This window comes from Trichosurus vulpecula, chromosome 1 (genome assembly GCF_011100635.1).
Source record: "Trichosurus vulpecula isolate mTriVul1 chromosome 1, mTriVul1.pri, whole genome shotgun sequence".
NCBI classification, from domain to species: domain Eukaryota; kingdom Metazoa; phylum Chordata; class Mammalia; order Diprotodontia; family Phalangeridae; genus Trichosurus; species Trichosurus vulpecula.
Window position 1 is genome coordinate 217,871,306 of NC_050573.1, and position 72,089 is coordinate 217,943,394.

Consider the following 72,089-nt stretch of genomic DNA (forward strand, 5'->3'; position numbering starts at 1 on the left):
TCATGACAATCACTTGCATTATACTACTATCTCTTCCTTCACCCTGTTTTATATGATGGGGTCATCTTACTCCTTACCAAGGCTAGCTCATCTACTTGATCAAGCAATACCACCCTATCTCCTCCAACATATTATCATCTCTGTCACTCGTACTTTATCATGTATTTTCACTTTTTTCTTGTCTACTGGCTCATTCTCTACTTCCATATTTTCCGCATCCTGAAAAAGAACACTCACTTGATCCTTTCACCCCCACTATCATCTTTTACCTTTTCTGTCTTTTGTTACTGAACTCATTGAAAAGACTATCTACAATAGATGTCTCCATGTTCTCTCCTCTTACTTGCTTCTTAATCCTTTATAATCAGGGTTTCAACCTTATCATTCCCCTGAAATTACTCTCTCCAAAGTTACCAATGATCTCTTACTTGTTAAATCCAGTGGCCCTTTCTCAATCTTCACTTTCCTCAACCTCTCAACAGCCTTTGGCATTGCTGATCACCTTCTTCCCCTTGATATTCTCTTCCTTTTAGGTTTTTGGGAAACTATATTCTTCTGATTCTCCTTCTACCTAACTATTCCTTTCTTCTTTGCTAGATACTCCTCCAGACCACACCCTCTAACCATAGGTCTCCCTCAGGATTCTGTCCTAGAACCTCTTCTCTTTTCCCTCCAAACTACTTTACTTAATGCTGTCATCATTATCCATAGATTTAATTACCATCTCTTTGCTGATAATTCTCAGATCCACTTAACTTGCCCAATCTCTTGAGTGACCTCCAAGTTCACATCTCCATCTTCCTTTTGGACAACTCAATTTAAATGGCTAGTAGAAATCTTAAACTCAAAATGTTCAAAATAAAACTCATTATCTTTTACCCTAGCCTCCATGCACAACTTTGCTGTTACTGAAGAGGATATTACTAACCTTCTGTCAAGATCCCTATGCCAAGACCATCCTTCTCTTTTTACTATCAGGAGACACCCTGTTTTCCAGAGCTAAGACCTAGCAAGCAAGCTGTGCCCTGTGCTTGGCATAGTAGCAATCTTTCATCCTCACCCTCTGGATGAACTCTACTACAGCAAAATCTCATAACTATTTCACACCAGCCCCAGGTGGTACCTCAACTTGGACAAGCACCTGCAGGAACCACATTTTAATCATGAAGCTCTGCTATGAATAGAGCTTGCCTCATTGTCACTGTTACGTCCTCATTGCCATAGCTTCAGCTCACTGTGTTTCTTTGTCTAGCCACTACTATATGTAGCAAGATTTAGCCTCACTTCAGTGGGCCTCCTCCTAAAGTAGATACCAGCATAAATGTGGATTCCCTCCTCTAATGGAATAAAGAAGGCTTTTTTGCCTATAACCTTTGTGAGCCCTTTGGTTATTTATTTTCAGAATTTGACACTCCTAGTCCCCCAGACTCACAATCTAGGACTAATCCTGGATTTCTCACTATCTTTCACCCCTTTTGCCCAATCTTTTACTGAGGTTTGTCAATTTTGCCTTTGCAATGCCTCTCCAGTATATGTCCTTTCCTCTGACACCAACACTGCTCTGTTACAGGTCCTCATCACCTCATACCTGGATTATTGCAATAACCTGCTGGTTTGTTGGATGCCTCATTAACTCCCTACTCCAATCCATTCCCCTTTCAGCCATTAAACCAATTTTCTAACAGCACAGGTCTGACCATTTACCATCTACCCTCACTCAGTAAACTCCAAAGTTTCCCATTGCCTCTAGAATCTAATACAAAATACTCTATTAATCTTCTCCATCATTAGAAGCTTTTCAAAGCTGAGCCCCCTCCTACCTATTCCAGTCTTTTTACACCTTACTTCCCAACATGATTCATTGACACTTGCCTCTTGGCTGTGTCCATGATCAAGACACTCATCTCTGGGCATTTTCTCTGACTGCCCTGCCATGCCCAGAATACTCTCTTCTCTCATCTTTTCCTTCTGCTTCCCTGACTTTCTTCAAGTACCAGCTAAAAGCATATTTTTCAACAACCCCTCTTAATTCTAGTGCTTTTCCTCTCTTAATTATTTCCTATTTCTCCTTGACATAGCTTGTTTGTATATATTTGTCTGTTTGTTTTCTCCCACATTAGACTGCGATATTCTCAAGGCTAGAGATGATCTTTGCCTCTTTTTGTATCCTCAGCACTTAGTATGGTCCCTGTCACACAGTACATGCTTAATAAATATTTGTTTTTTAATTGGCACTTAGTGATCACGGAAAAATGCTTTTTTATTCATTCAGTCTTTTACTCATTCACTCAATTGGCATAGTGTGGAATTCAAACATAGGACTTCTGGATCAAAACATGAGACTCTTCCGGAGTTGTTGTAACCTTCCAAAATCACCACCTGCTAACCATCTTTCTGGTGGTGAGCATTTCTGAAATTTAGCTCTGCTAGTTGTTCTAGGACAAACACAAAATATGGTATCAACATACATCCAAAGTGTCTGCCATTGTTGTTGCTTGTTTGTTTTCAATTTTGGTAAGATAATTTGGAACTTTTGCCATACTGATGAAACTTTTGTGAATCCAACGTCATCTACACAGACCATGCCATTAAAATCTCTGGCCCCACATCTCAAGTCCCAGTACCGGCTTTGTTGTTACATTTGCCTCAGCAGTAAACAGGTTTGGCAAAGAAATTTAATGAAAGTTGATTTAAAAAATTCATGGTACTAAAGGTACTAAGAATAGATGGAATGAAAATGACATATGCCACTACTAACACCTGGTATTAGTCTATTTTCTTAGCCCTCTTAAAAGTGAAAGAACTATTTAGATGGGGACATGTACTGGCTGTACCTAGAATGTACTCTGTACCTGGAATGCCCTCCCTCCTTTACCTCTACCTCATGGAATCCCTGGTTTCCTTCAAGATGCAGTTCAAGTAATAGCCAATACATGAAGCCTTTCTTGATCTCTCGGTGGTTAGTGTCCTATGTATCAAAACTATTTTATATTAATTTGTAATATGCATTAGAATGTAACCTCCTTGAGCATAGGGATCTTTTTTTTGTTGTTCTTCTATCACCACTGCTTAGCATGAGGCTTGCTAAATAATAAGCATTTAAAAGTGCTTGTTGACTGATTGAGTGATTGACACAAACATAAAATAATTCCTGCCCTTGAATGAGGGAACACTAATCTTGACATAAGTAATCAGAACCTAGCATAATATGCTCTATGTGAAATGTATTTTAATAAATATGTTGAATTAAACTAATTACATGTATAATACTTGTGTCAGAGGTAATCTCATCATACAATAGGTCCAGGTACATGTTGGAGAACTATCTCATTCTTTGGCCTTATAAAACCTATCCAGGAAACCTGGGATATATGCCTAGCATTCCCTAATATCAAAGACATAAGGAGTAGATCAGGTATATTTAGTCTTTCCATGTCTCCTCTCTCCCCATGAAAGATTAATTGTGTTATATGCTCTTTCAGTTTTAAAGCATATATTATCATAATACACATATATTTTTACTTGTTTGCTTAATTTTTCATTTATTTGATGAATAAAATAACACACTTTATGATTATTAGATAAATATTGATCTTTAAATAAAATAAATTCCTTATGTTCCAACCCTCATAAAATATGCTGTGTATGATAATGTATAATCAATGATAGGTTGCCCAATTGCAAGGATGCATTTCAAAATATTCAGAACAATTTTAGTTTTATTAAAAGAATAATGAAAAAAAACTAAAATCCCTGAATGAAAAGCCATTATTTCCTCAAAATCTATAAACCCCCAGAGCCACTTGATTCCTTAAGTGAAGAATTCCTCTAATGGAGGAAGCCTCCTGGTTTCCCTGCCTTACTCCAAGTCCCACCAACAACTTCACCTTCTACAAGAAACATTCCAATCCCTCTTAATTCTAGTGCCTTCTCTCTGTTGATTATTTCCTGTTTATCTGGTATATAAGTTGCCTGTGCGTAGTTTTCTCCAAATTATCTTCCCCATTAGACACTAAACTTCCTAACAGCAGGTACCACTTATTTAGCCTCAACGTATAGCACAGTGCTTGGCACATAATTGACACTTGATAATCATTTATTTAGTGACTGGCTTGAGGCTTTTCTCAGTAATTTCTATCTTGCTCTTTTTTAACTGCTGGATATGGAAGATAGGAAATAGAGAGGCTAGCTCTTTTTCTCTGTTTCTCTCTGTCTCTGTCTCTTCCCTCTCTCTGTCTCATCTGTTTCTCTCTGTCTCTGTCTCTCTGTTTCTGTCTGTCTCTGTCTCTCTGTCTGTCTCTGTTAGACACACACACACACACACACACACACACACACACACACAAACACACACACACCATCAACACATAATGCCACTCCCCATGGCTTGATCCACCATTATTTTTCAGGCCAGATTAGGATGAGTCTTTACAGTACCTAAGTCTTTCAATGACATCTCAAATTAAAGATGAGGGCAATAGCCACTATTCCCTTCCTTGCCACTATTATCTCTCGCTATGTTTTTTTTTCCATTGTCTTCCTTTTACAGGTTGCACCCTTTACCATACATTTTCACTTGTGGTAGAAAAGAAAAACACACTTTATTTGTTCCAATCACTTAAACTAGTAAAGAACTCAGAAAGGGTAAGGGAAGGGAGAATCACAGCATTTGGTATATTTATTTCTTGAGACCTAATTTCTTCTTTTACATTTTTGGAAAAAAAGATTAGAAGTCATTTGTATTGGAGGTATGACAGAAGAGCTATATTTATTTTGTTAATAATGCTTACATGACAGCAAAATAATTATTGAGGCTTCAGGCACATATGCATGTTTTCCCCCACTTAACAGTATTTTATTTTTCCAATTACATGTAAAGATAGTTTTCAACATTAATTTTTGTAAGATTTTGAATTTCAAAATTTTCTTCCTCCTTCTTTCCCTCCCCCTTCCCAAGGAAACAAGCAATATGATATAGGTTATATATGTATAAACATGTTACACATATTAAATACAAACAGTTGTGTTCCCTGAGGCAATTTTTAAGTGTGTCTAGGTATCGGTCAATGAAAACTTATTTGACTGGTATATTCCCAACCCCTAACCAACTTTTTTAGGTTCTTGCTGGAATGGTATCTTAAGGGTTAAGTTGTCTAATTTTCTGTTCTTCATTCCTTACTCATTAGGTATTTTAGAAATTATCCTGAATTACTGATTGTTTAAATACAAGAGTAGTCACCTATTGGTGTTATATTGTCTCTTTGTACTAAACAACATATATTTGATTCCTTAGGGGACTTGGGTTGAAGCATGGATGCCCTTCTTTCTCCCCTTCCAACTGTTTTGTTTTTTTACACTTAACAGTATTTTTCCCAATTATATCGTAATGATAGTTATCAACATTCATTTTTGCAAGATTTGGAGTTGCAAAATTTTCTCCCTCCCTCCCTTCTTTCCCCATAGGCTATATATGCGTAATCTTGTTAAACATATATCAACATTACTCATATTGTGATAGGAGAATGAGAAGAAAAGGGAAAAAAATCAGAAAAAGCAAAAAAAGTGAAAATAATATGCTTTGATCTACTTTCATAATCCATAGTTCTTTCTCTAGATTTGGATAGCATTTTCCAACATGAGTCTTTTGGAACTGTCTTGGATCATTGATGTAATTGTATACAATGAGGGAACACTAATCTTGACATACGTAATCAGGACCTGGCATAATATGCTCTATGTGAAATGTACATTGATGTAATTGTATACAATGTTCTCCTGGTTCTGCTCACTTCACTCAGCATCAGCTCATGTAAGTGTTTTCAAGTTTTTCTGCTCATCATTTCTTATAGAACAAGAGTATTCCATTACATTCAAATACCGCAACATGTGCAGTGATTCCTCAATTGATGGGCATCCCCTCAATTTCCAATTCTTTGCCACCACAAAAAGAGCTGCTATGAATATTTTTGTACACTTGGGTCCTTTTCTCTATTTTATGATCTTTTGGGGATACAAACCTAGTAGTGGATCAAAGGGTATACACGGTTTTATAGCTCTTTAGGCAATAGTTCCAAATTACTTTCCAGAATGGTTGGATCACTTCACAACTCCACCAATTTTCCCACATGTTCTCCAACATTTATCTTTTTTTTCCTGTCTGTCATATTAGCCAATTTGAGATGTGGTACCTCAGAGTTGTTTTAATTTGCATTTCTCTAATCACTATTGATAGAACATTTTTTTTAAATTTATGATTATAGATAGCTTTAATTTCTTCATTTGAAAACTGCCTATTCACATCATTTAACCATTTATTAATTGGAGAATAGTTTGTATTCTTATAAATTTGACTCAGTTCTCTATGTATTTGAGAAATGAGGCCTTTATCAGAAACACTGCCTATAAAAATTATTTCTCAGCTTCCTGTTTTCCTTCTAATCTTGCTTTCATTAACTTCATGCAAAAAACTTTTTATTTTAATATAATCCAAATTATCCATTTTGAATTTCATAATGTTCTGTATCTCTTCTTTGGTCATAAATTCTTCTCTTCTCCATAGATCTGACAGGCAAACTATTCTTTGCTCTCTTAATTTCCTTATGGTATTTGCCCTTTATGTCTAAATCATGTACCCATTTTGACCTTATCATAGTATACAGTGTGGGATATTGGTCTGTGCCTATTTTCTGCATTACTATTTTCCAATTTTCCAAGCAATTTTTGTTCACATTGGCATATTTAAAGACTGTAAAAAGTTACAAATTTCTATAGTAAGTATACATCACTGATTAAGTTAAAAATGGTTCTTTTATCATAAAATAGTTAAAATTAATCTTTAAGTTTTCTAAATAATCAAGGAATCAAATTAATGTACTACCAAATAATACTAGTCAATAGAAAAGATTTGTAATACATGTTGAGTAATTTTTGAGGACAGGGCTTCAATTTTTTTCGTGCATGGTAACAATTGAATGAAGATTTGAAACTTAATTTCTTTTCATATGGTACCTCTTCATTTCATCTAGTTCAATATGATATGCAATAATACATGTTGGTGTATTGAATAAAATTTTTATTTGAAGAAAAGCATGTCACTATTTAATATCATTATCACACCATAAGAGTCAAGCTGGCATATTGGAAGGAGCCCTGGGGTTAGAGTCAGAAGACTTAGTTGCGGTGTAATTCTGACACTTTCTAGCTTTGAGACCATGAAATATTCACCTAACCTTTCTGGTCTTTAATATGCTAAGATGTAAGATGGGGATAATGATCAAACTCACAAGACTGGGGTGAGGAATAGTTCTTTTTATTTTATTCTATTTTTAAATTAATTTATTAATTTAAACATTCACTTCCACAAGATTTTCAGTTCCAAATTTTCTCCCCATCTCTCCCCTCCCCCACCCCAAGACAGAGTGCATTCTGATTACCCCTTCCCTCAATCTGCCCTTCCTTCTATCACCTTTCCCCCACTTCTCTTATCCCCTTCCCTTCTATTTTCCTGTAGGGCAAGATAAGTTTCTACAACCCATTGTCTACATGTCTTTTTTCCCACTTGCATGTAAAAGCAATGTTTAACACTTGTTTTTAAAACTTTTGAGCTCTACATTCTCTCCATTCCTCCCTCCCCACCCACCCTCATTGAGAAAGCAAGAAATTTGATGTAGGTTACATATGGTTAGTCATGCAAAACACTTCCATAATAGTCATGTTGTGAAAGACTAACTATATTTCTCTCCATCCTATTCTGCCCCACATTTAGTCTATTCTCTCCTTTGACCCTGTCACACTTCGAAAGTGTTTGCTTCTGATTACTCCTCCCCCATTTGCCCTCTTTTCTTTATCCTCCCCTATCATATCCCCTTTCCCCCTACTTTCCTGCAGGGTAATATAGATTTCCATACCAACTGAGTATGTATGTTATTCCCTCCCTCAGCCTAATCTGATGGGAGTAAGGTTCACTCATTCCCTCTCACCTCCCTCCTTTTCCCCTCAATGTAAAAGCTTTTTCTTGCCTCTTTTATGTGAGATAATTTATCCCATTCTACCTCTCCCTTTCTCCTTCTCCAAGTACATTCGTCTCTCATCCCTTAATTTTATTTTTTTGGATATCATCCCTTCATATTCAACTCAACCTGTGCTCTCTGTCTATATGTGTGTGTATATATACATATATACACACACATACCTATGGGTGTGTGTATGTATACATGTATGTGTATATAGGTATATATGTATGTATTTGCATGTGTATATAGGTATATAGATTTGTTTAAGAAAACTTTGTAATTTCCTGTGGAATTTTTGTTTATTTTAAACTTTTTACCTTATTTTTCTATACATCTCTCTACTAATTATCATTTAATTTTTCATTGTACAATAGAATCAGCATTGTGATTGACATCTATGAGTTATTCCTATGGTTCAAAGTTCAAGAAAAAAGTCTGTATATTAAGGAAAATGCTTATGTATTTTTCTACAGTTATGAATTAACATCTCCCACATCTCAATAGAGTGTTAGAACTATTTCTTGATACTGGTGGTCCTAGTTGACATGGTGGAATATCTCTGTATATGTACATGCAAACTAGAGTCAGAAAATGGACTGATTATTAGTAGATGAAAGGACATCTGAATTATGACAGTAGAGACTATGAATTAATTCTTGCTTGCATGGAGGCTTCACCCTTCTTCTCTAGGTAGTAAACATCCCCATTTTTTTCCTGTTATTGGCTAACTTACTGCAACCCACTGTTACACTAGCAGGTTTAAGTTCCCAGAAAAACAGAGGTATCGCCAAATGGTTACATTTCAACTCTCTCAGGATGTTGAAGGTAACTCTGTTGAGAGGAAATATAATTCCCATACTCACCATTAGTTTTTGACCCTCCATCCAATGCATTTTTTAATATATACAACCAGACTTACAATGAGGACATATCAGAAACATTATCATTTACTTAGTAATTAGGCAAAAATTATATATGTACATATATGTATATATAATATTAAAATATTAAAATACATATGAAAATAATAAAAAAATCATAATACATAATCTGGATCACACATTTCCACCAACGTACAGAGTAGCTATGGTAAAGAGTGGGTATAAATTTTTAGGAACCTGCAAGGGGGAACATGGCATAGGGATATTCATGTGCTTAGGATATCTCACAAATCTAGACCACAGGCTTTTTTGTTATTGGTTCATTCACAAATAACTCCACCATTCAAAATTGCTTCTCTTCTCCCTGCTTGACTATTGATCCTCATTGTTCTTTGGTTAAGAAACTGTTCCTCTCCTCTCCTCTTGAATATAGCCTTTACAATCTCTGTCAAATAATTACAACACTTTAAAAAGTATTTAGAAAGGGTGAGCTCAATATGAATATGTCAGTTTTCTTTAATCTGTAGAACTGCAATGCTTGTCAGTCTGGCTATCTCTAGACTATGGAGAACATTCCAGACTAAGTTAACATCTATAATTCCTTAGGTACTGTGCTGCCAGTCAGAATGGAGTTCATAGAAACAAAACTCAGGTGGACTATTCAAAAGCTAATCATGACACCAAGTGGGGTCATGAGGAGTCAAACAAGATTGAAGTGACTGAACAACAACAGGATACCAAAACCATTGCAAAGCCTCCTCCAATTTTCCTCCTCAGGTGAGAAGCAGTAGCAGAAGGCAACAATCTGTTATCGAATGCTTCACATTTCTTCAATTCAAGGTAGCAGTAAAGGGCAATACCTGTCCTTGCAGCTCCTCTCCAATGAACTTGCCACTTTCTCTGACCAATTAGCAATTGCTCAATCAAAGCCTTCTCAGACAATTGCTCAGAACTGCCACAATTCCAATGGAGCAAATTTTCAATGTCCCTAAGGTGTCTCCAACATATCTCTTGAAATTCTGCTTTCTCTCCTGCAGCTGCTATAGCTGCTGTGCTTTCCTCAGTAGTTTAAAGGAGAGGTTTTATTTTATTTTATTTTATTTTAAAAGGCTTAACTCCTCAAATGTTCCTTATCAAATTCATAATCCTTTAAGAAGAATTTGATATTAATCATACATATGTATATTAAAATTAACTCAGGTATACATTGCATTTTGCAAATCTGGTTTCCAACATAGACTTCTCTTTTTTGCCCTTGAAACGGTTTCTTTACACTCATATTTCTCTAGTTTTTGATAAATAAAAGATATTTCTCTACTTAATTAAAATGCTAAATTGTTCTGACGTAAGTGAGGCATCATTCAACATTGTTGACAGTGGGTTTTGAGTCATCATGTCGATATTACAGATCATTTTCTCTCCTGAACGACCCAAAACCCAACCCAAAAGCTGTGTTTCTTCATTCACATACTGTACATCAAAACAAAATTTTTTTTCCTAATTGTGTTAGGAATAAAAATATTCATCCACAACACTAACAATATACCACATCATTTGACTATCAATATAAATGCCTTGATTTACACAAAACATTTTTCCCCTTAGATGATATTCTTATTGCAGACAATTAATACATAGAGAAAAGTCAATATGGCCTTTTAACCATGTATATTAGCACAGACAGTTATATTAGCAAATAGACAGATATATTTCACATGTAAAATCCTCTATGTGCAAATACAGTAATACTACATTAATACAATACAATAACACAATGTGTGTATGTATATGTATATTTTGCAAACCTTAGGGAATAGCATAAAATACAGTGTCATATGGTAATTGTGCAAAAAACATATATCACATATTTGCCAGTATAGAATTTATGTTTGATTATAGAAATAATTATCTCTCCAAATTTTCTTGGTGCTGTGCCTAATATATAGTAAAACTAATAGCTTAATATTTCTTATACTCTTCACCTTAATTTATAATTTTCTAGCTATTTTAGTATCAAGTAATTGTAACAACACTCTTTATTAACTTATGCTGCTTGTTATACTCCCCTATTATATACTCTCTCTCTCTCCCTCCCTCTCTCTCTCTCTCTCTTTCTCTCTCTCTCTCTCTCTCTCTCTTTTTCTTTCCACTTTCATCATGGTAAAAAGATGTTGCTTTGAGGTTCAGTCCTTACTTGTTACTTTAGGAACTTTTATTCCCCTTTGATTTTCTTTTTGCTTTTAATTGAGATGCAACTGGGGGATATGTCTTAATTTCTGGAGAGTACCAGCATGCATGTGCAATTAAATTATCAAAATTTGAATGGGATCCTTAGTTCTTGAAACAATTTTTGTTTTGTTTTGCTTTCACAGCAATATCTTTCTTGATAATTATATTTATTGATTCTAAAATACAATGGCTCTTAATAATCTTTTGTTAATCTTCAGTGTACTGGTTTCTGAAATATCATTTAATTTTCCTTTCAACACAGCAGCTACTTTTAATGTGTCATTTGTATTCCTGGTTGCATTAGGATTTTGTGCACCTGATTTTCATTTTTTTTTCTTCAATTCTGATATCCTCAACTGATTTTTAATTTTTCCCATTATTTTCCCACAAAACTGTGTTTTACTCCTTGGAAACAAACTGGGACCTCATATTGTCTCTTAATTTTCAACATAAGTTATATATGAGCATAAGCTTTTAAACCAAGTGACAATCCTCCTCTTTAGATCTCTTAAGGTACACATGACCAGGTCCTAAATAATAACCATAGTTAGTTCTTATACTTACTTAAAGCACCCTGACATGTCATATTTGGACTCCAGTCAATCTAGTTTTTAATATAAACCATCCCTGACCTCATGGAGGCAGTGTTACCCAAACAATGCTCTTTATGCTTACTTTGTTTATATTTTTTAATTTCATTTTCTATGTATATCCACATTTCCCCTCCTCACTCTAAGTTCCTTGAGCTCAGGAATGATTTAATTTTTGTCTTTCAACCCTCAGAGTCTAGCATTATGTTTGGTACATAGTAAATGTTCCATAAATGTTCACTGAATGAATGAATGAATGAGGAATGATGTTCCAATTTTGTAAAGTGAGACATTTGTGCCCAATGTCCTATAAGATATATTCCATATCAAAATTCTATGACACTTTTGAAACTTTCCTGTAAAAAAAGATCATATTTGCAAAAAGAAAACTCAAACAGGAGAAAAAGAAAGACATACAACTACACAAAAAAGGAGAAATTTTTAAAAAACTACTCCATCTCTAATGACTATTAAAAAGAAAAGAAGAAGAAAACTAGAAGGATAAAAGCATCTATAGGGTTAAAAAATAACAAGGCACAATTAAGCTATTTCTTTTTAAAAAATACACAAAGGGATAAAGATGAAATTGGAACTTAAAGAAGTAGGTAAAGTGATAATGAAGGAACAGTCTTGAAACTGCATGAAACATGCATAAACCTCACAATATTCTCCCAAACCTTATATATGAATCACTGTACTTTGTGGGACTAATTTGCAGAATGGAAGGTACATAAAAGAGGACAGGGAAGATAGAAGATGGAAAGGAATAAATCTTAATCAATTTAATGGTAAATATGAAGGAAAAATAACTCCTACGGTCTCCCAGGAAGAAGGGCTTCAGGATAAGCGATGTGGAAAAAGAAGGGAAAAATAAGGGGGGTGGAAATCTTGATTCAGTGGCGGGAAGGGGGAAATATATATTTTCTAATGGGAGATAGGATCATTGTACCCATTATAATGGGTACAATCCTCAAGGATCATTTATAGCAACTACCACCTCTGAGAGGGTGTCATAGTTCCATGGAAAGCATCCTGCCTTAGGAGAAGTGAAGCCAGAGCTACACACAGGCAACCAGCATGTAGAAGGGTGTGAGGACATGGGCATAGAGAGATTTCATGGTAAATGGGAAAGAAGATGATAATGGGGAGGAGGACTGAGTGCAGAACTTGGCCTATAATATAATTAAGGAATACAGTGAAATTTCTATCATCAGGCAATATTTCTATAATCACTCTCTCTCTCCTATAGGAACAGCTTCTTCTAAATTTACGATAAAGCATGTGATGAATGGGAAGAAAAAAATCTCTGCTAATTTTTAAACACATATTCATTGCATATATTTTTAAATTGTTTCAATGTATAGTTTGGTTTTGATGACTTTTGATCTTCCTTTTAAATATTATCATTTGTGGTCGTAATATAGGATTGTTCTCTAGGAGAGAGTAGAGGAAAGGATGCTGAAGGAAATTTAGGTGTCTTAGAAACAAGAGATAGCAATGAAAATTTATGTTAAAAATATCAGCATAGGTATGTTCTATTAGTTTGCTGATGTTTGAGGAATTATACGTGTGTATAAAAATAATAAATAGTTTAAATTGCTGAAGAAACAAATCATAGTCTTCAAAAAATCAAATTTTCAAAATATTCACAATAAGATGGTATGAAAATACAAGAAAAAGCATGATCAGTTTAGAATATCTGACAGCCTCCTGAAGTCAAGGACTTTGAACCTTATCTAGGGTTTGAAAATAATTTATTAACTTGCATTTTAATAAATGTTTTAAATGATGCACATAATAAACAAGAGGTGTCAGACACATGGTCAGAGGATCCTCCCCCTCCACATACACATTGCCAGTATATGTTGCTCTGACCAGATAAAAAAGGGAAAACATTTAAATCATATGAATATAAAGATAAAATAAATAAGATTACAATAAAATATAAATAACATTACATCTTAAAATAAAATCAACATGCAGCCCACAGAGATACTTTTCTATAGTTTAGAGGCTCCTATTTCCCTTTGAATGTGACCACTGGTGTAAAGCTTTTTAATGTGATAAAGCCTGGTTGATCCCTTTTCCTTGTAAGTACTTGGTACAGAATTTTGTCTTTTCTTGTGTAATCTGAGGCTTAGGCTTACTTGTACAATACTCTTAAAATTGGTGGAAAACATTGGACTCTCTGTGCCTAGGTGAGTAATGGATTTGGTGGGAGTGTGGTAGAGTAGTGATCTTAGTTCTTCTGGCTTCCAGTTTTGAGATAGATCAGGTTCTTTTCAGGGAGAGTCCTAGAGGGAGAGAATTTGAAGAAGCCAAAATATAGAGAAATAAGTTACATTTGAATGGAATCAAAGAAGGAGGCAAACATTCATTAAGTATCCACTATTTATTGGCACTATGTGCCAGGCACTGTGCTAAGCAATGAGTACATGCAGGAAAGGCAACATACAAAAGAAAGCTGGGAGGAGGCAGCCTGGGAGTTGGGGGTGGGGTTGGGAAGAAGGTACCTGGTACAGAGACATTATTTGAAGTCTAAAGTAACTCAGGAACAGAGAGTGGAGGAGAATGAATGCAGGCCCGCATGAGCCCCTCTACAAAATGGAAGCTCCAGAAAGATTTCATCAATGGGAGAATGGGAGGGACAGGCTTTGCAAAGAGTTGTGCTATGGTGAGGGGTCTGCAAAAATAAATAGAAGACTTTTCCAATGTGACAACATTCTTTATTTATAAAAACATTACATTTCTTCCCCAAATCTAGAATAAAATGGGATTATCCTCTCACTTAATCAACAAAGTTCTCTCTATAATCCATTAAGTAAATTGTAACAAACTACATTTCTTCATTTGTCTTACTCCAGTTGGAGTGAAAACTCTCATTAGTGAAGACAAGTGGTATTACAGGTGTGTATAGAACCTTTACTCCAAATAAACAATATAACTTTTTATAAGAAGAGGATGAGTCTGATCACTGCTAGAGCCCATCTCTAGGTATATACACAAAATTTTCCCCATGGGGACAAATTTCTTATGGGAGCTACCAATCTTCAGAAATAAGAAATTAACTAGAAGAAAGAGTACTTAGGAGAGAATGGAAGGGCAAGCTAATAAGTGACAAAAGCCCCATGAAAGCTACTTTAGAAGAAGCCATTTTAGGATTTTGATTTACTAGAATCATATTCCTAATCATTATTAGATTTCATTTAACAGTTTTTATATTAAGTTGTCTATTTTAAAAATATCAGAGTAACATCTATAAGATTAGAAGAGAACCTTAAACTAGATTAAAGGTCACTGGTTAGCCAAAGACAAAAAAAAGCACTCTGGAAACTTGGAGTGTGTAGTGGTGTAGTGACTAGAGAAAAGGAGTTTAGGAACCTGTTCATTAAATAAAAACAAACAAGCTTTAACCACAAAAAGATGGGATAGCTATGAGATTCACTACAAAACACACAGTAAAGGGAAATACACATACTAGAAAGTCTATTTTCAAACTCTAATTCATCAGGTAGGGGAAGGAGAAAAAAAATCCTTCCCACCAAGGGAAGTAGCTTTTATTCAAGGAGGACTTACATACTGCCTCCAGCAGAGGAGGTGACACACATTTCATGTTGAGTCTCTCCAGGATCCTCACACCTTTCCAAGTAGCTGGGAAGTGGTGGAATCATGATCCAATGTCTGCCAGTTGCTCTCAGCCCTTTCCCCAGGTGATGCCAGAGTAGTGGGAAAGCTTATCTGTAGCAACGCAACCCAAAGGCCCAATCACTGTAACTTAAAGGCAAAAGGCAGAGAAGGCCCATTGTATCAATTGGGTAGATGAAGGTGGTGATGGCTGAAGGAGGCAGGAGCCAAGTACATCAGAAGTTCAGACAGAGAGATTACTTCTCTTGGTGGTGGATCACCCCCTTCTGGATCAGGTCTGGGATCTCTACTGCCAATCAAAGGCCCAACCCTGGAGCCATGAGATGATCCAGTCCAAACTTTGGTACATTCCTAAACCAGGGTCTGAAGTGTTCAGGTGAGTATATTTTGCTATCTCTATACATCTTTCCCATCTTTCCATCCAGTTCAGGGACGGCAATCTCTGGTGCAGTCGGGGGATATGTAACAGGGATATCAAATTCTAGATCAAACTCATAATAAGTAGATCATGGATGTACCAGCATTTTCCAAACCATGGGGTCCCTTCATTGTTGGACTCTAGTCAAAACCAGTAATTCTCAGTATTCTTTTTATTTTCCTTGTACCAGATAAGAGTCCGATACACCTCCTTGAGTCATTGCACCCACAACTCTCAATCCCATGGGTGGCACTCGCTTTCAGCACTGGGATCTTGGACACAACAGACCGGTGGCCTTTTTCCCCATCTTAGATCAGGGCACACGGTGACCCAGAAGCATTCTTCCTATTGGTCTCCTTAGCCTCCATCGTCTTTATCAAGGGAAACTAGACCGTCATTGAGCAGTGTGATAGCTGTTTACATGCACTGTCCCTTGCCGACATGTATGTGTGTTTGTGCCTTTGTCCAACACCAAGAGTATATGTGGCAGCTTCACAGCAATTCTGTCATCCCATGTGAATGCCACAGGTTCTCTTGAACCCAAGACCTGCAGCATTCATCACAGAGAAAAAAACAGCAGAAGAATATTTTTTCTTTCTTTTCTTTATGGTTATTATTTTCAAATTAAATTAAATTTCTTTTTTTGTTCCATTTTAAGTTCTGAACTGTCTTCCTCTCTCTCTCCTCACCCCACACAAGAAAAGGCCACCATTTGACACAGAGTTATCAATATACGTAAAACAATACTATGTCTAAGTCTATTTATCAGTTGTTTCTCTGGAGGTGAATAGCATTTTCCTTCAAAGGTCCTTTGTAGTTGATTGCAGTTGATATGTGTATGTATGTATAGAAGCATGCATATATATGTATGCAAATACATACATATGCACACAAGCATATATAAACATTGTAATGTAGAGCAGCCAAACTCCATTGTAATTTTGTGAAAACCTGCTATAAGATTACAGATTTTTTTTGTCTACTCATCCATCCAGAGAATTTCCTCCTGTAGAATTGCCTCCTGTATTGCCATTTCATCTAAGCATCATGTTTTCATAGAATGAATTAAAAACATTAGGTAGGGTATACTTATATTATCTACCATTCCATCCTAATATCTGATAACTGAAAGGTGACATTAAGTAGCACACTATTAACTTTGAACTATGTTTTTTATAACTTATTGATTAGCAACAAATATTTACAGAGAAACTGCTACATTTCGAAACTTGTTCTCCATGTGGAGGGTCCAAAGAATAAAATGTGACACATGCCTTGAAGGGACTTATATTATCATCAAAAAAATATTATCTAGCTTCCTTATTCCATGAAATGTCAGTCATCTCTCCTCAACGGAACTCACATGAAAAATGCCTGGAGTGATCAGAATTTTCATGGTTTGATCTATAGCTTTATCCTTCCAGCTCCAGTGAAAATAAGGATGCACATTTTGAGGGTACCATCTGCAGTGCCAACCCACTGTATACCGTTCGACAATTGCTGCAATCTGGCCTATTAATTCAGTTTATAGGACAAGGCTTTGTGAGTACTAGGATATATTCTGTACTCCTGCACATAAATTTCTCATGTTGTTAACCTTTTGCTTCTGTTGGAAGAGAGGCAGAAATGACATTTATCATTCACTTATGTTTGCCATGACTATAATTCTCTAAGTCTGTTCTGGCCATCCATGTTGCCCTCATCACTTGCCATTTGCTAAAATGCTTCACCATGCTTCACCAGAGTTCCAATTTGTTGCCTCTGGAATATGCATCTAGAAGTAAAACAAAACAGTAAAAATATGCATCTAAAAGTAAAGGAAAGCACCAACAATAATTAACAAAAATAGTAAGAACATATCAGAATGCTTTTATGTGCAGAGGTTATTATACGCAAAGCACATGTGTCAAGGGTCCCCACTAGCACAATTATTTTTCCTGCTGAAAAAGGGGCTAGATCATGGAGAAAGAATAATATTTTACATCTTCATACTTACCTACCTACCTCTCTACCTATCTACTTACTTATATACAATATACTGTAAGTATATAAAGGTGGGTCTTTGGAAGACAGATGCTTTTCCCTCTTCTTTGCTCAAAGGATAGAAATAAGTATAACAGAAGGAAGCTGAGGAGAAACAATTTTTTATTTGATGTAAGGAAAACTTTTCCAAAAATTATAGCTATCCAAATGTAGAATGGATTACCTTGGGAAGCAGCAGGTTATCTACTAGTTATCTTCAAGCAGAGGCTTAGCACAAGACCTGCAACAGAGTTGGCAATTAATAAATGCTTATTGACTAGCTGGGTGCCTGAAACTTAATGGCCATTTACCTGGTATATGGTTTAGGGTATTTTTATTTGCATATAGATTAGTCTAGATGTGTTTGAGGTCCTTTTCACTTTGGAGATTCTGTGAAATGAAAATGGTTAATGTGAACCTATTTATTGATGTTATTTCTTTAATAATAATAATTTGCATTTGTTTAGTGTTTTATTTATACTTTACAAAGCACAGACAGTACACTTGTTAAATATTCATAATAACTCTTTGAGGATCAGAATTTTATTGACTCCCTTTAAAGATGATGAAACTAAGGTTTAAAGATGTTAAGGTCATATGTCAAGTAAGTGACAGAGCTCAAATCCTTCACTTCTTATTTTGAATGGACTTCTATTACTTAGGATAGTACGAAAAATAGTATGTGAACATTACTTATTTCATACTCCTTGAGGCCATGGACTGTTTTGATTGATCTTTTACTGCCCAGCAGTATATAACTAGACATATAGTAAATGCCAAATAAATGTTTCTTGAATGAATGGGTGAAATGATTACTAGTTAAGATTAGTTAGTATAATGATTATATTTCTGAAATCATAATGCACAATATTTTATTCTTCTTTTGAGCTTTATTATGTATCTTTTGCATAAATAAAACATTGGAATAATAACTAGCAAAAGTACTAGTGACATTTATATAATATTTTCTGGTTATAAAGTGTTTTACCTATGTATCTCATAGTAAACCCACTAGATAGATTGTTTAATTATTTTTATGTTATAATTGAGGAAATTTAGAACATAAAAGTTGTGACTTCTTCAAGTTCACATACTTAGTAAAAGAGACACACAAGCTAAGGAAGGCTTAAAAAAAAGAAATCAAATATTGCAGTGATACCTTCTGACTTTTAAAAATTAGGAACCTATTGGCAGACTTTTCTCATCATAACTTAAAAAGATACAAAAAGAAAGCAAGTATTCAGTAAAAAATGAAATAATAAGATGTCTAAATGTCAGAAAAGGTTTAATTTACTAGTATTTATATGTGCTAAACATCAGTTGAATTTGTCTTTTATAGAACCTATTATGTAAAAGTACTATGCAAAAATAATTATGTGTGGATTAATTCTTCAAAAGATAATTTACTAAAAAAAGGTGTAGGTAATACAAAATTCAAAATTTAATTTTGTTAGTATCTGAGGTTCCTACATTATATGAAATTTAATTTGAAATTTAAAATAATCACTTGAAACAATTTCAATATCCAGACAAATTAATATTCATGACCAATTATTCAAAAATTAAATTCTATTCTGTTGAGAATATTTTACTTTTACCACAAGTATTTGAACGAAAGATCTTTTTGTACATATCTATTACTTAAAATAATAATAATAATATCCATGATGATGAAGAAGGTGCTATGGTGAAATCATGATGATGATGACAATGTAAATGTGAAATAATCATGAGTATGTAAAGAGCTTAGGCTAGTTGTTCAGTCTTTTTCACTCATATCTGATTCTTCATGACTCCATTTGGTGTTTTCTTGGCAAAGATACTGGAGTGGTTTGCCATTTCCTTCTCCAGCTCATTTTATAGATGAGGAAACTGAGGCAAATAGGGTTAAGTGGTTTGTCCAGGGTCATAAGAACTACTAATTGTCTGAGGCCAGATTTGAACTCAGGAAGAAGAGATTTTCTCACTCCAGGCCAACACTCTATCCACTATGCCACCTACCTGCCTCCCAACAACAACAATATCTAAAAAACTGAGGCCAGTTATGGTTGCCAACCCAGTCCACCCTCTAGTTATGCTCATATAAATAATCCTTTATTCAAGATCCTCTCTGGAGTTTTCCTCAGCAGCATAGAGAAAAACAAAACAAAACAAAACAAAAAACAAACAAACAAAAAAACCCTTTGGATTCTCTGAATCTATGCCAGTAGAGATCAAGGTCTAGTGTCACAAAGCTGAAAAGTTTTCAGATATGGTCCCGCTGATGGATGGCAGGTATGTTTGCCTAAGAAACAACTTAATTATGCTTGAATGTTCTTATCTACACATTGGCCATTGGATGATGAATCTTTTAGTCAGAGAAATGTTTAAAGATCATCTGCTATCTGATAAGAGGATGCCCACATTCAGGAAATAAAGATCCCTGATATATTAACATAATGATAAATATTAAACCATAGTAATAAAAGGTCAAACCAAAGCACAATTAATAGATATACTAAATTTTTACCCACAATAATTAATGATAACTGTGATTCACTCTTTATTCAGGACCATGTAACCTTGATTCAAAATAGCAAAAATGGCAAGAGAAACTACATGGAGCTATGATTTTAGAATTTGTCACTCATTTCTATTAAGAAAGATAGGACAAAAGGGTGAAATAGTAGAAGATAGCACAACAAAAGGAAACTTCAGGGTATTCAGTTACCCTGTTACATATCCTATATGATGTTTTAATCACATCAGATATTACCTTTATGAGAACTTTATCTAACAGACCTTCTCTTTTTTATTCCCTATTAATTTTCAGCTTCTAAATATTTTCTGTAGGATATCACTCCTCTCTGCTGGAGCTTGCTGATATTGCTGGGATGTTCTTTCTTAGAATTTCAGTTTACAGATTCCCATTTCAAATTTTTAATTTGTTATTTTGAATTTCAGTAATATACTCATTATCAAAGTGCCTGTTCAAACTCATCTTAAAACGAAACTATTCAAGAGACAATTTTTTGACACAACTCACTTCCGTGATGGAAACTTTAGAAAGGTAGAAGTGATAAATGTTCTTCACAATGTGTTCCTGTGTAAACAAAGTATTAGTTTTTTTTTTCTTTTCTTCCACCCTCATCCCTACTTCTTCAACAGGAGATTGCAAGTGGTTGGAGCTATTGCAATTTAAAACAAACAAATCAGGCCATGCCCTTGTTCCATATCTATCTCTTCAATGTGCTTGAAGTCATTAATAAAGAAAATACTGATTGGTTTCCTACTGAGTAGACAGTTGCGGGAACATCTTAAGAAAAAAAAAACTGACCTTGGTTATTCAAAATGGTGCTTATGTATCATAGCCAGGGTGTTAAATCAGAAAATTTAGGTATGTAGGCAACTGGGTTCTACTTCCAGCCCTTCCTCTAATTTATTATGTGAGTAGTCAAGAAAAGTATTCTGTCTGGGTCTTTATTTCTGTATCTGAAAAAAATTCTTCCTTCCTTCCCTTCTTTCTTTTCCTTTCCTTTCTCCTTCCTTCCTTCCTTCCTTCCTTCCTTCCTTCCTTCCTTCCTTCCTTCCTTCCCTCCTTCCTTTCTTTCTTCCTTCCTTCCTTTCTTTCTCTTTCTTCCTTCTTTTCTTTCTTTCTTTCTTTCTTTCTTTCTTTCTTTCTTTCTTTCTTTCTTTCTTTCTTTCTTTCCTTCCTTCCTTCCTTCCATTTTCTTTTTTCCTTTTCAAGTCTTCTTGCACAAAATTACTAATACAGAAATATTTTATGTGATTGCACATGTATACCTATGTCTCATAGCTTACCATCTCAGGGAAGAGGGAAGGAAGGAAGGATAAAATTTGGAACTCCAAACTTTTAAAAGAATGTTAAAAATTGTTTTTACATGTAATTGGGGAAAATAAAATGTTACTTTAAAAAGAGAGAAGTAAAGAGAGAGAGAAAGAAAAAGAGATAAAGAAAGAAAATACGGTCAATTTTTAGACTCGGTAATACTTGACAAATGTCATGCTTTGCTGGTGTGCTGAGACATAGTAGGAGGAAGTAAACATAAGAGAATGCAATTAGGGGAAAGGACTGTATAGACTACTGTAGTAAAAATGCGTTGTTTTCAAGTAATTTACTAATACATGCCCTGATTCTGCCTTTTAAGCCCAATTCAAAGGATAACTCCTCCAGAAGCTCTTTTTTGTGATCTCTACAAAAGTTAATAACCTTTAACTCTTCAGATGACATAGATAATGAAATAAGTTTTTATTATCATTTATTATATGCTTTTATGTACTTTTTAAATATCTAGCTCCTAGCATACTTTCCTACCCGTAAAATGTTTAAGAAATGAAGTTTCTAAGATCAAGATTAATTATTGTTTTCTTTCTTTCAAGGACTATGGAAACATTTTCAGAACTCAGACATAAACATTCACAGAACATTTAGCTAGACTATGCTAATTGGGAGAATGAAAACAGAATAAATTGGTGACAGCTAACTTCAGAAGTCAGCAGAGTCCATTGCAATATTAACGTCGTTCATGCATTTAAAGATCATCTGTCTATTATGACTGGGAACCTTTAATATAAGCAATAGCTTGTCATTTTTAATGTTACATGGATCTTTTCTGGAAAATGGTGCATCATGATTCTGAACTACATTATACCATGAGCATATCTTTGACATACTGACTACAAAATCAACGATTTCTGCTCTGATTTAATTAAAGGACAGTAAATTTAAGTTCATTAATGGCACTTGAGTGACAATGAGAGTGTATAATGAGAGAAATTTCATGTCAATGGGGAACATTAAGTGAAAAGTCCCTTGAAAGTAACAGAATAATCTGAATAAAACTGGACCAATATCTCAAAAATGTCATTTTGGAAGATGCTTTTTTCCTGTCTACTAGAACTCTAATGGATATGCGACAGACATTTCTGCTGCTACACTAAACGATTCTTCAGCTCTGCTATAGTTCTGAGCTCTAGGCTCTGTGTCACACAAAAAAGTTCTGGTCTCAGAACACAAAGTGATGGCGAGTTGATCAATTCGGCAGTCAATTGTCACATTATTTCCAGAAACAATGGTACTATTTCTTTGATAACTATGCCTATAGCAAGAGATGGAGAGCAGAAGTGAGCAGGTAGTTGGCAAGAAGGTCTGTGTGGATGGCTGAAGAAAATCAGAAGGTGAAGAAATATGATCTGAGACCTGGGGCCAGCTAGATATAGTGAACTAGGTAAGTTTGTACACACTCAGTTACCTACAAAAAGGAATCAATTTCTCAAGGTACCAGGAACATAGGTCTAGAAGTTTGGCTGGACCAGGTAAAGAAAATGGGATAGTAACAAGAGTCAGGTGGCAAAGTAGCCTGGATTGTTGGCTTGGTGAGAAGTAGTCATATATTTGTGGTATCAGTTGTTTCTCAATAAACCCTATGAGGTGAGTTCTATAGTTAGAATTTCACTTATCTTAAAGATGGTGAAATGGAAACACAGGCAACTTGAGTTATGATTGTAATGAGGGGCTGGTGGATGGGAGACCAGTTTTAGGACCAAATGTACTATGCTCTTTTTTCTGGCAATGTGATTTGAGGCTTGATGAATCTGTTTCCAAAAAATACTGATGGAGTTTAATGGATGATGTATAATGCCTCCAATTCAGAGTATAGAGAGGTTTTTATTGTATTTTGATTTTTACTGTTTTCTGTCAGCTTACTGAGTGGTGATGGAAAGCCTTTTACTTATCTACTGAACCATAACTGAACATAGTTACAAAAGGCATAAACAGAAAAGTATGCATTCTCTCTGTTTTTCAACCTCCCCTGAGTATTTTGAGTAAGGAAAAATAAATATTGTAAGCTTCTAGGTGAGGGAGGCCTTTCCCCACCATTCACATCATGTGATGCACATTTGTTCTCTATTGTCTTTTTTCTATCCTGTTTGGATTGTCTTGACCTTCAAAGCTTGCAAAGGTCATAGGAGCAGCTAGGTGTCACAGTGAGGAGAGCATCGGTCCTGGAGTCAGGAGGACCTGAGTTAAAAACTGGCCTCAGACACTTACTAGCTGTGTTACCTTGAGCAACTTACCCCCAGTTGCCTTGTCTTCCCCCCTCAAAAAAAGAAAATTAAAGATGTAAATCTTTAAAAAAAAAAGAATTATCATAGGTCTAGCTGCTGAAATCCCTAGTAGAATGTGTTTTTATCCATAGCTACTGAGCCGATCTTGTAGAGCAATCTGCATCGATGATCAGTGAATTGATATGGCCACAGACTTCACAACCCCATTGGCTGTTCGAAAAGCCAGAAATTAGCTTCTTGTAGAATGGAGATGTCTTATAGCAACAACTTTAAGTTTGATCCATGCTGACAACAACCATTTCAGTGGTTTTCCTATGTAGGTGAATGTACTACAATTCAGAGATATGTTTTTACAGTTTTTTCTTTGCTAATTTTTTTCAGTAAATATCATTGTGTAAGCTAATTAACTAGTTCATATTGAGAGCTATTGATAGGAGAGATATGAAATAGTATTTGATATCAGGCAGATGGTAACTGGTCGTTGATACTGGGGATACACTGGATGGGTGCCCATGAGTGATAGTATTAGAGAAAACAATCCCCAATCCTGACCTGCTCTTCAGAGTGTGGGTTGGGAAAGTAGTTCTCAAATTTATACGTACTGCATAAGACTTTGGTCACATAGTAATTAAATGCCAAAGAGAAAGGCCTAATACAAGTGTTTATGAAATTCAAGTCCACACATTTTTCATTATGCTACTGTTGACCTGTTAAAAGTATTCGAATACCACTTCTATCTTCTATTATTTCTCAATGATTACTGACAGTGGTTTTACTATTATCTGTTTTTCTTTTCTGTTTCAGGATTTTTTCTGTATATTGATGTGCAATTTTGTTAAGTCTGAATATTTCCAATCATTTAAAGTAGTTATATATTTTTACTACATTCTTATAGAGCTCAAATGTGTCCCAAATATCCATGATTGAATATGACCTTCTTCTTGGTAGGGAAGAAAAAAGTAGAATAAGAATGGCATAGTTGTTTTCTCTCTTTCAGTAGGTTCTAGGTCCTTCACTACAATACTCCTCAAATACTGAGAATGGTCCAGTCTTACCTTAGGAGTCTTAAAGCTATTCCAGGGGAATATAAGCTCTGGAAGTTTCTGTCAAGTTAGCACTGCTTTGAATAGGAATTCATGTTTCTTATCATAGAAACAAAGGCCTATGTATGTTTAGAGAGGCTTACTCCCAGGACAGCTAATTAACAATAATTTATTATTGTTGTTTTTATTATTTTTGATGTAGAAAGTTTTTAAGACCATCTATGAAGATTTAGAAGGATTTATTTAGTCCAATGAAAACAAAGATCCTTAGAATATAGACATAAGGAGTGTCATATTCTGATTACTCCATTTTTTCCCAAGCACTGGGTCTATCCCTTCCATGCTCTTAATAATAATAACAATAAAAAGGCCAAAAAAGCCTTTTTCTTATGTTTAGAATATTCCCTCAGGTTTCTCTCATTCCTAGTTTTAATCTTCCTGAAGTCGTAGTTAAAATTCCTAAATATTTTCTATTCATCTTTAGTGAAGAATCTCTCCTCCTCTCTTTCATACTTGTCTTTTTTGAAATCTGAATATATAAGGGAATTCTAGTGCAAAGAAAACAAACTTGGTTTTCTTAGATTGCTTTTTTTAATTCCTCACAGGATTATTTGTGTTGTTATAGGTAAATTTTTTTTGAAGATAGCTGTTATCTCTCCTTCTTAATCTTAATTTTTGTTTATGGAGCTATATGTTACCTACATTTCTGGGAACTTTGACAATATGACTTTCTAAACCCTACAAACATCAAGTATTTGAGGGGTTGCACTGTGAATGTAGAAATATTAAATACATTCTGACTGATCACAGTGGGGGACAACAAGAAGTAATGGGTAAGAGTTGTCAAAAGGAAATTTTAGGCATTATTTTTGGGGGAAATGCCTGACAATGAGGACTGTCAGTTGGATGGCTGCCTTGAGGGTAGTAGTTTCTCTTCATTAGAAGGTTTTCAATGATCAGATGTGATGCCATGCAGTTCATTTAGGTGTGTAAATTGGACAAGCTTGTCAACAGTTCCTTCCATCTCTAAATTTTTTTGAATGGTTATTGAGTAGAGGTTTGTTAAAAATAACATTTATGGGGCAGCTAGGTGGTGCAGTGAGTAGAGAACCAGCCCTGGAGTCAGGAGGACCTGAGTTTAAATCTGGCCTCAGACTTTAGACACTTAATAGCTGTGTGACTTTGGGCAAGTCACTTAACCCCAATTGCCTTCCCTTCTCCCCTCCAAAAAAAATTAACATTTAGCTCAACTTTTCCTCTAGCTTCTGTGAAGTGTGATTGCTAACAAGTTATGTATATAAAATACTTTAAATAAAATTGTACTTTAGGAAATTTTGGACATAACATGTCCTTTAAAAAGTTATCAGAAACAGTGCCACAGTTTTTCTGATGAATGTCAGAAGCACTGTAGAGAGGGAAATCATTGAGACAATGTAAGCAGATGGTTTCCTAAGAGATGTGACAAAAGACATCTTTTATAATGCTGTCATCTTATTTACAGACTTTTATATACAGCCTATAGTAAAATCAATCTGAATACCAGGAACACACTTTTGTCCGAAAGAGAACTTGCTAGCTTAGCAATTTGAAAAGCATCACAGAATCAGGTGAAAATGCATATACAAATAGATGTGTATATATATATGGTGTGGTGGTTGTTGTTGTTTTGTTCTTTGTACTCAGAGGACAGTGTCATCAGGAAAGTGATGCCATGACATGTGAGTGAATTTGTATTTATGTGAAGGAGGACTGGGCAAAGTCAGCAGCCTGACTTTCTCCTCTGGAACCATCTGGGTCCAATGGCAAGATATAGATGAGAACAACTGGAGATGGCCCTGAATACAGTGGGAGACCTGGGCCTTTTTAAGCTAAGGTCTTTAACAACTCTCAGTTTGAGGCAACAGCCATTCAGAGATTAAGGCTAGATAAGAAATGAGGCCAAGAATGGTCTCTATAACCTATTCAAAAAAAATTCAATTTGAGAGGGGAAGACCTTCAGGGTTTCTGGCCAAAACAGAAACAATTGCTGTCTACATCCACTGTTAGCCAATCAGGGTCCAAACAATGACCAAGTGGGGCTTGGCCTGAGACCTATTGTTGGACAATCAATGAGAGCTACAGTGATTTTGGTTCAAGGTAAGGTCCCTAAGAAAATATCTAGTCCATAAACACAAAGATATCTTACTAGAATTCAGTGATTAAAATTTACATTTCTCTGGGCAGAGTATCTGCAGGTAAGGGTATCATACCCTATGTGGACAGAGGGAAGGGAAGGGAACAAATGAGAGAGAGAGAGACAGACAGATAGACAGACAGAGAGAGACAGACAGACAGACAAAGAGAGAGAGACAGAGAGAGGGAGAAACAGAGACAGAGACAGATACAGAGATGGAGAGAGAGAGGGAGAGAGAGAGAGGGAGAGAGAGAGACAGAGAGACAGAGAAAGAGAGACAGAGACAGACAGAGAGAGGAGGGAGGGAAAGAAGAAAGGAAGGAAGGAAGGAAGGAAGGAAGGAAGGAAGGAAGGAAGGAAGGAAGGAAGGAAAGAAGGAAGGAAGGAAATCAATTGCTCAAATTGCCAGTTTCGGTGAGGCAGCTCCTACTACTACTCACAGAGGTTGTTGTTTGTCCTCCATTCTTGAAGAGGACCGTGACATCAGGGAGATGATGCCATCCAATCCATATGTATATAACATATATGAAGAACATGCATGCATGTAAATACACAATACACATATGCATATGTGTTTATATGTTGCAACAATTTGGCTAGCAGCTGCTGTGGGGGTGAAAAACCAACACAAGCCCAAGAGCAAGAACACTGCAAGCACAGGTTCTTTTGATCTGCTTTACTAAGGAAAGCAATGTTAAGGGGTTAACAATCTTACTTTAATCCAGCATACAAATATCATTCACTTAGTTAGGAGAAAAAGCCAGCACCCTGAACTTCAGAGCAAATAAAAACAAATTACAAGCATCAACAGACAAAACTTAGACCTTGTCTGATTCAAATGTCAATGAATAGTTACCAGGGTTTTAACAAAGTCCAAACATCTGGGTTTACAAGCTGGGGGGCTCTTAACTACAGCTGCCCAGAGTCTCCATATCAGCATGCCTCCAAGAGTGAGAGCCCCCAGCAAATAACTCTGTTCTCTCTTTTCATACATTATTTAGCCATCATCAAACGTCATCTGAGCCACCAGAACTCAGTCTCCTACTGTTGGCTCTGGTCTTAGCAACTCCCCTTAGGACCCTGAGGGCTTCATGTCCACATAGCTTAGCACCTAGTAGATAGGGGTTTCGGCCTGGGGCTTTGCACCTAGCGAGACTCAATCAAAGACACTCAATTAATCATTTTAAAACAGTAAGAAAGTCCTAACTTAATTGATATTACACTATATGATACATATGCATATGTGCAAAGGAATATATGACATATTTATACATATATAAACATAAATATATACATACATATTCATGTATATAGGTATCATTCTTATACGTATATAGGCGTATAAAAATACAAACATTTTGGGAGACATATATGCATTGTTGTTATTCAGTCATTTCAGTTGTGCCCCACTCTTCATGACCCTTTTTGGGGTTTTCCTTCGCAAAGATATTGAAGTGGTTTGCTATCTCCTTCTCCATCTCATTTTATAGAAAGTGAGGCAAACAGGGTTTAATAAGTTGCCCAAGATCACACCGCTAGTAGGTGTTTGAGGTTGAATTTGAACTCAGGAAAATGAGTCTTCCTGACTCCAGGATCAGCACTCTATCTCCTGAACCACCTAGTTGTCCTATATATGTATACGAACATACGAACATGCATACATACATGTATGTATACATACATACACATATATGCATCTATGAGTATGTTCATATGTGTGTGAGGCAATAATTATAAATATGGATGTGGATAGATAGAATTATAGGTATATACTTAAATAGATATATAGATTCTATGTTATATAAAATAGTTATTAATAGTTTTTATGTAACCTATATAGATTAAATTGTTTTGACATGAGCCTTACCCTAATTCTGGGTTCCCCATTACCTCCTGCATCAAATATGAAGTCCTCTGCTTGTCATGTAAAACCTTTGACAGTCCTTTCCTATCTTTTTACGATTTACTCCCTTCCAGGTACTCTACTATTTAGTTATACTGGCTTAGTGTTCCTCATACACAGCCATAGGTCTTTGCTTGAGCTTTTCCCCATGTTTATAATGTTGTTATATGTACCATCTCCCTCTTACTTTCCCTGGCTTTCTTTAAGACTTAGCTCAAATCCTGCCTTCTACAGGATACCTTTTCCTGACTCCGTGCTGGAGTGCCTTCCCTCTGAGATTGCTTCCCATCTACCCTTATAGTTGTTTAATTATTTATATGTTATGTCTCTCATTAGAATGTGTGTCAATTGAATGAAGGGAGAGTATTATCTTTTCTTTTACTTTCTTTTTATTGCTGGCAATTGCTATAGTACCTGGCACAGAGAACACACAAAAATATGTATTGACTAGTTACCTAACTGAGCAAAATCATAAAGCTAGAAAGTGTACACAGTACTCATGAAACCCTATTCCTTTGAGCATATGTGTTATTTCCTGATCTCTATCCTCAGCTTTGCCTCCTGGCTTCTCTGGTTTCCTTCAAGACTTAGTTTAAATCCCATCTTCTACAAGAGATCTTTCCCCATCCTGACCTTTTCTCTGAATTCCTCTTCCCTGTATCACCAACGCAATACTCACAGCTCTGAAGGTGACTCTGAATATGCTGGAATAGCTCTAAATTCCAAAATAAAACAGGCTCTCTATATGGAAGACAAAACCAAAACATTTATTTAAACACCAGATGACAAATCCCAACACCAGGAAGCCAAATCCAGCATAGCAACTGTTGCAACAATTTGCTAGCGGCTGCTGAAGGCGTGTAAGACCCACCAACAACCAACACACAGAAAGTTGACAACACAGGTTCTTTGGATCTGCTTTACTAAGGAAAGTAGCATTAAGGGATTAACAATCTCAATTTAATTGAACATACAAATATTCGCTTAGCTCAGGGGGAAAAGCCAGCACCCTGAGCTTCAGAGCAAATACAAACAGAGCAAATAAACACAAATCAACCGATAGATTTCTGTCTGACAAAATCACAATATACAGTTACCAGAGAAGCATCAACATCTGGGTTTTCTTCAAAGCCGGGGAGCTCATAACAACGGCTTGCCTAGAGTCACATACCACTCCTGCTGTAGCTCAGAGCTCTAAAAGAGAAAGCCAGACTCTGGGTTTATATATCTTGTTCAGGGTCAAAGGTGAGTCACACATGTGACTCATTCATGTGACCTAAAATCCTCACAAAAATGCGACTTAAACCCACGTGGTCTAAAAGCCTCTGATGTCACAAACATGTCACTCAAACCCATGTAAACTAGGCTTTCCATTGAGGCCAGGAGGTCATCAAGGACTCCTAATTTAATCAAGAAAACAAAGGCCAAGCTCTTCAGGGGCACTTGGTTGAATATGTGCTAAGAGCCCATCTTGATTCCCAATACAGCAACAAAGAAGTTTATATACATTATCACTGCAGGGGGCACCACCATTCCCAAGTCCTCCCCCTGCTAGGGCCTTCCCACAAACAAACACTCACAGCACAGCTGCCTGCCTGCTTCTTCTCTCTCCCTCAGTTCTAACTGCTCGGACCAACTTCCACCCTTCCTGTTCCACCTGTTCAGCAAGCTCCTCCCACCACAGGTTTTATGTGACTTAGGGTTTCATGCAACTTAAGCAGGTCACATGGGCATATTAATGGATGGGAAGATCTTCAAATTAAGCAAAAATACATCAACAACACATTCCCCCACTGCTAGAGTCTTCCCCCTGAGATTAATTGCCTTTATGCTGTATGCCTTATATGTACCTAAGTTATTTTCATATTCTCTCTCCCATTAGACTGTGAAGTCCTTGAAGGCAGAAGCTAGATTTTTGCCTTTTTTGTATCCCCAGCACTTAGCACAGTGCCTGATACAAAGTAGGTGCTTAAAAAATGTTTGTTGACTGACTGATTTTAAGCAAGATAGAAGTTTGGTCCGCCTAATTCTAGCCATGCTTAATTAGAAGGCTTATGCTATGAAGTAACAAGTAATCCTATCTTGTTGGCCAAAGAATTAAAACTGCATTCTTGTATAAAGTGATTAAAAGGTTCATACCTTGACTTTTTTTGCACCTTTCCTTCCTGGAAGCTAATGAGTCAAGAACTACCTTGATCTTCTTGGTAGGGGGAATGGCAGTAGCTTTCCTATTTTCTGCTCATGCGGCCATATTTACATATATGGAACCTTCATTTCTTTTGTATTTATTCTTTCCTAATTGTAGACAAATGAGTATTCTAAGATGAATGATCACTAGTGACCAATGAGACTGAGGCATCCATCCAATTTTCCCAGAGGTTTCACTGGCAACTAGAACTGGTAGCAGCAGTAGCCAAGTCCAGTGACAAAGCCAGAATAGGACTCATGTGATCTCCTAGACCCAGAAATTGATTGCCTGATCAATTTATATAGACTACCCTGTTAGGAATCAGCCTAGGTATTCAGAGTTGTGATTTATTCCTTGGTAATGCTTGATAATGAAATTAACTTAGTAGGGACTTTGCAAAGAGTGGAAAGGTTTCCCATGGCAGGGATTCCCAATCAGTCCAATGTTCTCTATATGTTACCTTTTGTTTTTGTAATTTTAAGTTTGAGACTCCTTTTCCATGGACTCTGTATATGCAGAGGGGAAAGCAAGATATCAGTTTGGGTGATGTTTTATAGCTACTATTCTTACTATACCTTCTTACTAAGTAAGTACTCTTTTGTAAAGGGTTATTGATGTCAACTGGTTGAACACTGTTGAGAACTCTCCGGATGGGCTTGTGAGCAACAGAACTAGAAGCCTCAAACCCTTAGGGTTACCCTTAGAATGAGAAACCTGAAGGGAGTAGTCAGCCTTTCAATGTCAGTGAGAATTGGGAGAGTAAACTCAGAAAGGCTGAAAGTGGATAGATAAGAACAATAACTTTATTTAAACAGGTTGGCTTCATTGTATTTTGCACATGAAATTTGTATATTCACACCCCAACCTTACTCTTCCAATTTGTCCATTTTCAGTCCTAAGTTAAAGGTAACTACTGGATATTTTTGCATCAGATGGCTGAAATGACTGAAACTTCAATACTTAGAAAACTGTTGTTTGTCTATTAAGGTCTTAGACTGTGTCTCAGTAGCCCAATTTACCTGGTCCCCTCTCAAAATGGCCTCCAGGACTTCTGGAAACAGGGGCCGAGATTCAATAGACAAGCTACTGGAAACACAGTTAATGTGGATTATTAGATAAGAGAAGCAAACCATAGGAAATACGCCAGGGTTAAAACAATCATTTTATATCAGGTTTCAGAAAAGGTTGTCCAATTTAACCTGTCCTACGTGTATGTATAGACTTAATACTGTAATTAAACAGAACTACCAATTTAAACCTGACAATATAAAGATGATACATTATGAATAATTTTAAAAAACTGTTCTTTACAACAGTTATTTATGTCATAATGATCCACTTATTCTTTCCTATATAAATTTACTGAGCTTCAAGTGCAGGCAAACAGTCAGGAAAATTAAAATTATAGACACAATAAAGCCAGGATGATGAGTTGTCCTTTTTTATTTTTTTTGTAGTGCATTTTCTAAGTTATAAGACTCAAACACAAGCAGAGGAGCTTTAATGGTGAAAAATATGTTATTTTCCTAATACAACATTTACCATATATGAAAATGCACTCTGCATGAATATATATATGTGTGTGTGTGTGTGTGTGTGTGTATGTATATACACACATATGTGTGTTTATATATATATATATGTATATATGTATATACTGTCTACTTATTCATCGCAAAAAATTGGATTGATTCAATGGATTCATGAATATCTTCAGCATGGGTATTGATTTTACAAGTAGGGAATAGAAATTCCTCGTCAAATGAGATTGTTTTCCATGCAGTCTAAAAAATCCCTTAAAGAGGACCTACTCAACATGTTGGTAGTCTCCCTCTGGTTCTCTTAACAGGTGGGGGAGAGTAATGACTAATGAATCAGTCCACCACTGATTTTCATTACATGACCAATCCATCTCATTTTCTAATCATTCTCCTCACGTGGCTTACATTTTACTGAAGTAATATAGCATGTGCATAGATAAATAAAAATAAAGTAATTTGAAGAAAGAAAGCATGTAAGATGATCAGCTACTAGGGTTAATGATACAGTCATATTGTCATTTCAAAAGCAAATGCACCAACCCACTTATTAATTGGAGGAAAATTATTGAAAGGATTATAGTAAGAGTTCATTATTCTTTCATAAATTAAAAGCTGGCCTATAATTAGACAACTTAACTCTTCAGACCCATTTATTTTTCACTCAAATATATAATGCAATAGAACTATAATAAGTTTAAATAGAGATATATCCAGAAAAAAGACACCTGAGTGCCTTAACTTTTCTAAAAAATGTGTGAATGATCCAAGTTTCCTAATGCATTTTTTACTTTTATACTTAAAATCTGGAAAGATTGGATTTGACTATCAGAAATATAATTTAATGGTAATAGCAATTGTGCTAGGGTTGCTATGATAGTGGGGACTTCAGTGGACCTGCATACATTAACAGTTTCATAGATCTACATTCCCATCATTGTGAGTACTCTCTTCTCACCAACTGTAACTATTGCCTATGTTTTCCTGTACATTCTCCATAGGAAGATCCAACCAATATGTTTCAGTCCTCTAGATCTTTCAACATGGTATATGTCCATTATTTGTATTTTTTCTCCCTCTATTTCAACACCTTGAAGACAGGAGGTATTTCCATTTTTTCTATCTACTCCCAGCATCTCATTTAGAGTGTGGCATATAGTAGGCATTGAATAAACAAATACTTACTTGATTTTTTAAATGAAAATTAGGACTTATCTTTTAGAGTAATTATGATTTACTTTTTAAAATCTCCTGCTGTTTTCCTTTTACGATTAACTCATGGCACAGGAAATAGTTTAGTTACTGTAGTACCCTCCATTGTTTCTGACTTTTATGCATGAAAATTAAATAATATCTTAGGAAAATTGTACAGTAGTACAAAGTACAAAATAGTCTTTAAAAGTGTCAGAGCAACCTTGCAGTTAGAGAGATTTATTATAATTCTTATGCACCATGTTCCACAGGTTTTCAAATACTTTTAACAATGAAGCTGCCAAAGCCATAAATGAATGGTAAGATGCCCAAAAGATGCCTTCTACCATGTACATGTTTGCTGCATTCAAGAATAGTTTATTATCTGTATCACTTCATTCTATGCTTCAAAGGCAAGAAAGATATAAGCAGAAAAATCGAAGAGTAAGGGGCATGTAGTTTATATTCACATTGTATTTCCTTCTATCAAAATCAATACCTTATTAGCTATTACCCATTATTGACTTAGCTGTCTTTTTTATTTAAAGATTGTAGGAGTAGTAGCAATAATATTACAATTTTGTATCTTTCACATGATTGTTAAAACACAAATCTAAACATGTTAAGGTAGTGTTCAAAAGTCTTCAGCGCATCCCCATTACTTCCAGGACAAAATAAAAACTTCATATTCTGTCATTCAAAGTCCCCATGGACTCGCTCTAATCTGCCTTTCCAGCCTTATGGCATTCTATCCCTCTTGCAGCCTAACCAGCTTTTTTCACTATTCTGTGACCTTGTTATACTCATTTTGTATTTGTGTACTTACCCTCTCCTGTAACAAACTTGTCCAGTTTTCTACTTGGTTGAAATTCCTTGTTTTCTTTGAGGTCCATGTCAGTTCATAGGATGATGGGTTTAGAGGTGGAAGGGATGTTCAATGCCATCAAGTACAACTCTTTCATTGTACAGATGAGGCACTAAGTATAAGAAAAGTTAAGTGGTTTGTCCATGGCTACCCTGCTAGTAAGTATCTGAGGCAGGATTTGAACCCAAATCTTCCCTAGCCCAAGGTCAGCATTGTAATCACTATGATATACTTGCTGTCAGATCAGGTGCCTCCACCTTGATGAGATTGTCCCCGTGTCTGGAGTATGTTTTCTCCCCCTTTTAGAATCTCTACCTTCCTTCAACATTTGGTTCAAATGCTACCTTCCATATAAGTATGATATCCACAGATTTAGATGTTCTCCATCTACCAGAAATTATTTTGCATTTTAAAATATATTTTCAATTTTTATTTATTACTGTATACATGCTGTTTTTTCTCCATAGATTTCTAACTTCCATAAGCCCAAGGACTTTTTCATTTTCATATCCAGCACCTAAGAGAGTATCGGTCATGTAGTAGGTGCTTATTAAATGGTTTCTCAATAAATCAGTGGTAATTGACTGGCATCCCTCATCCATTCTAGAAAAATAAAACAAATAAACAATGATTGCCAACAGCTCTTGTATTCATCTTCTGTAACCACCAGTCAATTTTCAAACTGATCTTTGGTGTAGTCCCACTGTGCCTTCCTAGAATCAGAAATACCTAGCTGGAGCCCAGAAACTAAAATCTCCCTGTTCACTTTTAACATCTTGCAAAACCTTTTATTTTATGCATCCTTATTCCCAATTTCACTCTTGGCTTCTTTTGTAACCTGATTTTCAAAGCCCTTCTGATAATTGAATCATTAAACACCAGCTCTTTCAATACACTTCTGGGTATCAAACCCAATTGCTTGCCTCTCTCCTTTATTCATTCATCACAGGAGCTTGAACTGTCCCTTAGAATGCAGGGTCTAAAATGGTTCTTCTACTTTCACTTTTCAGTGCCAACTTCAATACCAATTTGTAATCAGGTGGACAGTATTTAATATAGTTTTCCTCCAGCAGGCAATAACCCTTACTTGTTACCCCCAAGGTTGCTTGCACTAAATTTAACAAAAGGATGCTGACACCTTAGTTTTTTCTGCTATTGCTCTATTTTAGCTTCTGTTAAGTTGTACAAGTTGAAATTTTCTCTACTAACCCTCAATGTCAAATTTATAGTGCTGTTTTTTTTTTTGCTTGCAATTCAAAACTGAAAGGAGATGAATAGATTCATTAGCAAAGAAATTGAATAGAAAGGAATTAAAATATTGTCTTGTAAGTTGGACAGGTGTGAATATATTTCATTGGTTATTAAGTGTCACAAAACAGTTATATGAAAATGTCCAGATGATACAATGCAGCAGAAGTTTCTATCCTCCAGGTTCAGTTTGGATTGGTTTTTTGACAGTCATAGTTATATGAATGTAACTCAGAACTCCATTCAATGCATCCATCCCCAGGAACTATAAGTGAAGATGATGATGATGATTCTGATGATGATGATGATGATAGCAACAATAATAACAGCTATTATTATTATTAAATAAGCATATATTACACAGCTGTTATTTTCTGGATCCTGGGGATACAAAGTTAGAAATTAATTACCTGTCCTCATGCATCCAACATTCTACCAGTGGAGATTACACAAATACCAGACAGTAGGTACAAAGTATCAGAAAGAGCCTCCCAGAGGAGGTGGAGTTTGAGCTAAGCTTGAGGGGAACTAGTGATCCTGAGAGATGGAGATGAGGAAGGTATTATAAGTATAGAGGATAGCCTATGAAAATACATGAAGATGCTAGATGCAATGTGTGTGAGGAACAGCAAGAGTAACATTTTGTTGAATCAAAGATTGCATGAAGAGGAGTACTGTTTAATAAAACTGGAAACCTAAACTGGGGCCAACTTCTTGTTGTTCTTGGTTAATGTCAAAAAGGGTTGTTTGTATGTTAAGACATCATTGCCAAGTAAATAGTAAGGGAAACTCTACCTTTCTATGCATGGAGAGATGCAATAATTCATGCTAGTCATGGAAAAGAGAGTGTTACCCAAGACAACTCATACTCTTTTGGGAATGTTCTGACTGCAATATTTCCAATGTTCCTATCTTCCAACAACCATTCGTTCCTTCTCTCTCCATGGCATTCCTTTCGGATTCCTGAAGTTGCCATTTCCCTTTCTTCAGTGAAGTATGTGAGATCTTCTGCTGTCCTTCATCTTTTCCATTGAGTGTCTGCCATACACTGGAGTTGTATTAGGCTGCCAGGGCTGCTTCTTTAGGTGACACGTTATTATCATTTTGTGGAATGACCTGTAGGGTGAATTATCACACACTTATCTCTTTTATTAGTCCAATCCACCGCCGTTTCCAACTAGCAGAGTAAAGGGCCTTTTGAGTCAATATCTCTTTTCCAGTCACATCTTGCCCCCTCAAAAGAAATTGCCCAAGGTTCACTTGATATTTATTCATTTGAATTCATTATTCATTTATTCATTTGAATAAATACTTTCTACTCCCATAATGCCTCTGACCGTTAGTGCAACTTTCAAGTAAATTAACTTGGGATTGGACAAAGTCTCAAGGAGATATTCTGCAACATTTGAAAGAGGAAGGACAGTGATAATAGCATCCTTAGTCTTACATTCTAAAGTTAAAACCACTTTATCCTCATCCTTACAATAAGAGTAAAAAAATGATCCACAAGAGGGACATGAAGAAATCTAGAATCTCTGACTTTTATGGTGATGACTCTTCATAGATTCTGTATAACTTTTGCTTAATGATAGTGTAGGAATTCCAAAAAGACTCTATCCAGCTATGGTTTCAAATTTATGTAATATAGTATTCATAAACCCTGACCTAATGAATTTCTCCCTCCAGCCAGAATCTCTCTAGCTGTGACTTTCTTCTTTCTCTAAGGTTACTTCATATCAACTTTGTAATTATACACATGTGGATACACACATATGTGTGTGTGTACCTTTGTATGACCATGTTGTCCCCCCTATTATAGTGAAAGCTCCTGTTTGGAAATGGTTGTTTTGCTGTTACTATTGTGGTCCCATCACTGAGCACAGTACCTGGTATAGAGTAGGCACTTAATATACTCATACTGAAAAGAAAGAATAGTTCATTCAAATAGAACATTTTGTAGTATCAAGCATATATGTGATATCGAAGATAAATTAACAAACGCTGCCCTTTAACAATGGATAGTCCAGGGCTTTTTCCTTGACCCTCTTCTTTCCTCCCTCTATGTTATTTCACTCAGCTCACATATATTTAATTATCATCTCTGTACTAGTGTTTCTCCAATCTACTTGTATAGCCCTAATCTCTCTCCAAAACTCCAGACTTGCATTATTAACTGCCTTTTAGATATTCCAAACAGAATATCTCATAGACATCTTATACTCAACATGTCCAATAGTGATCTCATTATCTTTCCTCCACAAATCTTCACCTCTTCCTAACTTCCCTATTACTGTCAAGGGAACCAACAGTATCCCAGTCATCCAGGCTAAAAACTTAGATGTAAAAACTTCTCACTTAATCTCATCCCCACATTCTATCACTGGTCAAGTCCTATTGCTTCCACTTTTACAATATCTTTTGTATATGCTCCCATCTCTCTTCTGCCACCACCCTTATACAGGCCCTCAAAACTTCATGATTGGACTCTTGAAATAGTCTATTGGTTAGTCTTCCTGCCCCATTCTCTCCCCACTCCAGTCCATTCTCCATTCAGCTATCAAGCTGGTCTCCCAAATTTCAGGTCTGACAATATCACTGCCCTAATCAATCAACTCTAGTGGCTCCCTATTATCTCCAAGATCACATGTAAAATCTTCTATTTCATGACTTGTCCCCTTCTTACCTTCCCACTTTTCTTACACTTTACTCTTCCTCTACATGTACTCTGATCCAGTGACACTGGCTCCATTGCTGCTTCTCATACATGACATTCTGTCTTTTAACTCTCAATCTTTTAATAGCTGCTATGCATTCCTTGACTGCTCTTCCTCATCATCTTGATCTCATAGTTTCCCTCAGATCACAGAAAAATTCCCACCTTCTGTCAAGAAGTCTTTCTTTATCCTCCTTAGTCTTATTTTATTTCCTCTTTGAGTTTATCCAGTATAGCTCTTTATGCTTAGTTGTTTGGGTAACAACTCTCAACAAGAGATTGGCTAGTGACAAAACCCTCTAATATTTATAGCTTTTCCCATTTTGTGAAGAGAAGAAACTAACCTAAGATCAGCTTTCCAGATAAGGAAAAGGGGAGATGAAGATGTAGTAGGGAGACAGAAGGAGTTTTGGAACTATTTAGAAGAATGAGGCAAGAAGGGAGAATTCATGGTTGTGCTGTGATAGCAACTGTCAATTGCTACATTTGCAAAACATACAAGATACTTTTAAATGAACAAGGGGGCAGGAGCATATATATTTATCATGGGCATTTGCTCTGGTAGAAGGCAGCGTGAGAACTCAGAGAAACAAAACAACCAGAGGAAAGAACAAAAGTGCACCCTACCCCACTTCAACATTATTTTTACTTGTGTTTTAAAATTTTATTCCATTAAAGAGTATATTTGCCTTATTTGACATTATTCCTTATAAATTCCTATTACAGAATCTGTCTTTATGTTGCCAGTTATTCTTTTGTTTGCTTTGCATGAAGGAACAATGTAAGGAACACAGGGGATAGGGACCTTTCTGAGCCCAGGTCTGGGAGATCCACCCCCAGCCCAATGTTATAAGGTTTTGCTCTCCAACTAGAGGAATGAGCCGTTTCATAACCAGTCTTCTAAGTACAAAATTACTATTAATGTGGAGCATATATTATAAATCTGCTTGATAAACATAAGACAAGGTTACATTTGCACATTGTCTCTCCCATTAAATTATGAAGTCCTCGAGAAGAGGGACTATTTTCCCCCCTTTCTTTGTATTCACAGTGCTTAACACAGTGCCTCTCACATAAAAATTAGTTGACTGATGGACAGCACTTGTGTTCACAGGCAAATCTTTTCACTACTTCCCATCTCTCCCAGGAAAAGAATGTTTTAATCTCAATCCGTTGCCTCCTGGTTGGTGAATGAAGGCACAGCCATTCATTCAAATTCAGAAAGCAAGAAACATGTTTATAACAACTTGCACATCACCACAGGAGGGCTAGAACCTGTATATCTAAAATCCAAAACTGCTCAGCAGAGGAACATTGAGCCTGCTGTGCCTGGAAGAGACAGCTATTCACTGCAGCAATGAAACCTCTTGGCACTGTACTGGTGCTGCTGTGTCATGACCCAACATCAGATCTGCAGGAGAGTGTGGGGAATCAGAAGGTTCCTCAAACTGCTGACATACCATGACATTTTTCTTCTCCATGCCTATCTCTTTTGTGTCTTAACCTTGGTGCTTCCAGCTTCTATAGCCTTTGCAAAATTTCACATCAATCCAGCTGTGAAATCCTATTGCCACAGAAGCTAAATTCCTGATTTCTTCCATAAATATCAATTACAGTTGACCAAAGACAATAAATAAACTTATCTTATTTGTGTAAAAGTTAGATTTTGAAAGGTTCACTAATGACTGTACTGCAGCATGATGTTCTGAGAAACTTGGGGAATTTTTATTCAAAAATATCCCTTAAAATGACTTTCCTAATTTAGTTTAAAAACTAAATCATGTTGAACTAACTTCCTGTCTACAAAGAGTTACTCCAGGTGGCTTTGTCCTATTTGATAACCAATTCGATTGTTTTGTATCAACATAGTAGTTTTTCAGTATCTACTAAAAGTAGATACTGCAGTGAAAATATTGCCTTTATGAATGACCATTAAATGCAGACCCACCCCTCAACACACACACACACACACACACACACACACACACACACCCCACTTCAAACACACACAAAGTATTTTTGGACCACAATGTAAACGAAACAAAAGATTAAAACACATTATAAGAAGGAAGTTGTGGGGTTGCAAAGCCAAGATGTTGTAGTAAAGACAGGGACTCTCTCCCCCCAATCCCTTCAAATACCTTTCAATAATAACTCTAAGCAAATTCTGGACTGCCAGGAGCCACAAAAAGATTCAGTGAAACAATTTTTCAGCCCAAGATAACTTAGTTGGTACAAAAAGTTTATTGCACTGGGATGAGAGTGGAACATAGTCCAGGCAACGCCCCACCACCATAGCCCAGGCCACAGCAAACCAGGAGTGGGCCTTGGAAGCCACTGAATCAGCAGCAGCAGCTGCTGTCTCCAGAACTCTCAGCCCACAGATAGTACGGGGTTCAAACAACTGGTCAGAAGACTACATGGCTCTCTCTGCTAAAACTGAGGCAGGACTCTGTTGCTTTGCCCATATACAGATCCAAGTCACAGTCCTGGGGCACAGTCCCAGGGCAAGGAGGAGCACTAGTACACCACATATTGGAGCCACAGAGCAGTGGGGACCTGTCTCACAGTTCCAGGACAGGAAAGAGTGCTTATGTTCATTCACAGAGTACAGGCCAGGACAGTAGTACACACCTATCCTTGGATCATACCACCTTGGAAGAACTAGAAACTTGCAAGTCCCTAGAAGCATTTCTGAAAAAAGCTGCACAACTGAAAGAAAATTCTGAACATAAAATAATACTATAGTGACAAGGAAGATCAAAACAGATACTCAGAGGAAGACAGTAATGTCAAAGCTGCAAATCCAAAGCCTCCAAAAGATGTGAATTGTTCTCAGCACATGAAAGATCTCAAAAAGGATTGTGAAAATCAAATAAGAGAGGCAGAAGAAAAAATGAGAAAAGAAATGAGAGTGATGCAAGAAAATCATGGAAAATGAGTTAACAGCTAAAGAAACACAAACAAAAAATCAATGAGGAAAAATAACACTAAAAAAGCAAACCAGACCAAATTGTAAAAGAGGTACAAAAAGCCATTGAGGAAAAGAATGCCTTAAAAAGCAGAACTAGCCAATTGGAAAAAGAGGCAAGACAATTTACTAAAAAATCACTCCTTTAAAGGGATAATTGACCGAAGGATAAAGGAGGTCCAAAAGCTTACCGTAGAATATAATTCCTTAAAAATTAGAATTGAGCAAATAGAAGCTAATGACTTTATGAAAAATCAAGAAACAATAAAGCGAAACCAAAAGAATGAAAAATAGAGGGTAATGTGAAATATCTCATTGGAAATATAACTGACCTGGAAAATAGATTCAGGAGAGAATTTAAAAATTATTGGACTATCTAAAACACATGATCAAAAAAGAGCCTAGACTTCATCTTTCAAGAAATTATCAAGGAAAACTGCCATGATATTCTAGAACCAGAGGGTAAAATTTAAATTGAAAGAATCCACCAATCTCCACCCGAAAGAAATCCCAAAATAAAAACTCCTAGGAATATTGTAGCTAAACTCCAGAGCTCCCAGGTCAAGTAGAAAATATTATAAGCAACCAGAAAGAAACAATTCAAGTATGGTGGAGCCACAGTCAGGATAACACAAGATTTAACAGCTTATACCTTAAAGGATAGAAGGGCTTAGAATATGATATTCTGGAGGGCAAAGGAGCTAGGATTATAAGCAAGAATCACCTACCCAGTAAAACTGAGTATAATCTTTCAGGTGAAAAAATGAACATTCAGTGAGATAGAGGATATTCTTGATGAAAAGACCAGAGCTGAATAGAAAATTAGACATTCTGATATAAGACTCAAGAGAAACATAAAGAGGTCAATGGCAAAAGGAAATCATAAGGGACTTAATAAGGTTAAAGTGTTTACATTCCTACATGGGAAAATGATACTTGTAACTCATGAGACCTTTTGCAGTATCAGGGCAGTTAGAAGGAGTATATATAGACAGCAGGCACAAGTATGAGTTGAATATGAAGGGGGTGATATTTATGAAAATAAAAGTACAGGGTGAGAGAGGAATGTACTGGGGGAAAGGGAAAGGGAGAGGAAGAATGTGGTAAATTGTCTCTCATAAAAGAGGTGAGAAAAAGTTTTTACAGTGGAGGAGAAGAAGGGGGAAGTGATGGAGAGTGAGTGAACTTTAATCTCATCAGAATTGGCTGAAATAACATAAACATTCAATTGGGTGTAGAAATCTCATCCTAAAAGAAAGTAAGGGGGAAGGGGATAAGAAAAGGTGGGGTGGTACAAGGAAGGGCAGATTTGGAGAGGGAGTAGTCAGAAGCAAAAGACTTTTGAAGAGGGACAGGGTGAAGATAGAGAGACAATAGAATAAACTGGGGAGGGAGGGAATAGGATGGAGAGACATATAGTTAGCCTTAGTAACTGTGAAAAAAATTCGAAGCAAGTGTCTCTGATAAAGGCCTCATTTCTCAAAAAATGTAGAGAACTGAGTCAAGTTTATAAAATGAGAGTCATTCCCCAAGTGATAAATGATCTAAAGATATGAAATTCTGATGAAGTAAAGTGATCTATAGACATATAAAATGCTCTATTGTTTGGAGAAATGGAAATTAAGACAGCTCTGAGGTACTACTTCATACCTATTTGATCAGTTAATAGGACAGAAAAGGAAAATAACAAATGATTGAGGGAATGTGAGAGAAATGAGACATAAACACACTGTTGGTAGAATTGTGAACTGATTCAACCATTCTGTAGAGCACTTTGGAACTATGCCCAAAGGCCTACAAAACCATGCGTACACTTTGACCTAGCAATAACACTACTAGGTCTGTATCCCAAAAGAGATATTTTTTAAAAAGGAAAAGGAGCTTTATGTACTAAAATATCTATAGCGGCTCTTCTCTGGGGCAAAGAATTAGAAATCGAGAGGATGCCCATCAATTGGGGAATGGCTGAACAAATTATAGTATTTGATTATGATGCCATACTATTGTGCTACAAGAAATGATGAGCAAGATACTCTCAGAAAAACCTGGAAAGACTTACTTGAGCTGATACAAAGTGAAATGCACTGTTTACAAAGTAACAGCAATATTTTAAGATGATCAGCTGTGAATGACTTAGTTATTTTAGCAATACCATGATCGAGGACAACTTTGAAGTACCTATGATGAAAAAATGCTATGCATCTCCAGAGAGAGAACTGTTGGTGGCTGAATACAGATTGAAATCATACTTTTTAAATTTCATTATCTTCATGGATGGCTTTTTTTTGTCTATGCTTTCTTTCACAACATGATTATTATGGAAATGTCTTGCATGACTACACATGAACAACTTATATAGAATCACTTGCCTTCTCTTTTTCTAGTTTATTTTTAGTTTTCAACATTCATTTCCACAGTATTACAAGATTTTGAGTTACAAATTTTCTATCCACCTCTACCTTCCCCCACATCCCAAGATGGCATGTATTCTGATTGCACCTTTCCCCAGTCTGCCCTCACTTTTTTCACCCCACTCCACCCCCTTACTTTCTTGTAGGGCAAGATAGATTTCTATATCCCATTGCCTGTATATCTTATTTCCCAGTTGCATGTAAAAACAATTATTTTAACATTTGATTTTAGAACATTGAGTTCCAGATTCTCTCCCTTCTTTCTTCCTCACCCACCCTCCTTGAGAAGGCAAGCAATTCAATATAGGTTATACATGTATCCTCATGCAAAACACTTCCATAATGGTCATGTTGTGAAAAACTAACTATATTTCCAACCATCTAATCCTGTCCCCCTTTATTCAGTTTTGTCCTTTGACCCTGTCCCTCTTCAAAAGTGTTTGCTTTAGTACCTCCTCCTTCAATCTGCCCTCCCTTCTATCATCTTTCCCCTCTTATCCCTTTCCCCCCTACATTCCTGTATGAGAGTGTGTATGTTATTCCCTTCTTAAGCCAAATCCGATTAGAACAAGGTTCACTCATTCCCTTTCACCTACCCCCTCTTCCCTTCCATTATGACAGCTTTTTTCTTGCCACTTTTATGTGAGATAATTTACCCCATTCTATCTTTCCCTTTCTCCTTCTCCCAATATATTCCTCTCTCCCCTTTAATTTTATTTTTTTAGATATCATCTTTTCATATTCAACTCACCTTGTGCCCTCTGTCTATATAAGTGTATATTACCTTCAACTGCCCTAATACTGAAGAAAGGTCTCATGAGTTACAAATATCATTTTTCCATGTAGGGATGTAAACAATTCAACTTTAGTAAGTCCCTTGTGATTTCTCTTTCCTGTTTACCTTTCCTAGTTCTCTTGATTCTTGTATTTGAAAGCCAAATTTTCGATTCAGCTCTGGTCTTTTCATCAAGAATGCTTGAAAGTCCTCTATTTCATTGAAAATCCATATTTTGCCCTGAAGTATTGTGCTCATTTTTGTTGGGTAGGTGATTCTTGGTTTTAATCCTAGCTCTTTTGACCTTCAGAATATCATATTGTAAGCCCATCGATCCCTTAGTGTAGAAGCTGCTAGATCTTCTGTTACCTGATTGTGTTTCCATAATACTTGAATTGTTTTTTTCTGGCTGCTTGCAGTATTTTCTCCTTGACCTGGGAAGTCTGGAATTTGGCTACAATATTCCTAGAAGTTTTCTTTTTGGGATCTTTTTCAAGAGGCAATTTCTGGATTCTTTCAATTTATATTTTGCCCTCTGGTTCTAGAATATCAGGGCAGTTTTTCTTGATAATTTCTTGAAAGATGATAATTAAGCTCTTTTTTGATCATAGCTTTCAGGTAGTCCAATAATTTTAAAATTATCTCTCCTGGATCTATTCTCCAGGTCAGTGGTTTTTCCAATGAGATATTTCACATTGCCTTCTATTTTTTCATTCTTTTGGTTCTATTTAATGATTTCTTGATTTCTCATAAAGTCGCTAGCTTCCACTTGCTTCACTCTAATTTTTAAGGCATTATTTTCTTCAGTGATCTTTTGGACCTCCTTTTCCATTTGGCTAATTCTGCCTTTTAAGGCATTCTTCTCCTTATTGACTTTTTGGACCTCTTTTGCCATTTGAGTTAGTCTATTTCTTAAGGTGTTATTTTCTTCAGTATTTTTGGGGTGGTCTCCTTTAGCAAGCTGTTGACTCGTTTTTCATGATTTCCTTGCAGTGCTTTCATTTCTCTTCCTAATTTTTCCTCTCCTTTCCTTACTTGATTTTCCAAATTCTTTTTGAGCTCTTCCATGGCCTGAGACCAATTCATATTTTTCTTGGAGGCTTTTGAGGTAGGATCTTTGACTTCGTTGACACCTTCTGACTCTATGTTTTGATTTTCTTTGTCACCAAAGTAAAATTCTGTGGTCTGAGTCCTTTTAGTTTGCTTGCTCATTTTCCCAGCCAATTACTTGACTTTTGAACTCTTTGTCAGGATATGACTGCTTTCAGAGTGCGGAGTGCTTTTTCATAAGCTTCAGGGGTTTGTGCTGCTGTTTTTAGAGCTTCTATTCTTAGGCGGTATGATACTCCTCTCCTGGCCTATACTCTGGTCTGTGAGTGCAAGCACTCCTTTGTGCCATGTAACTACCAGGAGGACCCCCTCTCTACAACCATGACAAGCTCTGCCGCACCAGCACTCTTCTCCCCCAAGAACTGCCAACCAGGACTGTGACCCAGAACCAAGCAGAGCAAAGCAAGAGAAAGCTGCCCCAGTGCCAGCAAGGAGATCCCTGTTGTCCCACTCTGATCAGCTGCTTGATTTCACCCAGAGTCTGTGGGTCTGGAGCTCCAGAAACAGCTGCCACCACCACTGCTGCTGCTGCTGCAGCCACAGTCACCTCTATCACCCCAGGGATGAGGCCAGACCCCGTCCCCTCTCTCACCGAGGTCTAACAGTTTTCCACTTGACCTCCTACATTGTCTTTGGGGTTTGTGGGTTAAGAAGTCTGGAAATTGCTACAGCTGCCAGTGAATCAGTGCCCTGAGGCCTGCTCCACTAGGTCTGCTCAGGCCTGATCTGTCCTGGTGTGGCCCATGCTGGGCTGTGCTCTGCTCCCAGTACCATGTGATAGACTCTTTCCAGCGACCATCCAGGCTGTCTTGGGCTGGAGACTTCTTTCACTCCGTCATTTTGTGGGTTCTGTAGCTCTAGAATTTGTTTAGAGTCATTTTTTATAGGTGTTTGGATGGATTTGGGGGAGAGCTCAAGTGAGTCCCTGTTTTCATGCCACCATCTTGGTTCCACCACACCCACCCCAATCACTTGCCTTCTCAATGGTGATGGGGTGGGTTGAGAGGAAGGGACAGAATTTGCAATTCAAAGTTTTAAAAATGAATGTAAAAATTGTTTTTACATATAAAAGAGGGAAAATAAAACAATAAATAAATATTTTTTCAGGAGGAGATCATATATATGCTTCCCAGAATACTTTTAGTAGACAATTAGATTTCTTGAATATTTTAGGTGAAGTATTTCTAGATCTGAGGGAAGAGGAAATAAGCTGAAAAATCTCCTTAAGTGTCCTTCTAGTTTTGTATACTAAGATTGAAATATTGTGGATCAGCATATATAGGATATATGAATTAAAGTCAAAATAATATTAATGGACTGTTAAATAGAATGGGGAGGGGAGAGCAAAGGAATTCTAGGGGATGTAATTCATTGAGGAGATAGATTGTAAAAGTGTTAAATCATATATTGGTAATGTAATAGTTTTCATGTGAAGAACAAAAGCAGACATAAGTATACAAATGATAGGAATTAAAGTTCAGTATCAAACTAGGTGACCTGATGACTGATCCTGAAAAAAGGGTACTTCTAAAATCTATCTAATAAAGAAATAAATTGAGTTCATTTACTTATTTACTTCCCCCCCTCCCCTTATAATTGAGGTTTGTGGAAGAAATCAGGAATTCTACTAGTTACTAGTTACTAGTACAAGTTTATTTACCTTAAATTATACATTTTTAGGGTGGATTCACAGAGTTTAAGTAACATCTAGTAAGTTCTGAGCATAGGTCAAATTTCTAGTAACATCCCCTAAGTGACTGTCAGATTTAAACATCTGACCTTTTTCCAGGGACTGTACTTGGATTACTCCTTACCTCCAATCCCACTTTGGAAATTAGGAACATACAACATATCTTAAAGAGGTGTCTACATGTACCAATATCACCTATCCCTATTGGTAATTTTCTATGGGCTTCAGTTTTCACTACAATGATGTGAATACTTGATATGTGAAAATCTGTTTTGCCTTTGTTTATTCTATCTTCTGTTTTGAAAAGATTAATTATATTTTAAATTATTTATTTTACCTGCATTTTACTACTTTCCAGTGTGAAGTGAGTTGTTATTTATGGAAAAAATTACTATCCATAGATGAACCCTATTGCTATTCTGTTTTGTCTATTTACTTTTTAAAATGTCTTAATTTGTGGACCATCTGTATGTCTGTCTCTGTCTTTGTCTCTGTCTTTTTCATAGGAATAAAATCATTTCAATCCATTCTTCAATTCTCTTCCCCCTCTAGTGGTTCTGGGGTACAGTTATTAGGCATGGATTTTCACTTCTTAGTGCTGATTTGGGGATTTTATGCCTTTTTTTACATTTTTACTCATTTATGCATGTTGAATCTGCCTTCCAAGTGATTTCTATGTACATATCTCCAATCCCAAACTCTAAGTGTTTTCCAGATTATCTGTTACTGTCATGTTTTGCCTGGTTCTATAATTGGTCTGAGTAGAAGAAGCACAAAATATTGTGAGGAGTACAAGGAAGGGGTCAGTTGAAAGAGAATAAAACTGGTGTAGTAACAGGAAAAACAGTTCTATATTTATTTCTGCAAAGAATCTTGATGGTTTTTCTCCTGTTTTTCTTGTAGAGAAAATGAAGAAATGCTTCTAGATGACAATATAATCTGGCTGATTATTATTTGAACAACATACCCCAAAAGCCATGGTTATTGAATGGAGGTCAAGTTGGAGGGAGATCTCCAGTGACAGGCAATAGAAACTGGTCCTTGACTTTATCTCCTTCATCATTTTTCTCCATACCTTGGGGAAAATTTTTTTTAAAGTTCTTTGATATTTTTTTTTCCTGATGTGGATATTTCTTCCAATAAAGGAGAACAAGCTGTCCATATCTTAATATCTGATGTGATGCATGTATATTCACTGGCTTTAATAGATTGTGAGCCTAATTCTTTCCCCAAATTCCAGGTGGTGTAGAGGGATTATGTCTTTGAGATATTAAGAAAAGTTTGTTCTTTGTTCTAGCTATATCTGTAACATAAATACTTATAAAAGCTACCTTATGTTAAATCGTTAAAAGGAACTGAGATGCTAGTTACTGGACCTCTAAAACGGGAGAATCACAGCTCAAGGAAAAGAATCGATTTTTTTAAAAGGCAACACCAAATTTCTCAGTGCTTGAGAACCAAGAGAACAGGAAAGTGTATAAGTCTAGCATTCAGAGAGTAGGGCCAGAATCAACCATGTTAGATTTTAATCACCTAAATTAGGTGTTTTCTTTAAGGTTTGAATGACTGAAAAAAATAGGAGGGATCTCAAAAGCATCATTGTGCCTGGCGGGGATTGAAAAGTTATGATTTACTACGGGTACTCCAAGATCCCAAGGTCCTGGGGCAGACAATGGAAAGCTGGTTCCTATAAAATAATTACATAGGGTACATATTATAAACTGTTCTATAGAGAATGATGAGTGTTCAATAAATGTTGTGCATGGGCTGGGTTCATTTTTGATGTTTCTTTAAGTCAAATGTCTCTTATTTTGAAAAAGTATATTGGTTACTGGGAGGAACTCTGAATTTTAATGAGATTGTCATGTACTTGTAAGAAAATCACTGGACCTCTTTGTGTCTTATTCTTATAACCCACAAAATGGGACTAATGATGCTGACCTCATTATCAGGAGTCTATTTTGTTAATAAACTAATTGTGACCACAAAACCAAAATCCTAAATTTAAATATCTATTATGTAAATCTAAACAAACATTGAAACACTCCATTGAAATGTAACCCTAAGGAATTGTCTATTTATTACAAGAAAAATTATAATCTGTCTCTCAAGGATAATTCTCTTATTAACATGATCTTCCAAATAGAAAAAAATATAAATTTATTTTCAACAATATCTCCATTCAGCTAGTGAGATTTATTTTAATAATGAATTTCTACAAGAACATACATATTTAGTTTAATTTTTATTCTAATCTTCATCCAGTAAAATTTTTAAAAATCTAAGAAGCTTTCTAAAGGAAATATTATCTTGATAAAAATCCTTTATTGAAAAAAATTTGGAGCAATTTTTTAAGGATACTTTTGCTTTTGAGGGGGTAATTTTATTATAGTCTATTTTAGTCATTTTATCTCATTCATTGAGCCATCTGCTGGCCAAGATGAAATCAAATGAGTTTAAAATAGAATCAGCCTTCCTGTAAGTGAAATCATGAAATTTTTTTTTATTGAAAAACATTTATTTTATTTATCTTGGCTGAATGACAGTACAACTAAGATGTGTTAAGCCGGTAGAGGCACAAATTCTCAGAAATATTAGAAGCAAAATCACAGTTTAGAAGTTCCTCCAGTTCTCTCAACAGTGTGAAGAATAGGTCAAAAACATTCTGTGGGAAGAACCAGACACGTCTATGGAGTCCAAACGAAACCATCCGCTACTCGGGGGAGCATTCTCCATCATCCTTCCCCCAGGGGCTATGGATGTGAGTGATTTCCGGCCGGTATCAGACAACCAGGAAGTTTTCTGCCACTGCGGGAGGGAGCAGAGTCTTATCGTGGAACTCCTATAGGTGCAAGCACACGTGCAAGGAGAAGCGGCAGCGCGGTACCACTTCGAGGCTCTGGGACGGGTGCAAGGGACAAGGGGCGAGCAAGTAGAGGCTGTGGAGCCCCTGGCCTCCCACACTCTGTCCCTTCGGGGCTGCCGGGATGCCTGAGTCCTTTGCGGGTGGCAGCGTATGGCCAAGGAGAATGAGGTGAATGAAGAGGATGTGACCTTACACCTCGCCCTGTTCTGATTGCCCCAATATGGTTCTGACCTCCTGCTGACCTTGAACGAGCCTCTCTCCGGGAGTAGGCCACTCGAAGGCCATGAAGCCCAATACCTCCCACCCTGGACCCTGGCTGACTTTGAAAGCCTAGTGACTTCCCTGACTCTTCTTGACCCCAGCATCTTTGGACCCCGGGAAAGATCATGAGCCTCTGCTGCTGGTGTCTGACTGTCTGGATTCCCCAACAGAAGCAAGGGATTGATGGTGGGGCTTTTCCCCATATCCTGCTCCACAGACAAACATAAGGCACCACTTTTGCAGAAAGAAACTTGCTTTATACCAATACAAAAAAACCACATTATCTGTGGGTTATATTCTGGCAATTACCAATTTTATCAGAAGTGATGAGTATTTAACCAAAGAAATAGTGTGTGTAAAACCATCTAATGTAAGTGGAATATCATCCATTTTTAGCTAATCTGCCTATTTCTACCACATTTTTAAAAATACAACTGACAAATATAATGTTTATCTAATTGGAGATGTACTTTGCTTTTCTCATATATCATAGGCTATGCTACAATTTAAAATAGCATTAATAAAGAACCATCAAGAGTTATTAAAATATGGATTCAATGAATTAAAACAATTCACTAATAATTATAGGAGAGAAAAAATGAAAGAAATTAAATGCAGACCTTTCCACTGTACTATGTATTATTATCTTGGGCAACAGATTAGGTAAGGCAACCCTATTAGACATGAAAGTTAATATCTTTTGGTGGCTTGAAAAATCAAATGAAGAGATATTAGAATAACTGACATAGCAAAGCACTTTAAATACCTCATTTCATTTTGGTCTCATAACAACCCTATAAGGTAGCTATTTTGTGTCAATTTCTCTATGTAGGAAATTAGGGAACTGAATTTTTAAGGGATCAAGTAACCTGTCCGTGGTCACACAGCTAGTGTCAGAGATAGGAATTGAGTCTAAAATTCCTAAGCTCAATTCCTAGCCAAATGCTCCCCTGTTTTTCTAAGCTGGGTTCCTAATGTTAATAGGGTAATGTACAAAATATTTTAGAGGTTGTCTGATACAGTAAATATAGAGCTGATACTGGAATCAGGAAGAACTGAGTTTAAATGTGACCTCTGACACATACTGTCTGTATGACCCTGGGCCAGTCATTTAGCTTCTCATGACCAAGAAAACTTGGTCTAAAGTATCTAAAGTCTAAAAGTATCAAAGTGAGTACTGATTGCAAAGAAAATTTCCCTATAAGGAGTTGCCTATCTCAACGAAATAACAGGTACAGTTAAAAAAAGTGCAAAAGAATTTTAAAAAGAAGAAATCTCTATTTACCGTGTTGTGCAGCACATATTAAAGTAGACTAGGTCGCGACCACTTGCTCGCAGATACTGTATACAGAAGAGGGCCTCTCTTACATTGGGTGTATCCTCTATAGAGAAGATATCTGATGTCTGTGATCAGGAATTGAACAGGATGAGATAGAATGAGTGAACCGTTTCAGAGAGCTCATGAATCATATTGTTGAGATCAAAAAACCATTGAAATATAAGAAATGCTTGTTGAATTCTATTGAATTATTCTTCTGAATCCTTTATAACAGTCAATATATAGTACTAGGCATATAACATCCACCTGATAAATCTTGTTTTAAATTTAAAGTGGAGATAGAGTTGATTTCTTATAGGTCAGAGTAATTTCCTTATTCATCTATAAAAATGAGGTAGGGAAACAATAATAATTCATACAGAAGAATTGCATTTTTACAGATTATCTCATTTAATCTTCATGACAACTCTGTAGAGTAAGTAGTTTTATTTACCTGATTTTGCAGATGAAGAAACTGAAGCTTTGGTTTTTAAGGGATGAGTTCAAGTCATAGAGCTGGACTTTGAATGTAGGTCTCATGACTAATAGGTCAAAACATTCCCCCTAGATCACTATATATTTTAGACAAGGTGGCTTCCAGCTCTAATGACAAATTATGATTTTGTAATTATAAAGTCATAGTTACATAGTAAATGTTCTTACCATGCTGGGAAAAAGAAAAAAAGAAAAACACACAAAACCCCTCAACATGTGTTTTTACACCATGACCATCAATGATATTTGAATGCTTCTTTATGCATGACACCATATAGTAATTTAATCTAATCAGTTTGAAGGGACCTCAGCCCTAACCCTTATTTAAGGATCCCCTTTGCCTAGCTATTGACTACTAGGAGTAGTGATTTCAATCCCTGATAGAGAATATGTATTCAGATAAAAATACAAGGTCATATCAACAAATTGAACAAATGTTTTAAGTATTCACAAATAGACATCTATCATATATTGAATGCAAGCAAAAATTTTCCCCAGAAATGGAAATGAATTTCACTTTTGAGCACAATAGAGTAGTGAGGATGGCTGCTTCAGTTATATGGTGGCCATCTTTTATCTTGAAATAGAATGGAATATATTCTGGTTCCCCAGCCAGCCCTCCCCTCTATCACCCCCCTCCCCTCTCATCCCCTTTTCCCTTGGAGTGGGGGGGAGGGTAGAAATGGGGAGAAAATTTGTAATTCAGACTGTTGTGAAAATCAATGCTGAAAACCAAATATGTTAAATAAATAAATTTAAATTAAAAAAAAGGAAATACAGTAAGCCCATTAACATGCTAGAGAATGAAGCCTTCTAGGTTGCTCAGTCAGTTCTATTTTTTCTTAAAAAAAAGAAACCAACCTACTTTATATAGCTTTGCTAAAATAAAATAAATGTGAGAAAACCAAAAAAAAAAAAAAAGAAATAGAATGGAATACAAAGTTGGACAGGAATGATTTCAGCAACATAGGAAGAGAATAGCTGCATTCTCTGCTGAGGCATGGAGGTAAAGCTGATAAGGACCACAAAGAGGAAGAACTAGGTTTGGAAACTTTTGAACTACTTGCTGAACCTATGTTGCCTACTTCTATAAAAGATTTGTAATTAGATTTGATCAGACATGTTTGGATTACTTAGACTTCTTAATGAGAACTTCATGTCCAGGATAAAATCTGACATGCTCTTCTCCTCATTTCTTTCAGAACTCCCATTTTACTCAGCTCTCAGAATTTTTAGCTAATTATTCCTATCACAGAGACTGAAAGGTGCTAGGTAGGAGGGGTTGTACACAATAAAAAACTCTCATTATGCCATTCTACCACAGAGCCATTTACATATAAAATACCTTCAATTACTTTGTAGTGACAGTTTATGGCATGACAATCCTTCCATGCCTGTGGCTTTTCTTATGAGAAGGTTAAGAGAAGCAGCAGAAAGAAGGGGAGAAAATCTTGTTGAAATCGAAAGAGTTTCTCCTCCCTGCCCATTTTCTTATGATACTCTAGCAAAATGATAGATAGACATATCCAAAGGTATCTATCCTCTGGGACTAGAGAAGTGTTGATTGACTGTCTTTCTCCTTACTTCCAGGACATGAATGTGATCTGTACAAGTAAGGAGTAATTAGTGTTCCAAGTGGGTTGACACATACCATTATAATTGGTGGTAATCACATGCATATTTTCACCAAACCGTTCAAACACATTTTCGCTGCCCATCCATCATTTATATTTATTTGGCATTCAAACAGAGTTTATGTTCATTTTATTTTATTTACTAATTCACATGAGGGAATATGTATGTATGCATGCATGTATGTAGTGTGTATATGCCTGTGTCTATATGCACACAAATATAGACAATGCATGTGATGTTATATAAAGAAATATAATCTTGCAAAGAGAACTAAATGGATGTATAATTATCCATATGACATTCTAACAGGCCTGGATTGATTTCCTATGACTCTTTATAAAATATAATTATCTGCCTGTTCTATAAATTCCTGGGTCTCTTTTGTTTTGACTCATACCCAATAGCAATTTCCTAATGTTTTATTAGTAGTTATGGTTACTGTGCAAAAAGGAATCAAGAATGATAAGTTTGAAGCCACTTATTGTGGAATTTTACCCACTCATAGTATGTGAAAAATTCCCAAAATAAATCAGAATAATGAGACTAAAAAATCACTTGAATGAAGATACTGTTACATCTTTACTCACTGCAGACAATTATTTCAAAAGTATCAAATGAAGGGAATTTGGATCATAAATAAAAAGTGCTGAAAGAAGCAACAATGGGTAATGAGGAAATGAGTGATATGCCTTGGATAATAGTATGTTGGAGGAGATATTTATTTGAGTAAATAGTCTAATTTTGAAAGTTTATCATATATATTTATAAAATGACAACAAAAACATTTAATTTGGGGCACATAGAATGCATCTGTTCATTAAATATAGTCATTTACTGTGAGAGAAACACCTGTACACATTCTATTTATAAGGCTAGCTTTAGTTCACTTTGAAGAAAAACTGCCTATAACTGGTGGTGAATTTAGCTTTTTTATGATTATTTGGGACAATTAATTATATACCTACTTTACTTCCCAAAATATACTGTGTAACTTGACCCCAGAAAATATACCCAGCTTGATATCCCATCTTATTTACTATAATTGGCTACAACTATCTTTTGACTGTTTTCAAGGAGTCAAAGCCAACCTCAAATGTGAGAGGCAGGCAGCACGTGGTAATCAATACGGTACTGGGCTTTGAGTAAGGAAGACATGGTTCTCATTCTGCTCCAAATACTAATAGCTCTATCACAGAACGTTTCTGTGCTTTAGTTTCCTTATCTATAATGTGAGAGGGTTGGAATAAATGGTCTCTAAGCTATTGTAACTCTAAATCTGTGAGTCTATGAACTTATGATCAGATTAGTTACCGCTTTCTTTAACCTGTTAAAGAATTTGAAAGAGGAATTCCAATTTAGTCAACAACACAATAGTCATATTAATTGCATAAACTCCCAAGTTTGCAGAGGTTATTATTAGAAATACATTTGCATATGTATGTCATGTTATGCTAAATTCTGTGATTGAATTCAGCTTGATGCATGTGATAGCATATCTTTCCAAAGGCTTTGGCTGCAGATTTTCATTTTCTGGTAGCTACCGCTCCATTGTTGGAGCCTTTCTAAGTCCAGCTAAATTACTTTCAGATGAAAGGCACAAAGTCTTGCACCAACCCCTATTCCAGCCCTTTCAAGTTTGGTAAGTCTTACTAGACCTTGGACATCACTGTGATAGCTTTTAAGAACCCAGAATCACCCACCTCCATGCCACAAGACAGTATTAGATTGAGACTTTAATGGAGGAAATGCTGGTATGTTTGTTTAAAAAAATCAGTCACACCAATTTACTATTTCATTTTAAAAAAATTATTTTGGTATCCCAATAAAGAAGATATATTATTACAAAAAAGATTGTAGATGGTATCAAGTTTGAAATGGATATTGTTATTTCGCTGCCTTCCTACAGTAGATGCAGTGCTATTAAGATGTTCTAAGGTCTAAAACAGGATATACTGATCTGCAAATGATGTTTTGTTCATAGATTTTTTGTGAATGTATTTTTGTGTCAGGTTAATGATTGAGGTCAGGCCTCTAGGCAAACCCTGATACATATTTTGATAAATTCTGGGTTTGTTTCTTCCTTCTGGAGCCATCTATGATACAAATACTTTGGGGATAATCTGGCTTAATGGGATCTCAGCCCAAGCTATCTACAGGTTACTTTTTCCTCCAATTTTTTGATTATTTTCAGTTTTGTGAGGTGATACTGCTCAAAATGTTTCATCATCTTATTCCATGGTAACATTGCACTTGAAGTCAGTAGCCTGGGGACTCTCTTGACCTCTTCCCAAAGTGGGTCAATGCATTAATGTATAAACTGTGTGATTCTTAGTACTCCTTACACCCCTTTCTGCTTTTCTGCCAGTGTCAAAGTAGATAGGATCCACACAGGATTGAGGTTCATTTTGCAATTTAGTCTATTTAATGGATTTTTGCAAGCCAGACACTTTCTCACCTGGTAGCCAGGCTTCTAAAGATGAGTGCGATGAAATTATATAGGCTAATCCCCAGGCAATGTAAACTGTCATTAGGCTGATATGCTAAAAAAAATTTTTAGGTTGATACAGCCTTTTAAGAGTTATGCTCTGAATTATTATTTTCAAACAACTGGAATCACCACTTTACCAGAATAAGAATATTAATGAAAGACCTTATTCTATATACAATAATTGCTTAAATGATAAAGTATGTTTTAGCATCAACCTCAACTTCCTTAGTTAATGAATCAAACATTAATTTGACTAATTGACTCTGAATGCCTATATTATATAGATGTAGCTCTCAGATTCTGATTATCTTTCTATGTTTCTGTCAATCGTCTATCTAGATATCATAGGGAGCTAAATGGTATATTGACTAGAACACTGGGCCTGTAGTCATGAAGACCTAAGTTCAAATCTGGCCTCTGACACTTTATTAACCATAAGTCACTCAACCCCTGCCTCAGTTTCTCAACTATAAACAAGCCTAGATCTATTCTCTTCTTTCCATGAGGAAATAATGTGGCAGACAAAGCATAGACACAAAAAGATAATTAACTTAAAGAAGCATGCATGTTCTAAATAAGCCTTATGTAAATGAAGTGCTTTGGGAATTCAGAGGAGAGACATATCATGTGTTACATTAGTCAAGAAAGAATTTTTATGGAAGAATCAAGGCCTGAACTAGACCTTGAAGGAGGATGACTAGGATGTGATGGCAGCATAGGCAGAGATTTGGTTGTTTGTCCTTCATGCTCAAGGAGGACGAAAATGACATCATAATGTCTGGGCCAAAGTACATGCAGTGTGTCCAGCTGTGGCTGATCAAACCAATACGAGCTCAGAAAGTCAGTTGGGAACAAACAGTCCATATGACCATTTGGGAGTGAAATACCTCTAAATCTGTGCATCTCACATTTCCACTACACCAATCCTTCTTTGTTGTAGGAATGCCATGCTGGACAGTCCTGTGCCACTGTTTCCCATGTCTCACAATTTACTCCAAAATTCTTCAGAGAGATGTTGAATGTATTCTTGCTTCTCTTCTGACTACTACGTAAGTGTTTACCTTGAGTGAGTTCTTCATAAAGCAGTCTTTTAGGCAAATGTATGTTTAGCATTTGAGCAACATGACTGGGCCATTGAGGTTGCACTATGTGCATTAATATTTGAATGCTTGGCAGTTCAACTTGAGAAGGGATCTCAGTGTGCAGCACCTTATCATGCCAGGTGACCTTCGGAATCTTTCTAAGACAATTCAAATGGAAGCAGTTCAATTTCCTGACATGCTGGTGGCAGACTGTCCAGGTTTCGCAGGCAAACGATGAGATCAGCACAGTGCCTCTGCGAACCTTCAGTTTGGTAGGCCTAATACCTCTTCTCTCCCACACATTATTTTGGGCCTCCAGACACTGAGCTAATTCTAGCAACGCATCTATATGGACATCCCTGAAAAATACACTGTTAAGGTAAGTGAACTTATCCATGGCATTCAACATTTCTCCATTTGCTAAAACCTAGGATTCCATATTTCAATGATATGGTGCTGGCTGATGGAGAACACCTGTTTTCTTGGTGTTAATTGTTAGGCCAAAATTAGCCCAAAAGACAGAGAATCAATTCATACTTCGTTGAATCTCAGCCTCAGAGACTATATCAGGTGCACAATCATCTGCAAATAAAAAGTTATGCACCAACTGTTCTTCCATTTTAGTCTTGGCTTGTAGCCTTTTCAAATTAAATAATTTACCATCAGTGCAATACTTGACCTTGAAGTCATGATCATCCTTGCTGAAGATTTCTGATAACATTACTGAAAACATTATGCTAAAAAGCATGGGAGCAAGCAAAAGAACATCATATGTAAGCATGCCATCTTAAAGCTGGTGAACAATACTGATGAACTTCTCTGAACAGCCAGATTTTGCCATGATCTTTCACAGGCCCTCACAACCGATAGTATAACTATTGGAAAAATCAGGAAACAATATTTAGTCAATATTATGCTATATTAGAAGATCGGACCTATGTGTTTCCTGTAATAAATATTAATACTAATAAAATCCGGCAATTGAGCCAGTTATCTAAGAAATTTTGAATCAATAATGCTCGCAACCACACTTTGATATTTGATGTCATTTGATAATATTTGTGCAAGGGTTCAGAGAGTAGTTTGGAAAGGTATCTTTGAAAATGACTTCATCTCCACTCTGTCACCTCTTTGAAAAGCATAGATCCCCAAAGGCCATCTTTCTGACACAGATATCCCCTCTAATTATGCCAATCACAACCTAGCTACCCTGGACCATTCTGTGTGATTCTCATTCACACAATATGTTAGGAATGGGGCACTTACATTCTCCTGACATTGCAAATTCCAGTTGAGCATATGGGAATCCATCAGGTATCCCTCACTCCAGCTACATGAAAGTCCCAGGTTTATTTCTAGGCTTACATTTCTCTAATAATATTGGGAGTTGGGGAGGAAATAAAGTGTGAATGCATAAAAGACTCATTTCTTTCTATTTCAGTTATGTGTGGTAGCCAAAATTCAATTTCTTCATCTGAAGACTATTACTAGTGTTACATGCTAGTTTTCTTAAGTGTAACAATTATTTCTTATGAACATAATATATTTATGTTTATAGAGACTTATAGAATCACAAGATTTCAAGTTTGGAAGGGTTGCAACTGGAATGTAGAAGATTGGTCAAGAAGTAATCATGGGACAAAGGAGAGAACATCAAGTGGTAGGCACTACTATTCTTTCAAGGTAGGGCAGAAAGAATCAGATGAAGATAAGCGTTCTAAAAAGGATAGCTAACAACCAAAAACTGTAACATAGATAATCTAGACACAGGGAGGAAGTTACAGATGAATTCACAATAACTGATGAAGGAAATTGAGTGAAATAAAAATGCAGAAGTCAGAGACAAGAAATCATACATGAGAAAATTATAGGTGTTCATAATATGGTATCTGATAATATGAGGGGACAATTAGCATTCAAACATTTTATTCTGCTTGAGTGGGTCTTATTACTTAGTAATGTCTCCTGAAAACCAGCACATCTTCAGTCTTCAATGCATGTTGCCATTGGTTGACAGTGGAGCCCAGACAATATCTACACTGCTCCATTAATCATAGCAGACAATTGTTAATGTAATCAAATTGTAAAGTCATTTTAAAATTTTATTTAAATTATAAATACATTAAAATCAAGTGTAACATCCAATTACGTTTAGGCTCATATCTATGGGGAAATGTCATGAAATATTGTCCATCCTCATAGTAATTCTATACCAGGAGGTGTATTTATAAATGGCTTACATTTATGGTCATTGTTAGAGATCAAAACTTTCTCACAATGGGCTAGGGATTAGCTCCCAGTTCTATAATTGAGAACATCCCTTTCACTTGTGTCGCTCCCATTGTGACACAAAAAAGAGACACTAGGCAATATGAGGACATTGTCAAACAAAATGATTTATGAGAAATAATATCATATCTAGCAAATGTATGTATTTTTAACAATTACAAAAACATCATAATTTAGTAGAAATAAGCCAGAGGGTTTTGTTTTGTTGTGTTGTATTTTTGGTTTTTTCTTTTTCTTTTCTTTTTTTTCTTTCGTTTTTCTTTTTTTCAGGTATTTCAGTTATCTCCAATTCTTTGTGACCCCATTTGGGGTTTTCTTGGCAGAGAAACTAAAGTGATTTACCATTTCCTCTCCAGCTCAATTTACAGATGAGGACACTGAGGCAAATAGGACTATGTGCTCTTGCACTCTATTCACTGTGTCACCTAGCTTTTGCTTATTCAGGTTAACTAAGTACATCTTCTACTGGAAGGAGTGTTCTAAAGTAACAAATAAAAACAAAACCAAAAACACCATCATATACCTTTCAACTCATCCATTTAGAAATTATCCCTTATGGTTTGGAAAAAGGAATAGCTGATACAATAAACACCAGCTACCATGGTGATGCTACTGCTTTGGAATGACAGTCACCTCTCCTTTTATTCCAGAGTTCCAAAACTACTGAAATTAATATGGAAAAAACAAAACAACACAAAACAAAACCAAAGAACAACAACAACAAAAACTTCTTCCCTCCCATCTGAAGTCTGACTTCAAGCTAGTTTGCTCTCCTTTCAAACTGACAAAAACTCTAAATACAGGGATATTTATTGTTATAGATTGTTACAAATGAATCATGAGCAGCAGCATTATCATTGTGTTTTCAGCAGTCTCAACATTGGCAAGTGGATGACAATAGATGCAATTACAAAGCATTCTTAATTATTTTTCTTAACTCCTACTCCAATCTTTATCCTTGTATGAATGTGACCTGGGGTTTTCTAGGACAATGATAATAGATCTGAAATTCTGGCAGGGTCTGTGTGAAAAAGCTTCTGTATGTTGTTCCAGGGCAGATTATAACTGCTTTCTAAGACTCAGTATGGAAAGTTTTAATACATGGTGAAGCATTTGCCCTTAACCCTTTAAAAATGATATGTATTGGCATGGCCAAAAATTTCATCATCTGTTGCAGGGAATCTTTCTTTGCCAGATATATTTGAACTTCTGTATATAACTTTATCATCTATATCAGGGGTCAGCAAATTATAGCCTGTGGACCAAATCTGGCCTGCTAACCATTTTTGTTCTTCCAGAGAACTAAGATGTTTTTTAACATTTTAGATACAATAAAACTTTAAAATCCAAAAACCATTCTTAGCTGAGGTAAAGTTAAAGTCTCACAGGATATGGAGTGAATGACTTACAATCTCCTTCTTTGAAAGCAGTGCCCACATTGATGAAATCTGAAATTTATCAAAGTATTAAAAACAATAATATTTCATGAAAGTTAAAGGAAATAACCTGATACACACAAAGACGAACTAATGTCCATGTATTCTGCAAGAGACCTGAAAAAATGTCACATTAACTCTTCACTGTCAAATATGGAATTCTAGAATTTCTGTCATATATAGCTCAATATACAAGAAATAGTAGAGAAACAGGTCTTTGAGATTCTTAGATATCATACAGTAATTTTTATTGAAAATATGTGTTTTTTTAATTTTGGATAACTAAATTCAACTAAATCAAATTCCTTATAAAGAATAACTTCAATAGCATTTCATGAAGTCTAGTCTATGGAGGTAAATAAATGAGTTAGTTCAGTCAGAAGAAAGGCCTGTATGCCTAAAATAGAAAAGAGGGTACCATTGAAAGGACCATGATAGAATATTTTGTACAGTCTTATAAAGACATGCTGACCATCAGTATTACTTAATCTAGACATATGAAAAAATGCTATCAAATAATTCAAAACACAGTAAACCAATGGAGTAAGAAAAGAATAACCTCCAAAACAGAAAAAAATACTTGACAGTTGATTTCTCAATATAGTAGCTCAAAAGAATAGCTTTTTTTCCTTTACTAATCATCCAAATATATTTTCTTTCCCAGTATTTATTCCACTTTCCCCTTCCAACACCTTCCTTACAGATGTGCAAAAGAGAGAAAAATAAAGGAGTGCTGTGGAGCTTTCTGATTTTTTTTTTCTCCTTGATGCAGAGCTGCAGTACCATAATATATTTCTTTTGTCTTGTGTGTGCAATAAACTCACTGGTTCTAAAGGGAGCAACCCCCAGGAGAAAATGAAATAAATGTTTACTTTCATATGAAGACAGAAATGACAAATCTTTCCTAAAGCTATTGAGTGGCTAATGTACTCCCTCAACCCCCAAGAAATTTGTTTGTATTCATTCTGTATTTTGAATTTACTAATCCATTGTATCATTTCAATAGGACACAAGCTCCTTGAAAGCAGATTGTTTGGTTTTGTTTAGTATCCCCAATGCCAAGCTCATTGCATTGCACAAAATAGTTATTTAATGAATGCCTGTTGAATTGAATTCAATCGAAAAATCTTTGTTACATTCTGCTGGCATGATGGTCCAATTCAATTCACTTAAATGTTTATTGGATGTTTTTTTATTTTTTTTTGCAAGGCATTGTGCCAGGATCATTTATTGACTGACTAGACACTCCAGTCAGATATAAAGATTACTATAACCTAGGTCTCTGTCCTTGAGAAGATTATAATCTAGTGTGGAATATAGTAGATAGTGCATGCTCTGTCTTTCTTTCTCTCTCTCTCTGCATGTATATACATACATATACACACATATACATATGTATGTATGTGTGCATGTATGTATACATATGTATATGTATATATGTGTATTTTATACAAATATATAATATGTGTATATATGTGTGTAGGAGAATGTCATAAATGCATAAGTGAAGTACAAAATACTCTGAAACAATGAGAAATCACTTCTGACTTAAAAATCGGAGAAGCATTTTCAGGTTTATATTAACAAAAGGTTAATATATTTTACATGTTAATAAAAGGAAAAATTTTAGAATAAATTTTCTTGCTCGTGTTTAATACTTCCTATGTCATTGAGAGAAATAGTAGAACTCAAATATAATAATAGTTAAACTTTCAGGTTTTATGTATAAGTACATAGAATCAAAAGGGAAAATTGTTATGCTTCTTTCCCATATTCAAAGTATAAATTACTTACATTTTCTTTAGCTGCCAGATCTTTTAAAAAGATTGATCTGCTTTATCACTGGCTCTTGACAAAAATAGGACTGTATGCTTTTAGCCAATCCTCCAATAATTGCCCTAAACATGTAGTAAGCTACATGGCTTTAACTTAGAAGTGAACATACAAGTGGAGGAGGTTACAACCTTCTATTAGAGTATCCTTGTTAGATTTATATCATGCTATTTATTATTTATCAGGCTTAAGACAAAGAAAGGAAATGTCAATATCAAGTGGGCTATTACATGCTAAATATTTCAATGGTTATCAATATCAGTGTTGAAGGTTCAAAGGTCTACACCTCTGAGGCATTCTCTGGGATATCAATGTTCTAAAAGAATAAACACAGACATATACACACATGTTTAAATAGGTAAATTACAACATAAAGATAGAGGATCATTGGGAATAATACATTAGTCAGCCTCAGTCAAGAAGTGTTGATTAGGAGTTTACTATGTGTCAGGCACTGTGCTAAACACTAAAAATAAAAACAGAGACAAAACAGCACCTGCCCTCAAGGAGCTCACATTCATTATAATTAGGGGAAGACAACATGCAAATACCCATGTATATACACGCTATATTCTATGTAAATGGAAGGTAAATTCTGAGTGAAGGCATTAGCCATAGAAGGGAGCATGAAAGCCCTTTTGTAGAGGGTAAAATTTGAACTTTCTTGAAGCAGGGAAATTAGAAGGTAGAGATGAGTAGGGAGAGTATTCTAGTAATGGGAGACATCCAGTGTAAAGGTACTAAATTATTGGTGTCAACTCAAAAAATAGCAAGACAACATTGCTGGATTGTAGAGTGCAAGAAGAGTAAGGAATAAGAAGAATATAAGATTAAGAATGGACCAGTGTGTTTGGCAACCAAAAATGGGCTCCTTAGCACTTAGTCAACAAGTGCCCTTGACTAGTTTGGCTTTTTCCCCTGAACTGAATGCTGTTTGTATGTTGGACTGGAGTAAGCTTGTTGGCCCCTTCACCTTGCTTCCCTTGCTTAAGCTGATGGAAAGAACCTGTGCTTTCCCAGTCAACCCCTTCACCTTGCTTAAGCTGATCGAAAGAACCTGTACTTTCCTGGTCAACCCCTTCACCTTGCTCAAGCAGATTGAAAGAACCTGTGCTTTCCCCTGCGTACCTTACACCCCCGCAGAAGCCGGATGGTTAAAAACATCTTCCGTTGGAGCCAGAGGCTGCTATAGCTACAGCCACAGCCGAAGCTGAATCAGGAGCTGCCAGTAGCAGAGCTGACCTACGGGAGGAAGCTGAACAAGGACTTGAAGCCAGTGGGTAATCTTTTTACTATAGAGGGGGAAGCATGATTTTGTTTTACACCATCATGCTTCTCTGTAGCCTCCTGGTTACTTTTGTAAAGCGTACTTATTGGGCCTGGAAGCTTTTGATCAATATGTCAAAATGGGGATGCTGGTTCATGGGTTGGTTACTGTGGAGCCTAAATATATGCTTTGATTCTTCTGCCTCCTACTTTGAGAGTTTCTTATATCCGGCGGTTCCGAACCTTTCAGACATATATATGATCCTCTTTGAGATTATAAACTCTGCCCTCCTAATACAACCAGGTTGTAAAAATTTAAGGCAAAGGAGTTTTGTTTATTATAAAGCAAATATTCCAGAGCGGTGGGTAGGATGGGTACATCTGATGTGGGTCATTTAGAAGGTAGGGTTGAGGTGGATGGGTGTGAGAAAGTGGGCAGTGGAAGGAGAATGCAAACTGTATAATAATATCTGGGCATTCAGAATCACTGGGATTCTGAGCGTATGATGACCACTGAAGAATAAGTGTAAAAAGTATCAATGACTAGAAAGAGGTCTACTTATTTTCTTCATGGCCCCCTCTCAAATATCAACCTCATAGTATGTAGAGATACTGAGTATTATGAGGTACAAGGGATCACCTTACAGTAGAAAGGATGAGACAAATATCCAACCTAGGACAGGAAGCAGAAGCTAATGATCTGAAGTGAGTCTGGTTTTTTGAAAGATCTCAAGTGAATTAGAGAAGGCCCTGGATCAAAGACAGAGAGCACAACCAGCCATCCTTGACTGGGGCTGAAACAGGTCTCTCTGTGAATAATTGGGAAGGAAGGGCCACAGACAAGTTTCAACTCTTGGATCAAAAGACATGACTAGGATTTGTGTTTGTACACATGATAATTCCTTTAGAAAATGATGCCACTTGAAAAGTGCATTTTAATTTGAGCATGGGAATGTGACTGAAAAAAAAAAGCTTTCAAAATGAACATTGTGCATATGTCCTTTGTAGTACCTAACTTATATCCACTGCCAGATTAGGTAGCATAACTTCCTCAGACCAATAGGATAAAGAGGAACAAAATTTCATTTTTTTTCTGAAATGAATAAGATTTTTTATAAGAAAATTGGCTGGTGCATGGTATAGTGGATAAATCACAGGTCTTGGAGTCAGGGTGATCTAAATTGCAATCTGGCTTTAGACACTTACAACTCTGTGACCCTGAGCAAATCACTTAACCTCTGTTTGCTTCTGTTTCCTCATCTGTAAAATAGGGATAATAATACCAATTAACTCCTAGGGTGTTATGAGGATAAAATAAAATAATAATTGTAATATACTTAGCACAGTGCCTGGCACATAAGTGCTAAATAAATGTTAGCTGTTAGCTATGATCATGATCTTCTTCATCATCTTCTTCTTTATTATCAATATTCATCTTTATTATCAATATTCTCCTTCTTTTTTACGTTCAAAAGTGGCTTGAAGCCTTCTGCTCCTTTCTTGCAAAAAAAGGAATCTCCTGTGCCTTCCTGCCAAAACAGGAAATTCAATATTTTAAGTACATAAAACTTGGTCTGCTGGCTTGAGTTATTTCTTACCTATCCATGGCCATGTTACGGTGCTTGAAGCTACACAAAAGGTGTATAAAAATGGTGTCATTGACATGTCTTTCCATTTAAATGGATATATTTGAGCTCACAAAGGTGACCCATAAAAGTGATGGGCTGTCTTGTGGAAGACAAATTAAGCTTGTATCATATGCTTCCAAAAAAGGAAAACAGAGACCAGGATAGAAATTAGAAAACATCAACTTTAGGTTTTAAGTTTAAGAAAAGTTCCTAACAATTAGAAATTTTCAAAATCATTGTAATGTGTCTCCAGGAAATGTGGGTTCCCTGTCAGTGAGGGAGTTCAGGTAGAACTTGATCACATGTAGGGGATTATGTAAAGGCAATTTAAGTATTTGTAATATTTGGAAACTAAACTGAAAGAGAAAGGATTTGCCAAAGACCAGAACAAGATAAGTACAGAAGGAGAGCTAGCATTATCACATTATAACTCAACAGATCACATGCAGTTTGGAAATGGAAAAATTAAAAAAAATGTGAGGGAATAGAATCACAGAATCTAGCATGGAGCAGCCTAAGACATAATAATATTGATACTAATAATAGCCTCCATAGTGTTCTTTAAGATTTGCAAAGAAGTTGATATTTATCTCATTTGATCCTTTCAACAATCTTACCAGGCTGCTGCTATTGAAGATGAAGACAAAGAAGGAGGAGAAAGTGAGAGAGGAAAAGGAGGAGGGGAAGAGGTCGAGGAGGAGAAGGAGGTGGAGGTGGAGGAGGAGGAGCAGCAGCAACAGCAAAAACTGGTCAGGCTTTTTCTGTCTCTAGTTCCCGCATTGTATTGTACCATCTAGCTGCCCACATGGTATGGTTGTAACATTTTCAAAAAGACTCAAAGCTAAGAGAGATAAGCAGCTACTATAGTGGATAGAGTGCCAGGTCAGAAGTCAGTATGATTCATCTCCCTGAGTTCAAATCTGGCCCCAGATATTTATTAGGTGTGTGACCCTGAGCAAGCCACTTAACCTGCTTCGCCTCAGTTTCCTCATCTGTATCTTGAGCTGGAGAAGTAAACGGCAAACCACTCCAGTAGCTTTGCCAAGAAAACCCCAAATGGGGTCAAGAAGAATCATACATGACTAAACAACACAAATATTTTAAAAGACCCTAATGGCTACATGAAGGGACCAGCTTAGTTTTCATAAATTAAATCAACTCCACAACTATAAGATGAGTAAGACGGGGAAAAACCAGTTTGAGGAAACTGAATGAAACTTAAGATCAACATATCACAACATTATGAAAAGGTAGCCAAAAAGTTGAATACAACTTATGCCACAGAGGCATAATAACTAAAAAAAAGGAAATAATAGTTCCATACTTACTTCATTATTAGTTCATTTCTGGGTATCACAACTTAAAAAGAATATTTGGAAAGTATCCAGAGAAGAGTAACCAGTATGGTGAGGGGATTTGACATCATGATTTATGAGCATCTTGGAGAAGAGTTAGGGTTTCACCATTAATGGAGGTCTGAAATTAGAGGCTGATTGATAACTTGGGAATTTCTCTTTTTGTTTATTTTAATAGATTTGTTTAATATTTTATTTTTCCCCATTACATGGAAAAACAATATTCAACAAAGTTTTGAGTTCCAAATTTTCTCTTGCTCCCTCCCCTTGCCACTCACTGAGAACACAAGCAATTTATAAGTTACGCATGTGCAACCATACAAAACATATTTCCATATTACTCATGATATGAAAGAAAATATAGACCAAAATAAAACCAAACAAGAAAAATGAAGAAAAAAATTTAAATTGATCTGAATTTAGACTCCATCAGTTCTTTCTCTGGAGATGAATAGCATTCCTTATCATAAGTCCTTTGGAATGGTCTTATATCTGAGAATAGCTAAGTCATTCATAGTTGGTCATCATAACTATTGCTATTACTGTGTATGATGTTCTCTGGGCCTACTCATTTAACTTTGCATTGGTTCATATAGGTCTATCCAGGATTTTCTAAGAGCGTGTTGCTTGTTATTTCTTATAGTATGTCATCAAAATTATTTGCCATGAATTGTTCAGCCATTCCTAATGATAAATATCACCTCAATTTCCAATTCTTTGCCACTACTAAAAGAGCTGCTATGAATACTTTTGTACACATAAATACTTTTCCTTTTATTTTAATCTCTTTGAGATATCAACCTAATAGTTGTATTACTGGGTAAAAGGGTAAGCATGGTAGGGTGGAGCCAAGATGGCAGAGTAAAAGCAGGGACTCACTTGTGCTCTCCCCCAAACCCCTCCAAATACCTGTGAAAATGACTCTAAACAAATTCTAGAGCCATAGAAGCTACAAAATGACAGGGTGAAACAAATTTCCAACCCAAGACAATCTGGAAGGTTGACAGGAAAGACTTATTGCACCAGACCGGGAGAGGAGCACAGTCCAGTATGGGCCGTGCCAGCACAGACAGGGTGGAACAGGCCTTAGGGAAGTGAATCACTGCCAGCTGTGTCAGTTTCCAGACTTCTCACCTCACAAAAGCCAAAGACAACTTAGAAGGTCAGTGGGAAAGGTCTGCCCAAACCTAGGTGAGAGAGGAGTTGGGGAGGCAGTGGCAACAGAAGCAGCAGTGGCTGCTTCCAGAGCTCTCAGCCCACAGACAGTGGTGGGATCAAGTGGCTGATCAGAGGGGGATTGCAGGGATCTCTTTGCTTGTGCCGAGGCAGCATTCTCTTGCTTTGCTCTGCTTGGATGTGGGTCACAGTCTTGGGGGCCAGTCCTGGGGTGAGGAGGAACACTGGCCTGGTAGAGCTTGTGGCAGCAGTGGACAGGGAATCCTGCTCACAGTTCCAAGAAATAAAAGAGTGCTTGTGGTCACTCATGACCAGAGCACAGGCTGGGAAAGATGTAAATACTTCTCCTTTGATCATACCGCCTTGAAAGAACTGAAAATTTGCAGGCCCCTAGAAATATCTCTGAAAGCAGCTGCACAAAACCTCTGAAGCTTGGGACTATACACCATCCACACTGGAAGCAAAGCCCTGCCTTAACAAAGACCTAAAAGTCAAATATTTGGCTGGGAAAATGAGCAAACTGTAAAAACAACTCAGACTGTAGAATCTTATTTGGTGACAAAGAATATCAAAACTAACAACCAGAAGAAGACAACAAAGTAAAAGCTCCTACATCAAAAGCCTCCAAGAAAAATATGAATTGTTTGCAGGCCATGGAAGAGCTCAAAAAGGATTTTGAAAATCAAATAAGAGAAGTACAGGAAAAATTGGGAAGAGAACTGAAAGTGATGCAAGGAAATCATGAAAAATGAGTCAACAGCTTGCCAAAGGAGGCCCAAAAAATACTGAAGAAAATAATACCTTAAAAATAGACTAACACAAATGGCAAAAGACATCAAAAAAGCCAATGAGGAGAAGAATAGCTTAAAAAGCCAAACTGACCAAGTGGAAAAGGATGTCCAAAAGATTACTGAAGGAAATAATTCCTTAAAAATCAGAATGGAGCAAATGGAAGCTAATGACTTTATGAGAAATCAAAAAATTATCAAACAGAACCAAAAGAATGAAAAAATAGAAGGCATTGTGAAATATATCTCATAGGAAAAACCACTGACCTGGAAAATTCATCTAGGAGATATAATTTAAAAACTGTTGGACTACCTGATATCTATGATCAAAAAAAAGCCTAGACATCATCTTTCAAGAAATTATCAAGGAAAACTGTTCTGATATTCTAGAACCAGAAGGTAAAATAGAAATGGAAAGAATCCACTGATCACCTCTTGTAAAAGATGCCAAAAGGGAAACTTCTAGGAATATTGTAGCTTAATTCCAGAGTTCTCAGGTCAAGGAGAAAATATTTCAAACAGTCATAAAGAAACAATTCAAGTATTGTGGAAATACAATCAGGATAACCTCAGATTTAGGACTTCTAAATTAAGAGATTGAAGGGCTGGGAATATTATATTCTGGAGGTCAAAAGAGCTAGGATTAAAACCAAGAATCACCTACTCAGCAAAACTGATTATAATACTTCAGGGGAATAAAGGATATTCAATGAAATAGAGGACTTTCAATCATTCTTGATGAAAAGACCAGAGCTGAATAGAAAGTTTAACTTTCAAATGCAAGACTCAAGAGAAACAGAGGTCAACAGGAAAGAGAAATTATAAGGGACTTGTTAAAATTGAACTATTTACATTCCTACATGGAAGCATAACATTTATAACTCATGAGACCTTTCTCAGAGGGCACAGGGTAAGTTGAATATGAAGGGCTTATATCTAAAAAATAAAATTAAGGGGTGAGTGGGGAGTATATTGGGAGATGGAGAAAGGGAGGGGTAGAATGCGGTAAATTACTTCACATAAAAAGGCAAGAAAAAGCTTTTACTTTGGAGTGAAAGAGGGGGGAGGTGAGAGGGAATGAGTGAAGCTTACTCTCATTTGGTTTGTCTTAAGGGGGGAATAACACACACACTCAGTTGGGTATGGAATTCTGTCTTATCCTACAGGAAAGTAAAGAGGAAGGGGATAAGAGAGGAAGAGATAGAAGAGAAGGCAAATTGGGAGAGGAGGTATTTAGAAGCAATCACTTTTGAAAAGATACAGGGTGAAAAGAGAGAATAGAGTAAATGAGGGGCAGGATAGGGTAGAAGGAAATGTAGTTAGTCTTTCACAATATGAATATTATGAAATTGTTTTGCATAACTACACAAGTATAACCTATATCAAATTGTTTGCCTTCTCAATAAGGGTGGGTGGGAAGGGAAGAAGGGAGAGAATTTGGAACTTAAAGTTTTAAAAATGAAAAAAATTGTTTTTGCATGCAACTGGGAAATAAGATATATAGGCAATAGGGCATAGAAATCTATCTTGCCCTACAGGAAAGTAGGAGGGAGGGGGATAATGTGGGGGGGGTGTTACAGAAGGGAAGGCAGACTGGGGAAGGGGTAATCAGAATGCATGTCATCTTGAGAGTTTGGGGGAGGGGAGAGATGGGGAGAAAATTTGGTACTCAAAATCTTGTGGAAATGAATGTTGAAAACTAAAAAATACATTAATTAAAAGAAAAGAAAATGAAGTGAAATTTCAAAAAAGGGTAAGCATGGTTTTATAGCTTTTGGGATATAATTCCAAATTGTTCTCTAGAATGGTTAAATTAGTTCATAACTCCACCAACAGTTCCTTAGTATCTTAATTTTCCCACATTCCTCCCAACATTTGTCATTTTCTTTTTCTGTCATATATGACAATCTGATAGATTTGTGATAGTGCCACAGAGTTGTTTTAATTTGCATTTCTCTAATTAATAGTGATTTAGGGCATTTTTTTCCATAGGACTATAGATCACTTTGATTATTTTATCTGAAAACTTCCTGTTCATATACTTCGACCATTTATCAATTGGAGAATGGCTCATTTTTCTTTTATTTATTTGAGAAATGACAACACTTTCAGAGAAACTTGCTGTAATTTTTTTCTATAGGTATAATTACTAATTGTGTCTTTCCTTCCCATCCTATTTTTCCTCGTGTTTGCCCTATTCTCTCACTCAATTCACCATGTCCAACATCAAAAGTGGTTTCCTCCTAACTACCACCTCCCCTAATTGGCCCTCCCTTCTATCAGCACACCTCTTTTCTTATCCTCTTCTTCTACATTCCTGTGGGGTAAGATAGATTTTTATCCTCCTACTGAGTGTTAATGTTATTTCTTCTTTGAGCCAATTCTAATGAGAGCAAGGTTCAATCTTCCCCTCCATTGTAAAACAAACAAACAAACAAAAACCCATTTCTGTGGCTCTTTTATAATTTATCCCATTGTGCCTCCCCCT

General features: G+C 36.2%; 2 pseudogenes; one reads left to right on the plus strand and one right to left on the minus strand.

Annotated features, from left to right (window-relative positions):
• Nucleotides 1-15,593: 15,593 nt before the first annotated feature.
• On the minus strand, nucleotides 15,594-40,209 carry LOC118836057 (annotated as a pseudogene).
• Nucleotides 40,210-50,374: 10,165 nt separating this feature from the next.
• Nucleotides 50,375-50,941, plus strand: LOC118834810 (annotated as a pseudogene).
• Nucleotides 50,942-72,089: the final 21,148 nt, after the last annotated feature.